The sequence below is a fragment of the Hordeum vulgare genome, chromosome 1H (genome assembly GCF_904849725.1).
Source record: "Hordeum vulgare subsp. vulgare chromosome 1H, MorexV3_pseudomolecules_assembly, whole genome shotgun sequence".
Taxonomy (NCBI): Eukaryota; Viridiplantae; Streptophyta; class Magnoliopsida; order Poales; family Poaceae; genus Hordeum; species Hordeum vulgare.
The window spans coordinates 323,889,271-323,961,359 of NC_058518.1; the positions used below are offsets into that span (position 1 = coordinate 323,889,271).

Sequence of the window (72,089 nt, forward strand, 5' to 3'; positions counted from 1 at the left end):
ATGGTCTTCTCCATCCCTTGCTTGTTGTAGTTCAGCACAAAACCCTTGTATCTTGGTGGGAGAGACTAGAGGATTCTGTCAATTACAACGTCATCCGGAAGTTCGACTCCAAGCTGAGTCAGACGACCCTGCAACCCAGACATTCTGAGTATATGCTGACTAACAGAACTGTTCTCCTCCATCTTGCAGCTAAATAACTTATCGGAGACTTCATATCTCTCGACCCGGGCATGAGCTTGAAAAACCAGCTTCAGCTCCTGGAACATCTCATATGCTCCCTGTTGCTCAAAACGCCTTTGGAGTCCCGGTTCTAAACTGTATAGCATGCCACACCTAACCAGAGAGTAGTCATCACTCCGTGCTTGCCAGACATTCTGAACATCTTGGGTTGCCGCGGGAACAGGAGGGTCACCTAGCAACGTATCAAGGACATAATCCTTCTTGGATGCAATTAGGACGAGCTTCAAGTTGCGGACCCAGTCCGCATAGTTGCTACCATCATCTTTCAGCTTGTTTTCTCTAGGAAAGCGTTGAAATTGAGGTTGACAGGTGCATTGGCCATTGGATCTACAATATTTGTAAAGACAACTTTTAGACTAAGTTCATGATAATTAAGTTCATCTAATCAAATTATGTATGAACTCCCACTTAAATCGGCATCCCTCTAGTCATCTAAGTGATACATTATCCATGTCGACTAACCCGTGTCCGATCATCACGTGAGATGGACTAGTCGTCGATGGTGAGCATCTTCATGCTGATCGTATTCAACCATACGACTCATGTTCGACCTTTCGTCTCTCGTATTCGAGGTCATGTTTGTACATGCTAAGTTCGTCGAGTCAACCTAAGTGTTTCGCGTGTGTAAATCTAGCTTACACCTATTGTATGCGAACGTTAGAATCTATCACACCTGATCATCACGTGGTGCTTTGAGACAATGATCCTTCGCAACAGTGCACACTTAGGGGAATACGTTCTCGAAATTTTATGAGGGATCATCTTATTATGCTACCGTCGTCCTAAGCAATAAGATGAAAAACATGATAAACATCACATGCGATCATATAGTGACATGATATGGCCATTGTCATCTTTGCTCCTTCAATCTCCATATTCGGGCATCGCATGATCATCATCGTCACCGACGTGACACCATGATCTCCATCATCATGATCTCCATCATCGTGTCTTCGTGAAGTTGTCACGCCAACTACTACTACAACTACTACTACTACTACTACTACTACTACTACTACTACTACTACTACTACTACTACTACTACTACTACTACTACTACTACTACTACTACTACTACTACGGCTAACCGTTAGCAATGAAGTAAAAGTAGTAAACACATGGCGTTGCATCTCATACAATAAATTAAGACAACTCCTATGGCTCCTGCCGGTTGTCATACTCATCGACATGCAAGTCGTGAATCCTATTACAAGAACATGATCATCTCATACATCACACATGTAACATCACATCCGTTGTCCATATCACATCACATGTCAAACCCTGCAAAAACAAGTTAGACGTCCTCTAATTGTTGTTGCAAGTTTTACGTGGCTGATTTGGGTTTCTAGCAAGAACGCCTTCTTACCTACGTGACAGACACAACGATGATATGCCAAAGGTATTTACCCTTCATAAGGACCCTTTTCATCAAATCCAATCCGATTAGAGTGGGAGAGACAAACACCCGCTAGCCACCTTATGCACTGTGTGCATGTTAGCCAGTGGAACCTGTCTCACGTAAGCGTACGTGTAAGGTCGGTCCGGGCCGCTTCATACCACAATACTGCCGGAAAAGAATAAGACTAGTAGTGGCAAGCAATTGACAAAATCAGCGCACACAATCTTTTTTGTGTTCTACTCGTGCAAAGAATCTACGCATAGAAAACCTAGCTCGGATGCACTGTAGCGTAACGTAGTAAAATTCAAATTTTTTCCTACGCCATATTCAGATCTTCCTATGGAGAAATCAGCAACGAGAGAGGGGTGAGAGGATCTTCATACCTTTGAATATCGCTAAGTGGAAGCATTGCTAGAACACGGTTGATGGAGTCGTACTCGCTGTGATTCAGATCGCGATGTGATTCCGATCTAGTGCCGAACCACGACACCTCCGCGTTCAACACACGTGCAGCCCGGTGACGTCTCCTGCACCTTGATCCATCAAGGAGGAGGGAGAGGTTGGGGAAGAGCTCTGGCAACACGACGGCGTGGTGGCGATGGAGCGACGAGGTCTCGCGGCAGGGCTTCGCCAAGCACCGTGGGAGACGAGGAAGAAGAGAAGCAGGGCTGCGCACGCGAGAGAGAAATTCCCATGTCTCCAATGGCCAAAACACCCACTATATATAGGAGGAAGGGGAGGGTGGCGCCCCCTTTAGGGTTCCCACCCCTAAGGGGTGCGGCAGCCCTAGATGGGGTAGGAGGTGGCGGCCAAGAGGTGGAGGAGGGGGTGGCGCACCCCCTAGTGGGCCTTAGGCCCACCAGCGCTAGGGTTTCCCCCCTTCCCTCTCTGGGGCGCCTTGGGCTGGGTGTGAGGGGCGCACCAGCCCACCCAGGGGCTGGTTCCCTCTCACACTTGGCCCATGTAGCCTCCCGGGGCTGGTGGCCCCTCCCGGTGGGCCCCCGGAACACTTTCGATGGTCCCGACACGTTACCGGTGGTGCCCGAAACATTTCTGGCGTCCAAACCCATCCATCGTATATATCAATCTTTATCTCCGGACCATTCTGGAGGTCCTCGTGACGTCCAAGATCTCATACGGGAATCCAAACAACCTTCGGTAACCTCGTATAACAATTCCCTATAACCCTAGCATCATCGAACCTTAAGTGTGTAGACCCTATGGGTTCAGGAAGTATGCAGACATGATCGAGACACCTCTCCGGCCAATAACCATCAGTGGGGTCTAGATACCCATGGTGGATCCCACATGTTCCACGATGATCTCATCGAATGAACCACAATGTGAAGGATTCAATCAATCCCGTATACAATTCCCTTTGTCTGTCGGTATAGAACTTGCCCGAGATTCGATCGTCGGTATCCTTATACCTTGTTCAATATCATTACCGGTAATTCTCTTTACTCGTTCCGTAGCACATCATCCCGTGACTAACTCCTTAGTCACATTGAGCTTATTATGATGATGTTCTACCAAGTGGGCCCAGAGATACCTCTCCGTCACACGGAGTGACAAATCCCGATCTCGATTCGTGCCAACCCAACAGACACTTTCGGAGATACCCGTAGTGCACCTTTATAGTCACCCAGTTACGTTTTGACATTTTATACACCCAAAGCACTCCTACGGTATCCGGGAGTTGCACAATCTCACGGTCGAAGGAAACGATACTTGACATTAGAAAAGCTTTAGCATACGAACAACACGATCTAGTGGTATGCTTAGGATTGGGTCTTGTCCATCACATCATTCTACTAATGATGTGATCCCGTTATCAATGACATCCAATGTCCATGATCAGGAAACCATGATCATCTATTGATCAACGAGCTAGCCAACTAGAGGCTTGCTAGGGACACATTGTGATCTATTTATTCACACATGTATTACTGTTTCCTCTTAATATAATTATAGCATGAACAATAGACAATTATCATGAACAAGGAAATATGATAATAACCATTTTATTATTGTCTCTAGGGCATATTTCCAACACTGGCCATATTCTAACGACTTAGAGTCGATTTCTACGGTCGTAATCCTCCCATCCTGGCTCGGTGAAGTTTAGGGTCTCAAGGAACATAGGATGTGGGCGAACAATTATCATCTTATCTCTAAGCACATTCCTTAGATGCCAGTAGTTCGACCTCTAACTTGGGACGACATCACCTTATCTCATCAAAGATACCATCTCACATGGGTCAACTTCATACGACTCACGCTAGTCAACTCTAGGGTTGAGGGGAGAACTAATCCCAAACACTACAAGTATGTCATAGCTATGATGCTCACACATTCTTATGCAAGAAACTTGGGAAGGCCTACAAGCTCCCAAGCTTGAATTTAAGACAACACAATTCTAAATGTCTAGCTAGATTACTTGATGGTCATGGCACTGCATTACTATATTAAGGAAACACACAGTATACCAATCCAATATCTTGTTTCCTTTCTATGAATCCGATCAATCATTTCTAGACCCATCACTCCTACAAATCCAATATTGATGGGGTTCTACAAAATCTCTTTAAAGTCCTCCTAATTCACATATCATTGCAAGGTTTACATCACAGTATGTACACCAATTTCCAATATCACGACCATCTAATCTCCTAGGCCAGTCCACATAGGTTCGTAAATCAATTTGACAACTCCAAGTATACGCACTCACTATCCACCGAGAAGCATGGTATCATGATCGATATTATCGGGCTAAATCCAATTCACTCCAAACCATGTGGCCTCATATATCATCAATAGTCTATCGGTCTACCCATTTAAATCCAATCTCAAGTTCAATAAGAACTCTTGCTCGACATTCCAAGTCATTTTAGTAAAAGTAGCAAGTCAAGCCAACTACGTACTAAAGTCAGGTATACCACCAAGAATTTAATGTGTGCGATCATAATCGTCCTACTAAATCCAACCTTACTCCAGGAATATGTAGGTTATGCTACTAGATCATCTTGTTCCACCAAGTTCACCTACCTCTATAAGTGTCTAATGATCCACCAAAATAGTCTAGCTATATCTTGAAGACAACCATCATCAATCTTTTCCTAACACTCTCATATCCGAGAACGGTCCTTCTCATGGCATGAGGGTTATGGTGCTATCTTAAGATTGAAGGATACTTGTTCACTGCGATCACCCGTTCCATAAGGAACCCGGTGCTAAGCGGAGTTTATCGGGGATCTACCGGTGTTTTGGCAAGTCCGTGTACTAGACACGCGACCAAAATACTTGAGCCGGAAAGGCTTGTGGAGGTTAGTGTGGTCTAGTGAGGTTTTTCCAATCTTGAGGGAAAAGCATCACTACTACGGGTTGCGTGTGGTTAAACATGGCATAGTCAGTGTCTTCAGTGTCAGTCGTCCTTCGAAGTGGATTCCTTGGTGCATCTTGTCTTGCCGATCTTCTGTTGTCGAGAGAGTGAAGGAGAGGGAGTAGCATAGAAGGAAGCATCTAAGGGTTTTAGCGCAATCAAACAAGCGTTGGAAAGTCAACTTAAACAAGTGCCAAAATCATTTCAAACATCAAAATAAGACAGGTGATATAACGGCATGCTTGTTTCTCAACAAAAGTGCGACTTATGTCAAAGCACAAACAACAAATACCAACAACACACAACACGGTCCTTTCGAACCATTTCACGGACTCGACTTCGCATAGGGGATTTACGACTCATGCTACCCTAGGGTTCTCGGACTCGACAGTTGTGATTGCCTCGTGCTCCGGGGAGGAGTCTGCTAAGTCTTCTAGACCTTCTCAAGGGGTTGCCACTTCTCTTGTTGTTTCTCGCCAAACGCCTCGGGTTGAGTTGAAAGGATCATTGATGGCTTTCGTCTAGAAAGTTGCTGACGAAGGTCGTTCTTCATGGCTGTCATTGACAGGGTCTTCTGTTGTCTTCATGATCCTGTCACTGTCTTCTTGTCTGCTGAGGTTTCGAGAGTCTCAAGTGGACATCTTCATGCATCTATGTCTGCAAGACATGATAGAGTTCTGATCTATCAATCATACTGATTGCGATATCGGCACCTAGAGCGGGGATGAAGAGAACCGTCTTCCTTCTCACCAAGGTGAGGCGGACCAAATGGCGAGGTTCTCATCCACCGGTGGTGGTCGACACAATCCTTATTATTGACAGGGTCGCTCTATTAGTGATGCAGATCACGGTTTGCATATATTATGTCCAGATTATTGTAGGTGTAAGTGGCATCACTCTGGAACAGCGCCGGGGTGTTGCCATCTTCTAAGCCTCGAGGTCTTGTTCCTCTTGGAGGTTCTTCTGTTAGCGTCGCCTGGTAGTAGAGTTGTCTTGTGTCCTTCAGCACAGGAGTAATTGCTCGGAATGGTTGCTTCCTCCCAAGTTGCTCAAGAGGATTTTAAGTAATCCCATGGTCAGGAATAAGGGTGCTAGTGGCTACTTGCAAGTTTTGAAGATGCAGACGAGGGGTGTCAAGAAAATAAAAGTGGGGGTGCTAAGGCAAAACCTTGCTTCCTTTGAAAATTTAGGAGAGGTGAGAAAGATATAGGTTTGTAAATACTTTTGAAAAGTCTGGAAAGCAGTTTTATCCTAATTAACGTTCGTGCTAACTAAGGCTTCCTACAGTCAGGATGGCTCTGATACCAGCTCTGTGGGGACCCTGAGTTACGAGTCGAGATCGCTGAATGATCGTGCTGAGTGATCCCAGAGACCAATGCTCACCGAACACGCATAAACTGAATATTAAGAGTCTTACATCCGTACATACCGTTTGATACAATAAATGACCATTGCGATCGAGACTTACATATATAGGGCCTTGAAGGCCAACACACCAAACTGGACCAATAGAGGAATTATTGGTTGAAAGCGTGAACCCATGCCATCAGTCTTAACCTACACGCATTCTGACTGGAAAGCATCCTAGCTCGCAAGAACGTCACCAAGTTACTCTTCACCATATCCTGTTCTTTAATACCTCGTCAATGAAATATCCAGTGGCAAGCCAATGAGTACTTTTGATTGTACTCGCAAACAGCCCATGACATGAAGAATGAAATTGAAGGATAACGATAACATGCATCTTTGGTGGAATTCATCTTGGAGGATTGATCATGAAATATGCATCAAGTTAAATAATTACTTTTGAAGAGGAGGTTATAGATATCAATATATCTGTCGAGGGCTGAGCCATCCGGGCTCACCCTTTATGGCAAGACTTCGAACTTGGTCATATCATTACTTCCATAACAACCCACTTTTAACACCACTCACACACACTTGGTTTATGCGGAAATAACTGGATGTAGTTTAAGCAGCACCACCCAACTATCCTTGACCGTGGACACGGCTGTTCGAATAGTTTTACACTCTGCAGAGGTAGTACGCTGGACCCACGAGATCCGGGAAACTTCCTGTCATCCACGACTCGTGGTATATAACATACCCGAGGTAAGTACCCGATCAGTGCCTTTCCCCTGACGATACTAGACAAAGAGGTCCACTTGATTGGTACCCAGTCCACATGTTGTACGTCTTACGAGCATTGACTCTAGAAAGTATCAACCATGCGGGGACCAACGGTGTGCCTGGAACTCATAAAAATGGCATAGTCGTCCTACCTGGCACGACCCCATCACGAGAGTGACCACACATCACTCCCGCCACTAGTAATGTGGCTCTTTGCTAGCACCGACCAGAGTAATTAACATAGCCCCGTCCCATAAGGGGTAACGTGGTCGTACTAGTAAGGTTGGGACGGTCGACACATCATAAATCTAATCTCATTTCCGAAACCATACTTACTCAAAATACCCGGTGCACCACTTCCCAAAAGTGGCCACCTAACTCATCATGACCCTCGGGCATTAGTGGCACCCGACGGGGTTTTCATAAATCTTTGTTTTATACCAACAACATGATCATGCTATTTATTCTAGCATTACTTGTCAACATGATACTAGCATGATCCTCAAAGGGAAGGATCAAGCTCAATGCATGTGCTCCGGAGGAGCCATCAGTAACATCACATCGAATGATTTACCGGCACTTATGATCAAATGCAACGGAAATACTTGCTATGTTAACATGCAATGTAACATATGCTCAGTCATGGTCAAAGGGCTGCTTGCCTTTGCTCACATAAGTTCTCGGGTCTCCGAGGTCTTCCGCTCTCATTCCGAGTACTCCGTGCACCTGTCAACTATCATCGGAAACAACCACGGTAAGCCACACAACAGGTAGAAATAAAAGTGCTACATAAATAGAAGCTATATTTTTCTTGGACCTCTCTGGTCGTAAGAAAAATACCTGAAGCTTGCCATAGGAGGTTTGGATCATCAAGAATTTCTGAATGGAGGAAAGGAGGAGTATGGGATTCTTTATGAAGCCCAAAGAAAATATTATGATAAAAATAAGTGGAGGCACTCATTTAACAGAGAACAAATGTAGAAATATTTAAGAAGTTGTTTCACTCGATTTGGAGTTGAAACGAATATTCTAGGATTTTTCTAATATGGAATAAATAGCAATAGGAAGATATTCATTTAATACAATAGAACAAGCCTGATAAAAATGTTAACCAAGGCTATAAAAATAGGGCATGGTATAAGAAGGCTCTGGAATTTGGAATCACTCCAATTGGAGTTGATTTGAGTCCTCCAGGATTTTCACAAAGTGGGGCCAAATACATTCAGATTTGGATTTAAATATATATTCCACAGGAAGTTGCTCTGGAAAAATGCGCCATGCACATATCTGGGTAGGTTTTGAATTTAGGAACCTGTAAAAATTTGAATTATTAGAATGGGAGCTAAAATGAATTTTTAATGGATTTTTGAAGATAATCCAAAATAGGTAAAAGAGAGAAGGGCTTAGCCTCGGGGGTTATCTTGCGCCCAGGGCGCTAGACAGGCCTTCGGGCTGGCCCAGCAGCTCGGGCCGCCGACGAAGGGACAAGCTGAAGGCGGTTTTCGCCAGGGCACTTTCGCCGCAGGGTGGCGCGTTTCCGCCGAGGCGCGGCCACTAGAGGCAGCTGGCTTGGCCCTGGCTCAATGCCAAAGGGCCCCGCCTGCGAGGTCATCCCCTTCCTCCCGCTGGCACAGAGGAACTGCAGGGAAAGAGGAATCCGCACGGACGTCGTGCCTCCGGCCAACCCCCTGCCCAGGTGAGAGCGCCGGCGGGCTCAGGAGACCGTGCCGCCCCCATTCCCAAACAAAACCCCCGCGGAGAGGCTGCAAGGGGGCGGGCGACGACGGCTGCGGGAAGACCGCCGATCTCCCTGGTTTCGGCACCAGTAGCGAAGGAAGGGAGCCGGAGGTGCTCGGGAGGAGCGGCGCCAGCTAGGGAAAACTCTAGGGGAAGCCAGAGGCGAGGGCAAACGCCCTGGTTGGCCTGGCTTGAGCGAAGGCGCCTGGTGGGCTTCGGCCATGGCACGGCAGGAGGAGGAGGGGGGCTTGGGGAGAGAGCACAGACTCAAAAGGGAGCCTGGGATGCTCACAAGAAAGGGGAAGCAAGAGGGACTCGAAGAAAAGGGGAATAAGAGAGTTGGAGGGAGGAAGAGAGCTTGCAAGCTCTCGGGTGCACCTGTGGGCATGGGTGCCACATGTTCCAGAGGAACCTTGGAAGCTAGCTAGTGGGGGAGATAGTTTTAATGGTCAAAAGGAAGCTCTGAGACACACTGGGACATCTTGTACCAGCTAGAGATGGATTGGAGGAAGGAGACAAAGTGCAGAGCACCATTTCTGCACTCCAGGGAGGTGGTCACCACCCCACTTGATGTCCTGGGCCACTTCTTGGCCAAGCCAATGTGTCCAACATGCAAGGCATGCATGCCACAACGCACTGATTAAGTTTGCCCCGAGTGGAGTTGATTTTAATTGCTTTTGACTGAGGTAAACATTGCAGCAGGAAACTAGGGGCTGATAAAAGTGGTTTTCACAGGCAGGGATGGGAGGTGAAACTATGTCCTGGAGCATCTGATATGGAAGGACTACATTTCTGCAATGTTTCAGCTCAAGCAAGGAAGTGTAACTAGCACTTGATGTACAAAGCTACCTTTCAGCCATAATTCAACTTGATGATGTGCTGCTCATTTTCTCCACATGAGCATGCCATCTCTTGGCTTGAAACAATGCCTTGGGATGCCAGGTACCCTCTGGAAAGGGATGGGGGCTTTGGGTTAAGTAGAAGTGGGGCAAGAGGGGTAAAAAGGGTGGTTCCAAGGGTGACATGAGGAGTAGTTACATGGAGACTCTCTCCAATAATTGACCAGTGGCCATGGAAATGTTATTGGAGGTAAAATGTAACTATATGAAGCTGTGGTAGAAAGTTGAGCTCAAGGGTTAAAGTGGAAGGGGCCAAAGTAGCCAATGAAGTGAATGCACACAAGGTGTTTGATAGGTGGCAGAGCAATCAAATGGACTTCAATGGATGTGAAACTTAACAGGATGAAATAATAGATGAAAATAACATTGGACACCAAATTTGGGATTTGGTGGAGAATGTTCCAATGTAAACTTGGAAAACCCTTGAAATGGGCAGAAATGACTTTGTGCTTATGAAACTATTCAAATCAATTCCCACAAATCCCATATTTGGTGTGGGGACATTATTTAAGCATTAAGGCACGCACAAAAAGTTTGGGGTCAATTGGAGAAACTTTATAATGTAAAGTTTCCCGAAGTCAGAAATCAACAGAGAGGGTTTTGAGGGGCTTGGGATAAGTTCCCCTATTCTCCTTGATGCACCACTTGGTGTGGATGCATTATTAAAGTATTAGAACATGTCAACCAACTTTTACCACAATTGGAGGCACTTCATAATGTAGAATTGCTCAAATTTGAATCTGGACACATAGGGTATTAGAATAATTAGGGGAGTCAAACCTACTTGGATTGAGATGAAACTTGGCAAGATCATCAAACCTATCATAGGTGACTTGCTGGAATTTTACTGGAATTTATTGAGAATATTTCTTATAGAAATGTTCCAAAAGATTAAAATAGGCAGGAATGGTTTTGGAGGGGTTTGCCCAATATTTTGAACATGACTATGTTTTGAAACTCATATATATGGAATAAATATATCCACTGAGTTTCACTAAATTTTATTAAATATTTTGGAAGCAATAAAATTAACTTTCCTTCATAAGAGACCATTTTCGGCCTCACAGAAAGGCATTTAAATAAAATAATAATATAAATTTTAAAATAATAATATTGTGGTTTTTGGAAGACATTTTGATAATAAGTTTTAAATAAAATAATTGGTGCAAAATAAATTCCCTAATTGGAGGACTTGTAGTACAAATCTCATTTGACGGGTTTGAAAGTTAAATTCAAAGAAATGCATTTTGGTGAAAATAATATTTGGTAAAAAATAGTTTCTGGTCCTAACACATGGCATGATCATTAGGTAGGAGTTTTGGGCTAACGAGGTGAGTCTGGAGAATAACAAGAGTTATTGAGAATCAACACAAACATACCAGCAAGCAAGCAAACAATAGTCACTTCAATCACCACAAGCATTCACAATTTTTTTTAATTGGTCCTAATTTTTGAAATAAGTAAATTAGTCAGGAAAACTAAACACAGGATGTTACATATTGTTATTGTTGCTACTAAAATTAATGATATCATTGTTACTGCTACCTTTCCTATTTGTCATGATACTAAATCTTTTGCTGCAAAGAGATATTTTTTGACTCAAATGTCAAGGCCTCTAAATATTCTTTGGCTCACCTTGTGACGAATAAATAAATTAGGTTAAAATACTACCCGTGAAGACTATCGTAATCCCCTATACTTGTGGGTTATCATCTCCCCACAACGGGGCATCATTATCTGAAAATACGTGCCCCGGAGGCACAATTTCATGCTCAAAGTACCATGGGCAGCTTTGGGGACCGAATACATAAAGACCAAGTATCCCGTTTGACCGAGATATCGTCAAACATGTCTTCAAAAAATATCAGGTACCATCAAGGACCTACTCACCATCAAGCTAACATAATTCAACAACTTATCAAGAGCTTCTCTTACAAAGGCCCGCTCACCGACTACTACCTCCTCTAAAGGAGCACCCCCTGGATAGCAAAGGTGCACACGTGCAACATGGCACATTAAAGGACATCAAGCCATTCGCAAACCTTTCATGTGCGAATTTATTTTTAAGTATCCATAATAGTTTCTTGGGCAGGATAGACCTCACGAGTTCATCAGACATAAAGACCTTTTTTACTGTTCCATGGCAGTCATTCATATTGCATAGCCTTTTTTATTTTTTATTTTTCCGCTCTTCGACACCAAAACAAGCCAGTTCCATACATATTTTAGATGTGGCCGGCTAATTGACCGGGGGTTCGACCATTAAGCTCGCCCCAAGCGTCACCCCGACACCATCTTTTACCCCGTGTGCTCGGCGTCCTGGATATTGCGTTATATGCATCGGTTCTGAATTATGTATTGGGTCAAAAGTTGGGTTGCCCGACTCCTGTGTTTACCCTTTTAAATTCCACATGTTAGGCTAAAAGGGTAAATGGATAACCACTGTGATTGTACTTCTATCTTGCGTGGTTAAGTACCTGAGTGGAGAAAGTCGAAAACTGACTCTCATAATAAGCGTGAACTGGTCTGCGATCAGATGAGTAGTGTTAAACTAAAAATTGATGGAGGTTCACTATGTTATATGAAGGGTTTGAAGTTACACAAACCAGGTGACAATGGTTTTTCACCCTGGTATATCCGAACATCACTCAAGCTCCTAAAGTTAAGTGAAAACATTAATGCTGCAAGTCTGATTGCGTCATTTCCTTGCACACTACCGCGTCCGGGCACCAAGGAGTTGGCTAAGGGTAACAGTGCGGAGGTCGAAAACACCCCTTGTAGTATCTACAAGGGGGCTCAAGCCGACGAGTGGTAACTTTCAGATTAAAACGGCCACACATGACTCAAAATTAAAGAAAGCAAAGCTTGATATACCATGCAAAGAACCAGCATTATAATGCACAAAAGTTTAACTATAAATACAAATATAGGATAGTACATTTACTAAAGAATTACATCCTTCGGGCACAGGGGTTCTATGGCCCGAGCACCATCCATAATGGTGGGAAAATACAACTCGGGGCACCTATGCTTCTTTCCGGGCGTCGGAGGTCTGGTGGCCATTTTGGTTGGCTTTAACTTAGGCCAATGGGCCATGGTCTTTGCGAAAGCCATCCAAGCTCCCTCAATGCATACGGAGCGCTTCAGGACGTCATTTAGGGGCGCGACGGCAACCAACTTCTACAACAAGCTAAAGTAGCCGCTCGACATTGACTTTGTACGCCATAGAGCTGATGCAGAGGTCCTTCATGGCCAGCTCTGCCATCCGATGCAACTCGATCAGGTGATCAGTTACTAGGAGAGGTTGCTCAAGGGCTTGAAATTGCACCCAGAACAACCTCAGCTTGGCATCCCCTTCCTGGGATGCATAATGCCTTGCCGCATCCGCCGCACTCTTTGGGAGGTTTGCAAACAAAGCTGGATAATGCCACACAAGGGTGAGCAATGCGAACCTTTTGCCACAAAAGACATATTGCAGTAAGTATCACTTACCATCCACAATTTGTTGATTTTGTGGATCTCCTTCTAGTGGCCTTGCCTTTCGATCCGTGCTTCGTGGATAACCGCGGTAAACAAGAACACGTTAGAGGCCTGATCCTTATTCTTCTGTTCAAGGACCTCACATTTAGTGATAGCATCCTTAAGCTCTTGCTGCACTTCAGCAACCCTAGCCTCGTGCTTGTCACTAGAAGACTTTGCCGACAACAGTTTGGCAGCTCCTCGTTCGGTCTCCATTCTGTTTGGCAGCCTCTTGCCTCACCTTGTTCAGCTCGGCCTTGAGGTTTTTGACCTCCGTGGCGACAACTGCAGTTGTCATAAATACACCCTGCACTTTAGGATAAAAGCAACAATACCTCACCTAAATGAGGAAAATAATGATAGTAGTCTAGTTCGAAATAACCTTGTGTGTCTTGATACCGCTTGTTGAGAAGATCAAGCTCCTCCTCGGAGCTCTTAAGCTTCCGATTCATTTCCGCCATCTCCATGACGCTGGGGGCTGCTGCCGAAGACGAGGCCCACATAAACAGTATATATGTGTGAGACACCTAAGTTATCGGATTTTGAACCCTCTCCCAGGTTTTTCTTTCTTCCTGCCAGAGTCTTGGGGGCTACGGCTCATTTAAATATTATAAGTGCTTTCTCCGCACTATTTGACTCCCGCATGAGTTTATCAAACTCACACAAGGATCGGGTGCTACTGAATATGGGGATTGCATATAAACCCATAAATTACAAATACTTTGTAATAAAGCATATTGCATAATTTACATTGAAGCCTGTCAGCAGGCTACCAAAAAATTCTATCAATCCACTGTCAACGGATGATATAATTTGTAAAACCGCACCCAAAAGAGTGCGGTGTTCTTCGGTGATGGAGGAGTATTTTAAACTTTCCTACATCACGACGAACCACTAGGTTTGAGCCCGCTCTGTTAAGGGTGGCTCTCGGGCGGCACTTTGTTTCCTACTTGCGGAGAAGCCTGAGTAGACTACTCCGGAGGTTGGAGGTGTGTGGAACTGTCTTCGGGGAGAGCTCGGGTTGACCGGGCTACCCCTCCTTGCTCGCCAGAAGTGATTCACTATCCTGCTCTTTGCGACCGAGGTGTTAACCTCGGCCATGATATCATCACCCCCGCACCTCGTGTACGGATTAGGGAGGGTCTTTTGGGATACCACCTCCCCTACCTCCTCGGTAACCGAGGGAAGTGTCTTGTGAGATGCAGTCTTGCTCTCTACTAGTTCGGTTGGCAAGCAGCCCCCTCTCAGGCCTGGCTGACAGGGAGGTCACGCGGTAGACTATAAATAGGAAATGTATGTATACAGTCAACAACAAAACCTTAATGCGGAAAAATGATATGATCTTCAGATTCATACCTTTGCATTGGTTGGTTGACCCTGGGGTTCCTTCGAGGAACCCTTTATAAGGTCTTAGACTCCTCGGCGGAGTGCGAGCAATCAACAAACACGGCTACGTTGGCCCTGCATTGCCTTTTTGGGGCAGTGGGAGGTAGATCTACCTCGACGTCTTCGGACGCTACCCTCTTCTTCGTGTGGGAGGACTCACTCTCCTCCCCGCCCTCTTACTTCTCTCACTAAAGAGCAGAAGGGGCGTGTGTGTCTTTGGATCTAGTGTTCGGAGGTCCTTTTGCGCATAGGCCTCCTCGGGTCTCCTTATTATCTTCCTTCTTCTTTTCCTTCTTCGTCGTCACAGCGTACGACTTTTCGACCAGCATGGACGTTAGTAAGGTGATTCTGGGGCCGTCGGGCAGCAGTGTCGAGAAGTTAAGTTTGGATTTCTCCAGCCAGATCTATGAATATGGAAGAAAAAGGGTTAAGAGTCTTATTAAAGGGAAATATCCGAACATAATTACTAACAATTTTTTTTTGCGGCCTCTGTCCTCTTCCTCGACCGGCCAAGTTTTTTGCGGCTTGAACATCACCTTCCATAGTTTGCTATGGGTAATGCGATTGAAGTGGTGCACGGTGACCGGGTCTTTAGGTTGTAGGACCCCATGGGGGTAGCCCGATGTTGACAAGGGAGGAGGAGGTGGCGTAGCATGACCTAAACCACGTTGGTTAGCTCAATCTTCTTTTTCACGAGATGGGAGACGCACCTCTGCAGCAACTCCACCTCCATGGCTAACCCCCAATCAAGTCCCTTCCTCGTCCATGATACCAGTCTCATGAGAGGTCCGAATCTGAATACGGAGGGTGCTGCCCACTCTGCATCTCGTGTTTTTGTGATATAGAACCACTCCTGCTGCCAGATCTTGACGGTGTCTATAAAAGAACCGTCCGACCATTTACCAGGAAGATATTGCTAATCATCACTCCCCCACAGTCTGCATGCTCGCTGCTATCTACCTTCGGCTTGAAATTGAAAACTTTCAACGACAAGCCAAGTGGGGTTGGACTCACAGAAAGGCCTTGCACACGATGATAATGGCCAATATGTGCATGCAAGAGTTTGAGGGGAGGTCATGGAAATCCAACCTATAGAAAAACATCAAACCCCTTACAAGGGGTGGAGTGGGAAGCCGAGGCCCCGGATGAAGTGGGGGATGAACACCACCCACTTGCCATCTTTTGGCTTGGGGATGACTTGGCCCTTCTCTGGAGCATGATGAACAATGTTGAATGATAGGTAGATGACACTTTAGCTCCGAGATGTCATTGTTGGTGATGCAAGAGTCCCCCCACTTGCCTTTAGAGACGGAGCCGACCATGATCGAAATAGGGAAGTGGTTTGAGGAAATTATCGGAAAAAATTGAGCTTGGGAATTTGGAGCTCAGAAGATCTAGGAAGGTGGTAGCAATACAAGATCTGAGAACCGTGTAGAGGCTGCGGTGACAGTTTTCATTTTATAAGCAAATGTAATATCAAAAGCCCCTTTTACTATGCCACAGGCCTCGCCACTACCCGATATATCATGTAGTTATGCGCGCATGGGATAGCCAAAATCATAAGGTGTATCCCCTAAAAAGCGGGGCACGATCTCCATATTGATGGAACGTGCCAATGAAAGAACTGCCTCGAACCGTGGGTCAACTTTTTGTAACTCGTTAGTGGTCATGACCGACCGGGACCTTTCACTAAAAATGTAACACCGCGTGTTTGTACCACATTGACACAATAGGTTTTTATAAAATTTGTAACCATTTAAAACTTTTTGTGTGCATGTGATGATTGAATTGGTTGCTATATACTTGTTTGCCTCTTTGGGTTTTATTCACAAATATTCCCCATCTGTCAAAACTCATATTCTTGCTCCAAATACTTGCCCAATGACCTTACCATGTGAATAGGACCTAAAACTGTTTTTGTTAAATATTATTTTGACCAAAAAGCTTTTCTTTAAACTAAGTTTCCAAAACACCCTGAATTGAGGTTTGTACTACAAGTCCTCAAATTAGGGTAGATGGATTGCCCCAAAGATTTTATTAGGGTCCTATTATAAAATATACCTCCTAAAACCACAAAATTATTATTTTAGAAGTTATTTCACTATCTTAATTAAATACCTTTTCTGAGGCTAGAAATTGTCTTTTATAGAGAAAAATATTTTATTGATTCAAAAATATTTGAGAAAACTTAGGGAAAATGAGTAGACATATATTTTCCATATATAAGAGTTTGAACACATGGTAATGTTCAAAATATCAGAAAAACCCCTCAAAACCGTTTCTACCTATTTCTAGCTTTTGAAATATTTCCGAAGGAAATATTATCAATTAATTCTAGGAAAATTCTAGCAAGTTAGATGTGGTATGTGTGATAATCTTTCTAAGTTAAATATCAATTTAGGTAGATTTGGTTCGCCAAAATATTCCAAAACCCTCTTTGTCTAGAATCAAATTTGAGCAACTCTACATTGCCAAGCTTCTCCTATCGCTCTCAAACATCGCAGGAGTGATCTAGTCCCCAAATAACGATGCTACACAAGGATGTGCATTTGTGGTAGTAGATTTTCTTAGCAAGATCTACAGAAACCTAATTTTGTTGATTTCTAGGGTTTTCATTACACTGTCAACATTGCTCAAATGAGCTCAAACCTTGTGATCCATCTCTATTTTACCCAACATTTGGTCCTGTTAAATCTCACAGTAAGTGAGTAAAGTTATCTTGCCCAAAACTCCATCAAAGACCTTCTCGCAGAATCTAACAACTACTGTTTTGACCTCCAAAGTTATTCCCCTTGACTGAAACTTCTACCACAACCTCTCTGAGACGCATATCATCTTCAATAGCAACGCAACGGCTAGATCCATGATTGAGTGCGTGAAACCCCACTTGCACCTCCCTAGACAGCCATTTCCTCGCTCTCTCAGCTTTTACTCTCTACTGGCCAACCTCTAGAGGATCCCATGATCCCCCCTTTGTTTAATCATCATGCAGCTGCTGGGCACTAGTGTCCGTGCCAGAGTGCTCCAAAGGCGTCATCGTGCCGACCAAAAGCGCGTTCTAGAGCATGCTACAGGACAGCTGAGAGTGGTCTTTGCTCCCTGCCCATCCCCTGGACACATCAAGCCCTTCCCCTCGCACTAGTCGAGGCACCTTGGTGTCAGTAGCACGCAGGTCTGCCGGCCCCCTGTCACCTCTCTATCTGACGACCTCTACAGCATGCGCCCCTAGTCGCACCTCTCGGCCAATGCGCGAGATCGCATGTGCAAAGTCTCCCGCTACTTCTCTCCTCTCCTTCCGGTCATGGATGATACCAACAAACACCCTGAGCCAGTCTGGCCATCTCCTGTGACCCCCAGCCTCGACTGCATCATCGTCGATGCACCGGTCCATGGTGAGCTCGTGCCCTGGCTATAAATAGCCACCCCGAGGCCCTCTCTCCCCTATGGAACCATTTTCTCTCCCAGTCATGCGTCAACACCATTGATTCCATCCTTCGAAGCACTTGTGTGTGGGATCGACCGGAGGTCTACCGCGTCGGGTCCACCGTCGATCTTCGGGTATAGCCCCTCTCTGACCCTCATTTTTGTCCCCTTGTCCCTCCCTTGCACTCGTGATGCGACCCATCCTATTTTCCGTGTTGTTGGATCCAGGGATCATCGACGACGACCACTTATCGAGAACCTCCACCGTTGCTCCTCCGCTCCACCACCTGAATGGTGGCATCCCCAGATACATCGCTGTCATATCTACAAATTTTCATTGTCTCATGCCAATATTCTACAACTTTCATATATTTTTGGCAACATTTTATATTATTTTTGGGACTTACTTATCAAGTGCCCATTGCCAATTCCTATTTTTTGTGTGTTTTTTGTTTCTTAGAAAATTCATATCAAACGGACTCCAAACATGATACAAATTTATGGAGATTTTTTTGGAATATATTTGCATTTTGGGAGTCAGAATCAATGCAACGCGCTGCCCGAGGGAGGCACAAGCCAAAATGACGCGACCAAGGGGGCGGGGGGGGGGGGGGTCACGTCCTCATGGCTTCCACCATCCCTTATGTCGGTTAGACATCCCCTTTGGCCAGAAGAAAGATAATTTTATGATAAAGGTCCCCTCAAAATTTCAGCATGATCGATGTTACGCATTTGTGGATATTTAAGAAATGGTGAAGGGCCATAAAATAGATCACGAAAACAGGAGAGAAACAGAGAGAGAGAGAGACCAAATCTGAGAGAGGCTGATGCCCTACGAGAGTCATGGCGGCCATGTACCAGAGGAGAAACCCTCCTCCCAGCTAGGGAGGAGGCCAAGGTAGATGAAGAAGGAGGGGGCTCTCTCCCCCCCTCTCCCGGTGGCGTCGGAGCCCCGCAGGAGCAACGATCATGACGGCGATCTACACCAACAATTTTGCTGCCGCCATCACCACCACTATCACCTTCCCTCATCTATCTACAACGGTCCACTCTCCCGCATCCCGATGTACCCCCTACTTTAACATGGTGCTTAATGCTATATATTAATATCCTATGATGTTTGAGTAGTACCCTTTTGTCCTATGGGTTGATTGATGATCTTGATTGACTTGAGTTGCATGGTTTATATTGCTGATGTCCGAAGTTGCTTTCTATGAGGCACACACATGAAAGATTCACGCTGGAGGGTTTGCAATATGTTCATGATTCACTTATAGTGGGTGGCTAGAGTGACAAAAGTTTACACCCAAGTAAGTGAGTTGTTCGCGTATGGGAGTAAAGAGGACTTGAAGTTTAATGCTATGGTTGGGTTTTACCGTAATGATATTTAGTAGTTACAGATGCTTGCTAGAGTTCCAATCATAAGTCCATATGATCCAAGTATGGAAAGTGTGTTAACGTATTCCTCTCCCTCATATAAAACGAGAATAATGATTACCGGTCTAGTTATCAATTGCCTCGGACAATCTCACAAATCCTATTACCACTTTTCCACACTCGCTATAGTTACTTTATTGTTGTTTTATTAAAGCAACACCTAACTTTTATTTCCACATTCTTTATTTCCTTTCAAACCTATCTATTACACCTACTAAGTACTTCTAGTTTCTTTCCCGGAAAGTAGTTTCATACTTGTGCTAGTTAAAGTAAGCCTTAGCATATGTAGATTTGTATCGGTCGATGATAGAAATTGAGAGAATATTAATTCTATCTTTAGCTCCTCGTTGGGTTCAACACTCTTACTTATCGAAAAAGGCTACAAACGATCCCCTACACTTGTGAGATATCACCCACTGACTCCATTCCCAACCTCAGCTCGCACCGCCGTGCCCTGCAGGGACCCCGGTGAGCATGGTGTCCCTCTGGCCAGAGGTTGACGACGGTCCCAGCATGTGGGCCCCACTCATAAGCCTTTGCCTCGCCATTGGTCTCTCCCCTATCGCTGACCCCTGGGCCCCGACCGTTAGGTTTGAACGTGACGCGCGCGGATTCGCTGACTCGCGTGGGCTATTTTAGCCAACTCGACCGACTCGGCCAACCGTTTTGGCCTAGTAGACAAAGTAGCCTTTTTCTTTTTCCATATTCTCACATTTCCAATAATTCCACACAAATATATAATGGTACAAATCTCATGATTCAAATTTCGATAAGCTTGTAATATTACCACTAATTTGATTACGCCCCTTGTGCAATTTTTGAAGAACGTTGTATACACCCTTTTATATAAAAACCTTGTATTTAAGTATTTTACCTCTATGTTAAAATACTTTTCAGCATTTTTGAAACTTAAAACTAAAACCTAATAATTTTCACAATGCTAATACTCACCCTAATATTTAACAAAAATGGGTTGACATTTTTTTGAGCGTTATATTTTCCTATTTACCTTATTTTTGCCCATTTTTATCGCAATGATAGATTGCGTTGTTGACAAAAGAGTTGGACCAGAAGACTTTGAAGACCCCAGAGACTTTGTTGAGGTAGGTAAGTAGCTCTTTGACCATGACTATGAAACCACTTCATGCCTGTCATAGGACACTTTATTTCTTTGCATCTGAATCATGTTGTGCCGGTGACCACCTTGGTTGGTTGTCTCTGATAACTCCTCGTTGATACTTACACTGAGCATGACCCTGCTTTCCTATGAGAGTTGTGCGGGTGGGAAGTAGTTAGGATGCTATGTAGCTGCTACCGAATGGGATGTGATTATGCATGGTGTTGGAAACAACAGTGTTTTTAAGACTTTTTTGAAAACCCCGTCGGGTGCCACTAAAGCCCGAGGGAGATGTTCTTGAGCTAGGTAACCACTTGAGAAAGAAGTGGTGTACCGAGGCAAGTGAGTGTGTTGTTTTAAAAAAACAGACTGGTTTAAATTGCGACCGTCACTCCAACCTTACATGTACGACCACGATAGCCCCTATGGGATGGGGCTTTGTTAATTACTATGGTCGGTACTAGCGGAGAACCTGCACTACTAGTGGCGGGACTGACATGGTCACTCTTGATACGGGGTGTCGTGCCAGGAAAGGATGAACATGGGTTATTTTTACACACACAGGGCACACCGTTGGTCCCTGCATGGCTGTTACTTGTGAGGTACATCATGCGAGCTGTGTGCCAACGAGTGGAATCCTCATTAGTATCATCATGGGAAAGGTATTGTTCTGGTACTTACCTCACGTATGACCAATACCGTGATTCATAGATTGACACGAAAGTTTCCCAAATTTTGTGGGTATAGTGTGCAACCCCTACATTGTAAAACAATTCGAATAGCCGTGTCCACGGTCAAGGACAGTGGGATGACTGCTCTTGGGCTACATCCATTGTTGCAAACTATGTGTGTGTGTGTGTGAAAGATGATAGTATGAGAAAGATGATGCTTGAGCTAAGTCAGATGATTTGACATGATAAATGGACATGAGATGTTCAACCCCTATTTATATTGACATTTGTAACTTGATTATATTGCTATCGGCTACCTCATGATGCATGCCTTCATAAGATATTGATCATGTCATTGCACTTAAAAAAATAGCCTTTTGCTACTCACGTGTTAATGCTATATCATGCATTGTTATTACCTCATTCCAAACATGGGTTGCTTGCGAGTATATTCAAACTATTTATTGTCCTGCCACTAGTTATTTAATTGTCCAGGCATGGAAGAGCAGTAGTATGATGAAGAGTTCGTTGGATAGAAACATGCAAACTAGGAAGATTTCCAGTTTGAATGCTTGTAGGGTTAAGGCGGATGCATGTATTCACGCTTTCGTTCGAGATTTCCGCTACTAGTTATGTTTGGTGTGTTGGCCTTTGAGGCCCTACCTATGTAAGACTTGACCTCAACGGTCTTATTTGTATCATACGGTATGTATGGATGTAAGACTGTTGTTATTCAGTTCCTGTGTGTTGAGGGAGCATTGATCTCTAGGATCACTATACACGTGCATTCGGTGACCACGACTTATGAGTCAGGGTCCCCACAGAGCTGGTATTAGAGCTATCCTGAATGTAGGAAGCCTTAGTTAGCATGGACGTTAGTTAGGATAAAACCCCTTTCAAAAACTATACCTAGGATCTATACTTAGCAGTTTCTGCACTTCTTACCTCTTCCAGTCTATTTTTGAAACTTTACTTACACCCTTCCCCTTAAACCTTGTAGATGGTTGTCGTACCCGAAGACCTCCTAGTATCCGACCTTCACCCACTCCTTGAGGATAGCCTCGAGAAGTGCCAGATTTGTCGATCCCAGTTTTCCACTACCACGAGCAGTGGGTTGACGCCACCACGAAGAAGTACCACGTTGATGTGGTCGTGAAGGCAAATGACTCCCCGACAAGGTGGTTCTTTCAAGGACTACATATGATGGAGACACTAGTATTAGTAGTCAAGACAGCTGCACGGAAGACACTCGTCGACCTTCGGTACATCATCCCAGAGATGGATGACGAGATGGCTACTCACCACTTTCCTTCTAGGAAGGATGATATTGACGAGAGTTGGACATTGGTTCCATCCAAGGGGGGTGGTGCTAGAAATATGCCCTAGAGGCAATAATAATTAGTTATTATTATATTTGTTTGTTCATGATAATCGTTTATTATCCATGCTATAATTGTATTGATTGGAAACACAATACTTGTGTGGATACATAGACAAAACACTGTCCCTAGTAAGCCTCTAGTTGACTAGCCCGTTGATCAAAGATGGTCAAGGTTTCCTGGCCATAGGCAAGTGTTGTTACTTGATAACGGGATCACATCATTAGGAGAATCATGTGATGGACTAGACCCAAACTAATAGACGTAGCATGTTGATCGTATCATTTTGTTGCTACTGTTTTCTACGTGCCAAGTATTTGTTCCTATGACCATGAGATCATATAACTCACTGACACCGGAGGAATGCTTTGTGTGTATCAAACATCGCAATGTAACTGGGTGACTATAAAGATGCTCTACAGGTATGTCCGAAGGTGTTCGTTGAGTTAGTATGGATCGAGACTGGGATTTGTCACTCCGTGTGACGGAGAGGTATCTCGGGGCCCACTCGGTAATACAACATCACACACAAGCCTTGCAAGCAATGTGACTTAGTGTAAGTTGCGGGATCTTGTATTACGGAACAAGAAAAGAGATTTGCCGGTAAACGAGATTGAAATAGGTATGCGGATACTGACGATCAAATCTCGGGCAAGTAACATACCGAAGGACAAAGGGAATGACATACGGGATTATATGAATCCTTGGCACTGAGGTTCAAACGATAAGATCTTCGTAGAATATGTGGGATCCAATATGGGCATCCAGGTCCCGCTATTGGATATTGACCGAGGAGTCACTCGGGTCATGTCTGCATAGTTCTCGAACCCGCGGGGTCTGCACACTTAAGGTTCGACGTTGTTTTATGCGTATTTGAGTTATATGGTTGGTTAGCGGATGTTGTTCGGATTCCCGAATGAGATCACAGACGTCACGAGGGTTTCCGGAATGGTCCGGAAACGAAGATTGATATATAGGATAACCTCATTTGATTACCGGAAGGTTTTCGGAGTTACCGGGAATGACGAATGGGTTCCGGATGTTCACCGGGGGGGGGGGGGCAACCCACCCCGGGGAAGCCCATAGGCCTTGGGGGTGGCGCACCAGGCCTTGGTGGGCTGGTGGGGCCGCCCAAGAAGGTCCTATGCGCCAAGGATAAGAAATCTAAGAGAAAGAAAAAAAGGGAGGTGGGAAAGGAGAGAAGGACTCCACCTTCCAATCCTAGTTGGATTAGGTTTGGAAGGGGAGGACTTCCCCCCTTGGCTCGGCCGACCCCCTTGGGGCTCCTTGAGCCTCAAGGAAAGGCCCTTCCCCTCCCACCTATATATACACAGGTATTAGGGCTGATTTGAGACAACTTTTCAAAGGCAGCCCGACCACATACCTCCACGGTTTTACCTCTAGATCGCGTTTCTGCGGAGCTCGGGCGGAGCCCTGCCGAGATCAAGATCACCACCAACCTCCGGAGCACCGTCACGCTGCCGGAGAACTCATCTACCTCTCTGTCTCCCTTGCTGGATCAAGAAGGCCGAGATCATCGTCGAGCTGTACGTGTGCTGAACGCGGAGGTGCCGTCCGTTCGGCACTAGATTGTGGGACGGATCGCGGGACGGTTCGTGGGACGGTTCGCGGGGCGGATCGAGGGACCTGAGGACGTTCCACTACATCAACCGCGTTCACTAACGCTTCTGCTGTGCGATCTACAAGGGTACATAGATCGGAAATCCCCTCTCGTAGATGGACATCACCATAATAGGTCTTCGTGCGCGTAGGAAATTTTTTGTTTCCCATGCAATGTTCCCCAACAGTGGCATCATGAGCTAGGTTCATGCGTAGATGTCTTCTTGAGTAGAACACAAAAGTTTTTTTGGGCGGTGATGTGCGTTTTGCTGCCCTCCTTAGTCTTTTCTTGATTCCGCGGTATTGTTGGATCGAAGCGGCTCGGACCGACATTACTCGTACGCTTACGAGAGACTGGTTTCATCGCTACGAGTAACTCCGTTTCTCAAAGATGACCGGCGAGTGTCGGTTTCTCCAACTTTAGTTGAATCGGATTTGACCGAGGAGGTCCTTGGATGAGGTTAAATAGAAATTCATATATCTCCGTTGTTGTGTTTGCGTAAGTAAGATGCAATCCTACTAGATACCCATGGTCACCACGTAAAACATGCAACAACAATTAGAGGACGTCTAACTTGTTTTTGCAGGGTATGCTTGTGATGTGATATGGCCAACGATGTGATGTGATATATTGGATGTATGAGATGATCATGTTGTAATAGTTAATATCGACTTGCACGTCGATGGTACGGCAACCGACTGGAGCCATAGGGTTGTCTTTAAACTAACGTTTGTGCTTGCAGATGCGTTTACTATATTGCTAGGACGTAGCTTTAGTAGTAATAGCATGAGAAGCACGACAACCCCGATGGGGACACGTTGATGGAGATCATGATGATGGAGATCATCGTGTGACGCCGGTGACAAGAAGATCGTGCCGGTGCTTTGGTGATGGAGATCAAGAAGCACATGATGATGGCCATATCATGTCACTTATGAATTGCATGTGATGTTAATCCTTTATGCACCTTATCTTGCTTAGAATGACGGTAGCATTATGAGGTGATCTCTCACTAAAATTTCAAGACGAAATTGTGTTCTCCCCGACTGTGCACCGTTGCGACAGTTCTTCATTTCGAGACACCACGTGATGATCGGGTGTGATAGACTCAACGTTCACATACAACGGGTGCAAAACAGTTGCACACGCGGAACACTCGGGTTAAGCTTGACGAGCCTAGAATGTGCAAACATGGCCTTGGAAAACATGAGACCGAAAGGTCGAGCATGAATCGTATAGTTGATATGATTAGCATAGAGATGCTTACCACTGAAACTATTCTCGACTCACGTGATGATCGGACTTGAGATAGTGGATTTGGATCATGTACCACTCAAATGACTAGAGAGATGTACTTTTTGAGTGGGAGTTCTTAAGTAATATGATTAATTGAACTAATTGTCATGAACATAGTCTAATGGTCTTTGCAAATTACGATGTTGCTTGCGCTATAGCTCTACTGTTTTTATATGTTCCTAGAGAAAATTTAGTTGAAAGTTGATAGTAGCAAACTTTGCAGACTGAGTCTGTAAAACCGAGGATTGTCCTCGTTGCTGCGCAGAAGGCTTATGTCCTTAATGCACCACTCAGTGTGCTGCACCTCGAGCATCGTCTGTAGATGTTGTGAACATCCGACATACACGTTTCTGATGACTACACGATAGTTCAGTACAAAATACTTAATGGCTTAGAAGCAAGGCGCCGAAGATGTTTTGAAACGTCACGGAACATAAGAGATGTTCTAGAGAGATGAAATTGTGATTTCATGCTTGTGCCCTTGTTAAGAGGTATGAGACCTCCGACAAGATTCTTGGTCCACAAAGTAAAGGAGAAAAGCTCAATCGTTGAGCGTGTGCTTAGATTGTGTGAGTACGACAATCGCTTGAATCAAGTGGGAGTTGATCTTCCAGATAAGATAGTGATGGTTCTCCAAAGTCACTGCCACCAAGCTGTGAGAGCTTCGTGATGAACTATAACATATCAAGGATAGATACAATGATCCTTGAGCGATTCGTGATGTTTGACACCGCGAAAGTAGAAATCAAGAAGGAGCATCAATAGTTGATGGTTAGTAAAACCACTAAGTTTCGAGAAAGGCAAGGGCTAGAAGGGATACTTCGTGAAACGGCAAAGCAGTTGCTGCACTAATGAAGAGACCCCAGATTAAACCCAAACCCGGGACTAAGTGCTTCTGTTATGAGGGGAACAATCACTAAGGCGGAGCAACTCTAGATACTTGGTAGATAAGAAGGCTGGTAAAAGTCAAAAGAAGTATATTTGATGTACATGATGTTGATGTGTACTTTACTAGTACTCCTAGTAGCACGAGGGTATTGGATACCGGTTCGGTTGCTAAGTGATTAGTGACACGAAATGAAAGCTATGGCATAAACGGAGACTAACTAAAGGCAAGGCGACGATACGTGTTGGAAGTGTTTCCAAGGTTGATATGATCAAACGTCGCACACCCCCTCTACCATCGGGATTGGTGTTAAACCTAAATAATTGTTATTTGGTGCTTGCGTTAAGCATGAACATGATTGGATCGTGTTTATTGCAATACGATTATTCATTTAAAGAGAATACTGGTTACTCTATTTGCTTGAATAATCACCTTCAATGGTTTATTGAATCTCGATCGTAGTGTTACACATGTTCATGATATTGGTGCCAAAAAGATACGAGGTAATGATGATAGTACCACTTCCTTGTGGCACTGCCGCTTGAGTCATGTTGGTATAAATTGCATGAAGAGGCTCCATGCTGATGGATCTTTATACTCACTTGATTTTGAATCACTAGTGACATGCAAATCATACCACATGAGCAAGGCCTTGTTTTCATTGAGATGAAACAAGATAGTAACTTGTTGGAAGTGATACATTTTGATGTATGCAATCCAATGGGTGCTGAGGCACGCAGTGGATATCATTATGTTCTTACTTCAATGACGATTTGTGTAGATACAAGAGTATTTACTTAATGAATCACAAGTCTGAAATATTGAAAAGTTCAATTCTGTTTCCGAGTGAATTTCGTCGTAACAAGAGGATAAACTGTCTACGATATGATCATAGAAATGAATATCTGAGTTACGAGTTTTGGTACGCAGTTAAGACAATGTGGAAATTGTTTCGCAGTTCATGCCACCTCGAACATCATAGTGTGATGATGTGTCTGAGCGTCATAGCCACACACTATTTGGTATGGTGCATGCTATGATGTCTCTTATCGAATTACCACTATTGTTTATGGGTTATGCATTAGAGACAACCGCATTCACTTTAAAATAGGGCACCGCGTATTTCCCTTGAGATGACACAGTATAGACTGAGGTTTAGAGAAATCTAAACTGTGGTTTCTTGAAATTTTGGGGCTTCGACACTTATGTGAAAAAGTTTCAGTCTGATAAAGCTCGAACCCAAAGCGGATAAATGCATCTTCATAGGATATCCAAAACAGTTGGGTACATCTCCTATCTCAGATCCGAAAGCAAAGTGTTTGTTTCTAGAAACGGATCCTTTCTCGAGGAAAGGTTTCTCTCGAAAGAATTGAGTGGGAGGGTGGTAGAACTTGGTGAGGTTATTGAACCATCACTTCAACCAGTGTGTAGCAGGGCGCAGGAAGTTGTTCCTGTGGCGCCTACATCAATTGAAGTGAAAGCTGATAATGGTGATCATCGAGCATCGGATCAAGTTACTACAAACCTCGTAGGTTGACAAGGTCGCGTACTACTTCAGAGTGGTACGGTAACCCTGTCTTGGAGGTCATGTTGTTGAGCAACAGTGAACCTACGAGTTATGGAGAAAGCAATGGTGGGCCCGGATTCCGACAAATGGCTGGAGGCCATGAAATCCGAGAGAGGATCCATGTATGAAAACAAAGTGTAGACTTTGGAAGAACTACTTGATGATCATAGGACTATTGAGTAAAGATGGATCTTTAAAAGGAAGACAGACGACGATGGTGATAAGTCACTATTAAGAAAAGCTTGACTTGTCGCAAAGATGTTTCCGACATGATCAAACAGTTGACTATGGTGAGACTTTCTCACTCGTAGCGATGCTAAAAGTCTGTTAGAATTATGTTGGTAGTTGTTGCATTATTTTTGAAATATTGCACATAGGGTGTCAAAACATTGTTTCCTCGACGGTTTCCTTGAGCAAACTTTGTATGTGATACAACCAGAAGGTTTTGTCGATCCTAAAGATACTAACAAGTATGCAAGCTCCAACGATCCTTCAATGGACTGGTGCAAGCATCTCGGAGTTGGAATATACACTTTGATGAGAAGATCAAAGATTTTGGGTTTGTACAAGGTTTATGAGAAACTTGTATTTCCAAAGAAGTGAGTGGGAGCACTATAGAATTTCTGATAAGTATATGTGTTTGACATATTGTTGATCAGAAGTAATGTAGAATTGCTGTGAAGCATAAAAGGTTGTTTGAAAGGAGTTTTTCAAAGGAATACCTGGATTGAGCTACTTGAACATTGAGCATCAAGATCTATGGAGATAGATCAAAACGATTAATAGAAGTTTCAACAAGATGCATGCCTTGACAAGTTTTTGAAGGAATTCGAAATAGATCGGCAAAGAAGGAGTTCTTGACTATGTTGTAAGGTGTGAATTTGAGTAAGACTCAAAACCCGACCACGGCAGAATAAAGAGAATAGACGAAGGTCGTCTTCTATGCCTTAGCCGTAGACTCTAAAGTATGCCATGCTGAGTACCGCACCTGATGTGTGCCTTGCAGCAAGTCTGTTAAGAGGTACACAGAGTGATCCATGATTGAATCACTGATCAGCGGTCAAAGTTACCCTTAGTAACTAAATAGACTAAGGAATTTTTCTCGATTATGGAGGTGGTTAAAGAGTTCGTCGTAAAGGGTTACGTCAATGCAAGCTTTGACACTAACCCGAATAACTTTGAGTAGTGAAACGGATTCGTATAGTAGATTAGATATTTGGAGCATTTCCGAATAGCATGTAGTAGCAACATCTATAAGATGACATAAAGATTTGTAAAGAACGCACGGATCTGAAAGTTTCAGAACCATTGACTAAAACCTCTCTCACGAGCAAGACGTGATCAGATCCCAGAACTATATGGGTGTTGGATTCGTTGAAATCACATGGTGATGTGAACTAAATTATTGACTCTAGTGCAAGTGGGAGACTGTTGGAAATATGCCCTAGAGGCAATAATAATTAGTTATTATTATATTTCTTTGTTCATGATAATCGTTTATTATCCATGCTATAATTGTATTGATTGGAAACACAATACTTGTGTGGATACATAGACAAAACACTGTCCCTAGTAAGCCTCTAGTTGACTAGCTCGTTGATCAAAGATGGTCAAGGTTTCCTGGCCATAGGCAAGTGTTGTTACTTGATAACGGGATCACATCATTAGGAGAATCATGTGATGGACTAGACCCAAACAAATAGACGTAGCATGTTGATCGTATCATTTTGTTGCTACTGTTTTCTGCGTGTCAAGCATTTGTTCCTATGACCATGAGATCATATAACTCACTGGCACCGGAGGAATACTTTGTGTGTATCAAACGTCGCAACGTAAATGGGTGACTATAAAGATGCTCTACAGGTATCTCCGAAGGTGTTCGTTGAGTTAGTATGGATCGAGACTGGGATTTGTCACTCCGTGTGACGGAGAGGTATCTCGGGGCCCACTCGGTAATACAACATCACACACAAGCCTTGGAAGCAATGTGACTTAGTGTAAGTTGCGAGATCTTGTATTACGGAACGAGTAAAGAGACTTGCCGGTAAACGAGATTGAAATAGGTATGCGGATACTGACGATCAAATCTCGGGCAAGTAACATACCGAAGGACAAAGGGAATGACATACGGGATTATATGAATCCTTGGCACTGAGGTTCAAACGATAAGATCTTCGTAGAATATGTGGGATCCAATATGGGCATCCAGGTCCCGCTATTGGATATTGACCGAGGAGTCACTCGGGTCATGTCTGCATAGTTCTCGAACCCGCGGGGTCTGCACACTTAAGGTTCGACGTTGTTTTATGCGTATTTGAGTTATATGGTTGGTTACCGAATGTTGTTCGGAGTCCCGGATGAGATCACAAACATCACGAGGGTTTCCGGAATGGTCCGGAAACGAAGATTGATATATAGGATGACCTCATTTGATTACCGGAAGGTTTTCGGAGTTACCGGGACTGTACCGGGAATGACGAATGGGTTCCGGGTGTTCACCGGGGGGGGGGGGACCAACCCCGGGGAAGCCCATAGGCCTTGGGGGTGGCGCACCAGCCCTTGGTGGGCTGGTGGGGCAGCCCAAGAAGGCCCTATGCGCCAAGGATAAGAAATCAAAAAGAAAGAAAAAAAGGGAGGTGGGAAAGGAGAGAAGGACTCCACCTTCCAATCCTAGTTGGATTAGGTTTGGAAGGGGAGGACTTCCCCCCTTGGCTCGGCCGACCCCCTTGGGGCTCCTTGAGCCTCAAGGAAAGGCCCCTCCCCTCCCACCTATATATACAGATGTATTAGGGCTGATTTGAGACAACTTTTCAAAGGCAGCCCGACCACATACCTCCACGGTTTTACCTCTAGATCGCGTTTCTGCGGAGCTCGGACGGAGCCCTGCCGAGATCAAGATCACCACCAACCTCCGGAGCACCGTCACGCTGCCGGAGAACTCATCTACCTCTCCGTCTCTCTTGCTGGATCAAGAAGGCCGAGATCATCGTCGAGCTGTACGGGTGCTGAACGCGGAGGTGCCGTCCGTTCGGCACTAGATCGTGGGACGGATCGCGGGACGGTTCGTGGGACGGTTCGCGGGGCGGATCGAGGGATGTGAGGACGTTCCACTACATCAACCACGTTCACTAACGTTTCTGCTGTGCGATCTACAAGGGTACGTAGATCGGAAATCCCCTCTCATAGATGGACATCACCATGATATGTCTTCGTGCGCGTAGGAAATTTTTTGTTTCCCATGCAATGTTCCCCAACAGGTGGAACACCACTCATGTTCCAGACCTACTTCAGCCTCTCCCCCGATAGTCTGGATCAAAATCTGATTAAGGTGTCCATGAAGTTCCGCGAGGAACTTCACAAATCCCGTGAGCTACTTCAACTAGCCAAGATGAAGCCAGACAGGATCAAGAAGGATGGATCCCTCGAAGGAGAACCAGCCATCGCTTACAGAGGAGGAGTACCCCCAGCTAGAGATGCACCCACACGTCGTCACCGCATGAGTGTGAAGGAGTATCGTGCGCTCTTCACTGACCCACCGGCGAAGCATCATTGGGATGGACCTCCTCATCCTCTGACTCCTCGACCAGAGACGATGCCCATAAGGATGATGACCATGAGGAAGACCCTGAGGAGCGTGTACGAGACCGAGCACTCCACCACTTGAGTCCAAGAACCCGTAGGGTAGGATAAGTCATATATCCCTCGTGCGAAGTCGAGACTGTGTAATGGTTCATATGAAACCTTGTGTGCTTGTTGTTTGTTTTGTTGTTTGTGTTTCGATGTAAGTCGAGCTTTTGCCTTGGGCAACAGGTAAGCGACTACATCTCATATCTTATCCTAATGATATTTGTTGGGTCTTTCCACTTTTGTTTTATCACACTTGCACCTTACCAACCCCCTTAGGAGAGTTTTCCTCTTGTTTCTTTTCCTCATGTCTATTCTAGTCGTTGACTTGGCTGCTTCTAACAGGATGGTGACTGCAACCCACACTAGCACTTTTGCCAACCCTAGCGTCGGCAAGTCTAGCCAGTAGCTGGAGCTGGTGGGTCTGCTCTAGCTCAAGATCACCAGGAGTAGCGCAAGGTGACATTCCCTCGCCGTGACCTTGCTACTACAACAAAAGACCTTCCAACGGCGCCAGAAATAGGTGTGTCGATGGCACAAGGAATCCTTCCGCTACGGCTATGCCTTAAGGGACTTCCTAGGCAAATATGCAAAGGATTTCCCCCGTGGCCTTGGAGCCTTGCGTTGGTGTTCCCTCGAAGCGAAAAGGGTGATGTAGCGCAGCGATGGTAAGTATTTCCCTCAGTTTGAGAACCAAGGTATCGATCCAGTGAAGGAGTATCACAAGGGCCTGCACAAACACAAAGAACCTGCTCCCAACGCTATAAAGGGGTCGTCAATCCCTTATAGATTGTTCGCCAAGTGAGAACTAAAAGCAACAAAGTAACAAAGCAAAGTGAAAGCGGAGGTGTAAGCAATAGATGTGAATAGACCCCGGGGCCGTAGTGTTTACTCGTGGCTTCTCTCATGAAAGCAAGTAGATGGTGGGTGAACAAATTACTGTCGAGCAATTGATAGAACCGCGCAAAGTCGTGACGATATCCATGGCAATGATTATATCTATAGGCATCACATCCAAAACAAGTAGACCGATACTTTCTGCATCTACTACTATTACTCCACATGTCGACCGCTATCCAGCATGCATCTAGTGTATTAAGTCCAAAAGAACAGAGTAGCGCCTTAAGCAAGATGACATGATGTAGATGGACAATCTCATATCAACGACAGAGCCCACCTTGTTACCCTTGATGGCAACTGCTCAATGTGTGCCTTGCTGCCCCTACTGTCACTAGGAAAGGTCACCACATGGTAAGAACCCAAAACCAAGCACTTCTCCCATTGCAAGAATCATAGATCTAGTTGGCCAAACAAAACCCAAGACTTAGAGAGACTTACAAGGATATCAAATCATGCATATAAGAAATCAGCAAAGACTCAAATATATATCATAGATAATCTAATCACAAATCCACAATTCATCAGATCTCGACAAACACACCGCCAAAGAAGATTACATCGGATAGATCTCCATGAAGATCATGGAGAACTTTGTATTGAAGATCCAAGAGAGAGAAGAAGACATCTAGCTACTAACTACAAACCCGTAGGTTTGAAGTGAACTACTCACGAGTCATTGGAGGGGCGATGACGATGATGAAGAAGCCCTCCAACTCCAAAGTCCCCTCCGGCAGGGCACCGGGAAGGGTCTCCAGATGAGATGTCGCGGATACGGAAGCTTGCGGCGGCGGAAAAGTATTTTCGTGGATCCCCTGATTTTTTGCTGTATTTTAGGGAATATATAGGCCCAAGATCTAGGTCAGGGGGCGCCAGGGAGGCCACAAGCCCTGCCACCGCCGCCTCCCCTGGTGGCGGAGTGGGGGCTTGTGGGCTCCCTGCATCCCTCCTGGCTTGGTCCACAGGCCCACTGATCTTCTTCCGTTCGGGAAAAAATTATTTTGGGGATTTTATTCTGTTTGGACTCCGTTTAAAAATCAGATCTGAAAAGAGCCAAAAACACAAAAAAAACAGGAACTGGCACTTGGCACTGAATTAATAAGTTAGTCACCAAAAAGATATAAAAGGTACATAAAACATCCAAAAATGACACGATAACAGCATGAAACCATAAAAAATTATAGATACTTTTGAGACGTATCAGACCTCCACCATAGAACATGACTATAGGTTAGTTTATCCAAGTTATCTAGGAGGAACGCCAAGCCATCGGCTGCTAGGCAACATATGGCTCAAGCCCTTGTGAACAACCAACAACAAGGCATGAATGGCAATGGCTGTTCCACTCTGTCAGAGTTCATGAGCAATTCACCCCAACCTTCATCGAGACTACTGAACCTCTGGATGCTGATGACTGGATCCGCACCATCAAGGACCCCCTTCCAATTTTCAACTGCAATGATGATCGTGAAAAGGTTCTCTATGCCTCTCACTGCCATAGAGGTACCACCGGTGCTTGGTGGGATGGGTTCAAGGTCATGCAAGGCGACCGTGTGATTACCTGGGCTGATTTCAAGCAAGGATTCCGCACAAGCCACATTACTTTTAGGATTATGGGTACCAAGAAGCGGTAATTTCGAGCACTGAAGGAAGGAAGTGGCTCTATCAACGAGTACGTGAAGAAGTCCAACCTCCTGTGAAGGTATGCACCTGAGGACGTCAACACTAAGGTAGCCAAGATAGAACGCTTCATGTAAGGGCTCTAGCAAGCATTGCAGTATCAGCTTATTATCTGCGACTGCCAGACTTTCTTCGAGCTGGTGAACAAGGCCCTCATGATTGAAGAAAAGTGTTGTGCCATGGAAGACATTCACAAGCACAAGATGATCAACAAGGGCCGTTCCAGCAACCAAAAGCCTCGCCCATGGCAACCAGCCCAAGTGAAGAGAACCTATCAGCCTCAGCAAACCACGACTCATGCACGTCGTCCGAGCTACCATCCTCAGGAGTATGCCAATCCAAGACCAGCTTACCACAATCCCAACAACAATAGTGCCAACAAGAACTACAACTCGAGTCAAGTCACTTGTTTCAGATGCGGTTAGCCGGGGCGCATCTCTAGGAAGTGCCCCAGCAAGAAACCTGATGCACCACGGCCCAATGCGCCAAACCAAGGACAAGGCCATGGAGCACCACCCATGAACCAAGCACCCTATGACCAGTCGAACAATGGAAAGGTTCGTGTGAATCATGTCACCGCTGAGGAAGGCCAGGAAGACCTGGATGTTATACTTGGTACGTTCCTTGTCAACTCAACCCCATCAACAATTTTGTTTGATTATGGTGCTTCACATTCTTTTTATTACACAAAAGTTTGCATGAGAGATTGGTATGAACTTACACCTCTAGAAAGTCATATGTTGGTACAAACCCCGGCTGCAGTATTAAGGACCACGATAGGATGTAAGGGAGTTGGGATTGACATCAACAGGGTAGTCTTCCAAGCAGACCTCATAGTTTTTGATTCATGAGGCTTGGACGTCATCCTTAGCATGAATTGGTTAACCAAGCATCAAGTCTTGCTAGACTACACCAAGTGAACTATTACCATGACTAATACCCAAGGAGTTGAAGTCAAGTATGCTCCCAACCCTGCCTTCGCTCAAGCCCCTTAGGTCAATTGTTTGTCCGGAATTGAGTTGGATCAAGTGCGAGTGGTACGTGAATACACATATGTCTTTCGTGATGATCTGCCAGAATGCCGAGTGAACATGACATTGAGTTCATTATTGAGCTAATGCGTGGAGCATGACCCATCTATAAGAAGCCCTGTAGAATGGGATGTGAAGAGTCGGCTGAACTAAAGAAGAAACTAGTTGAGCATCTCAGAAAATGGTTTATTCGCCCTAGTGCCTCTCCTTGGGGATCACCTATTCTATTTATGTCATAGAGGGACAGAACTATCCGACTCTGTGTCTATTACCGTTCTCTCAATGAAGTCAAAATAATGAACAAGTAACCACTCCCCAAGATTTAATACATCTTTGATCAACTGAATGGTGCCAACGTGTTCTCCAAGATCGACCTCAGGTCTGGGTACTACCAGTTGAATATCAGACCCCAAGATATTTTGAAGACGGAATTTGTGACCACGTATGGCATGTACGAGGACACAGTCGTGTCATTTGGGTTAACCAATGTCCCAGCCTAACTCAAGTACCTCTTGAATAAAGTCTTCATGGAGTATTTGGACAAGTTTTTCATTGTCTTCATCGATGACATACTCGTGTTCTGCAAGTCTGAAGAAGAACATGAGCAACACTTGAGGATGGTCATGGATAAGCTTCCATATCACCAACTTTATGCCAAATTTAGTAAGTGTGAATTCTGGCTGCATAAAGTTGGATTCTTGGGTCATGTGTTGACGGTAGAAGGATTGTGAGTGGATCCTGTCAAGATTGAAGCCGTGACCGAATGACAATCCCCAAGCAATGTGAAGGAAGTGAGAAGATTCCTCGGACTCACGATATATTACCGCAAGTTTGTTGAAGAATTCTCAAGCATTGCTGGACCTATGACTCAGCTCTTGAAGAAGGACAAGAAGTTTGAATGAACATAGAAGTGCGAGAAAGATTCCAAGATCTCAAGAAGAGATTGACAATGGTCCCAGTTTTGGCCACTCCCGATATTCACAAGGATTTTGTGATATATTGTGATGCATCAAGGACCAGACTTGGAGGTGTTCTGATGCAAGAAGGAAGAGTCATAACATATCTATCCAGACAGCCACGTCGTCATGAGGAGAACTAGGCCGCTCATGATCTTGAGTTGCCAGCTGTGGTTCATGCCTTGAAGACATGTAGACATTATCTTCTAGGAAAGCGATGTGAGATATACACAGAACACAAGAGTTTGATGTATATCTTCACTCAAAAGGAATTGAACATGAGGTAATAGAGATGGTTGGACTTGATCAGAGACTACGACCTCAGTGTTCAATACCACCGTGGGAAGGCCAATGGGGTAGCTGATGCCTTGAGCAGAAAGCCTTGTTACTTGAATGCTATGATTAAGGAAAGGCTACCTGCCTTGTATTAAGAACTTGAAAGCTTCGAATTGGAACTAGTTGCACCAGGAGTTTTGGACAACCTTGAAGCAAAGCCTACACTAATGGATGACATCAAGGAAGCTCTGAAGGGACATGAGAGCATAGAAGGCATCAAGAAGAAGATAAAGAAAGGCAAGGCCCCATGATTCATAGTGGATGGAAAAGGAGTCACGTGGTTTGGGAATCGCATGCATAACCAACAAAGTTGAGCTCAAGAACTTGATCTTGCAAGAATCCCATGACACACCGTATTCCATCCATTGTGGAGGTACCAAGATGTACTAAGACCTCAAAGCAAGGTTCTGGTGGCATGTTAAATCACATATGCTCCCTTGGTGGTTTTGATAATTCATGACAACATACATTGTGTCTTGGACTAACACTCTTACCTAGTATATTTCAAGTATAGTCTACACAGAGTATTGGCTGAAGGATTGTGAGTACAAACACCTTGATGCAAGGAAAGGAATAGGATTGGCCAAGCTTCAAGCTACAAGACTCTACATTTTATATTTGTGAGAAATCACTTTTTAATTCATAGGAAAGGCAATACTATTAAAAGGGGGTGAGGTGTCTATGGTGAATTGGTTGCCAAAGTTCTTAGAGATAGCCACCAAATATATTCAGTAATTTTCCCACAAATATCTGTGTCCAAAGCCATCACATCAAAAATCGGTGCCACGAAGAATTCTATTTCGTCCCTACCGATTTTCCGAGCCACAGATCCTTTGCCAAACCCTAATCTCTCGGTACCACCAACTATCATACCGGTGCCACCAAAACATAGTGACCAAGTTTCTAGTATGTCTATTTCAAGAATCAGAATCACTACAAGAAATATGCTAACTTACGACCTTCAATATTTGTCACTGAATGGTCGTTGGTTTCCATTTACGACCTTTTTACGACCACAAACAGAAGGTCAAAAGCTAAGGGTGTTGTAACGACTAAGATGCGACCCTTTCCTTATTTGGGGACGAGGCCTCAAAAGGGGAAGGGGCGCATCTAAACATTTTGCAAGCGGGATAATGATAACATGACATAACTGAAAGAGTGACAAGTAGGGCATACACTTGCCATCTGATAAAAATATAGCATATAGCATACGTACACACATTATTTAGAGCATAGTTTAGTCCAGCTACGGACAACACGAAAACATGTAAAGCTATGAAATCCCGCATGCTGGCCCCACGATCACGACCACGGCCTCTAGTCCTCCGGAGAAGTCACGTACAGTCTGCCAGAGTCCTCATCGAACTCCCACTTTAGCTGGCTGTCATCAGGATCTCCTGCATCACGCGGACCTGTACCTATGGGTGTTTGTAGTAAACCGTGAGCCACGAGGACTCAACAATCAAATGACCTTGGTATTGAATCTAGCCGAGTTAATGGGTGAGGAAGGTTAAGTGTATGGGTTTGCTGCAACTACCTTACGATGATCAGAGTAAACATATGGTGGTCTACGCAAGTCGGTCGAACACTAGATTGATCACTAAGTGATCCTGAACACCTACTTATGTCAGTCATAACCCCACCGTGTTCTCAATCAGAGAAGGATCTCTAAAAGAGATAGTCACGGTTACGCACTCAGTTGGCAATTTTATTAGAATTACTTTAAGTTGTCTAGAACCGGATGTTAACAAAATATCCATGTTTGCCACATAACCACGGGCACGGCTTTCCAAAATATTAAACCCTGCAGGGGTGCTCCAACTAGTCCATTAAAAATTACCACATGCCGCATAGTAATCCTCTATCACGAATCTCGTGATCTCGTCGGATTCCTGGGAGGAAAACCTCAACTTTGAGGAGACCCAAAGTTTCACCGGAATTTCAATGTGCAAGATATATCGCTAAGGTAAGGCAAATCCAGCAAGACCGACCGACGTGTCGACGACCCCGATAAGAGACGTGTATCTCGGTCTCAGGACACGTCGGATGAGCTACGCGCACGGTGCCTGATAGAGATCACCCAAGTTGCCCTGGGTTGGCCCCGCGCAGTGCTCTGGTTTGGACCAACACTCATGAGGAGCACTGGCCCGGGTTGTTGATTAATTCCTCAGGGTAGCTATTCCCTATGCACTTAATTATTAAGGTTTTAGGAGATTAAAACGAAAGTTGGGTCCTGCCAGACAAGTCTTAACACTACACGATTTATCAAGGGGGTCCCCATAACAACCCTGAACGTGTTAGGAGCGCTCAGTTATGGAATCAAACACCGGTAGCTGAAACTAAGGCGGCAACAACGGAACAAATCACCGGCAAAAGGCCAGGCCTTCCGTTATTTACCAAGTATATAGGTGCATTAATTAAATAGCAGTTAAACATAATGATATCAAAATGCCCATGTTATCACATGGACCAGCTGACACCTACAACTAGCAAAGCTATCCATAAGAGGTTGAGCAAGCCTACTTAGCCAAACAATATTTGCTAGGACAGGGAAGTGTTTGGGGTTCATGGCAAAGATAGGTGGCATTTATGTCATGTGGTAGGCAGCGAGCATGTAACGATGGAAACGTGATTCTAAGCATAACAAAGCTAGAAAAGGTGTCAAGGTCACGGTCATCTTGCCTGCGATTTCTTCAACCTGGAACTGCTCTTGTTCTTCCTGCACGAACTCTCCAGAATCCACGTGCTCGTTCTCCGTTCCCGATGCTACCCAAGATAAGATAACAACAAATAAACACCAGCAACACATAGTGCAACAAGCAATATGAAGCATGTGTGAAGAAGGAAGCATGCATCACTATTCTAGTCACTTTCATATGCATTAGTTGAGTTAATTAAATTCTGGACAGAACCTCATATTAAGTTATCTTGACATGCATGAACATGTGCATCACGAGAAAACGATGCAAAAACATAGGAAGAACCTCGTGAACGGAGTATCGGATCAACCGGAAACTACGAAACAAGTTGAGGCGTCGTATGACACACGAGAGAAGGAAGAGGGGGAGGGGACGCTTGATACGTCTCGAATGTACCTATAATTTTCGATGGTTTCATGCTGTTATCTTGTCATCTTTGGATGTTTTATGTACCTTTTATATCTTTTTTGGGACTAACTTATTAATTCAGTACCAAGTGCCAGTTCATGTTTTTTCTGTGTTTTTGGCTCTTTTCAGATCTGATTTTGGGACAGAATCCAAACGGAATAAAATCCCCGAAATGATTTTTTCCCGAACGGAAGAAGATCAGGGGGCTTGTGGGCCAAGCCAGGAGGGCTACAGGGAGCCCACAAGCCCCCACTCCGCCACCAGGGGGGCAGTGGTGGGTAGGTTTGTGGCCTCCCTGGCGCCCCCCTGACCTAGATCTTGCGCCTATATATTCCCTAAAAAACAGAAAAAAATCAAGGGATCCACGAAAATACTTTTCCGCCGCCGCAAGATTCCGTTTCGGCGAGATCTCATCTGGAGACCCTTCCCAGCCCCCTGCCGGAGGGGACCTTGGAGTTGGAGGGCTTCTTCATCATCATCATCGCCCCTCCAATGACTCGTGAGTAGTTCACGTTAGACCTACGGGTCCGTAGTTAGTAGCTATATGGCTTCTTCTCTCTCTTGGATCTTCAATACAAAGTTCTCCATGATCTTCATGGAGATCTATCCGATGTAATCTTCTTTGGCGGTGTGTTTGTCGAGATCCGATGAATTGCGGATTTGTGATCAGATTATCTATGATATATAATTGAGTCTTTGCTGATTTCTTATATGCATGATTTGATATCCTTGTAAGTCTCTCCGAGTCTTGGGTTTTTTCTGGCCAACTAGATCTATGATTCTTGCAATGGGAGAAGTCCTTGGTTTTGGGTTCTTACCATGTGGTGACCTTTCCGAGTGATAGTAGGGGCATCAAGGCACACATTGTGTAGTTGCCATCAAGGGTAACAAGGTGGGCTCTGTCGTAGATATGAGATTGTCCATCTACATCATGTCATATTGCTTAAGGCGTTACTCTGTTCTTTTGGACTTAATACACTAGATGCATGCTGGATAGCGGTCGACGTGTGGAGTAATAGTAGTAGATGCAGAAAGTATCGGTCTACTTGTTTTGGATGTGATGCCTATAGATATAATCATTGCCATAGATGACGTCATGACTTTGCGCGGTTCTATTAATTGCTCGACAGTAATTTGTTCACCCACCGTCTACTTGCTTTCATGAGAGAAGCCACTAGTAAACACTACGACCCCCGGGTCAATTCACATCTATCGTTTCCACTTTCGTTTTTTACTTTGCTTTGTTACTTTGTTGCTTTCAGTTCTCACTTGGCGAACAATCTATAAGGGATTGACAACCCCTTCATAGCGTTGCGAGCAAGCTTTTTGTGTTTGTGCAGGCACTTGTGATACTCCTTCACTGGATCGATACATTGGTTCTCAAACTGAGGGAAATACTTACCATCGCTGTGCTACATCACCCTTTTCGCTTCCAGGGAACACCAACGCAAGGCTCCAAGGCCACGGGGGAAATCCTTTGCATATTTGCCTAGGAAGTCCCTTAAGGCGTAGCCATAGCAGAAGGATTCCTGGTGCCGTTGCTGAGGAGTATCAAGCAACACTCCTATTTCTGGCGCCGTTGGAAGGTCTTTTGTTGCAAAGCAAATTAATTGATTTTTGTTATAACCAGACCCTGTTTTCAAATGGAACAAAGTGAAAAAGAGTTGCAAATCAGCGATGTTTGACATCCACAAATATTTGAAAGAATTTGCAAAGAAGATGAGCATTTTTAAAACCCCAAAACAACAACTTGATTATACCTCAAGGAAAATATAAAAGAGGGGGGGGGGTTTGGGCTATGGTGCAACTTGATGTTGAGGTCATTGTTGCACCCACACCACACTCCACAACACCACACAATCCACATGAGTTCACCACAACAAGGTAGACAAGAAGAAGACAAACACAAGATGGAGATGATATGATGCATGAGATGCACATGAAATGACAACACTTGAAATGATAACCTCCTCATAACTTCCATACATGGGTTCAACAAGGTCCCCACAATTGGAAAGGGAGGGTTACAAATAAGGAAAGAAAACATCTGGGCTGTTACAACTCTCCCACACTACAAGAGGATCTCGACCCGAGATCTAGGACTGGAAGAACTCTGGAAATTCGGAACGGAGGCGATCCTCGTGCTCCCAAGTGGCCTCTTTGTCAGAATGATGTGACCATTGCACTTTGAGAAACTTGATTGACTTATTGTCGGTCTTGCGCTCAGTCACTTCAAGAACTGCAACTGGATGCTCACGGTATGACATGTCGGGTTGGAGGTCGATATCCTGAAGATCAACTGTGCGCTCAGGAGTCTTGAAGCATCTCCGGAGCTGAGAGACATGAAACACGTCATGCACATTTGAGAAGTTGGAAGGGAGATCTAACTGATACGCAAGGTCGCCTCTCTTGCCAACAATTCTGAAAGGCCCAACAAAACGAGGAGCAAGCTTTCCTTTGATGCCCAAGCGCTGAGTGCCCTTCATGGGAGACACTTTGAGATAGATGAAATCATCGAGGTGAAAAGTCATGTCACGATGCTTGCTGTCGTAGTAGATCTTCTGACGGGACTGCGCTGCTTTGAGATTATCTCGAATGACACGACACATTTCTTATGCTTCATCAATCATGTCATCCCTAAGAATCTGACGCTCACCAGTTTCTGACCAATTGAGCGGGGTACGGCACTTCCTGTCATAAAGAGTCTTGAATGAAGCCTTGCCTGAGCTAGCCTGATAGCTGTTGTTGTATGAGAACTCAGCAAAAGGTAGGCAGTATTCCCACTTCATGCCAAAGGAAATCACACAGGCTCTTAGCATATCCTCGATGACCTAATTGACTCTCCCAACTTGCCCACTAGTCTCAGGATGGATGGCTCTACTGAATTGAATCTTAGTACACATCGCAGACTAAAATGAATCCCAAAACTTGCAAGTAAATATGCTTTTGCAATCTGAAGATATCAGCATTGGAACACCATGCAATGAGACTATCCTTCACGTATACAGCTCTGCAAGCTGAGCTGCTGAGATAGACTCCTTGACTGGAAGGAAATGAGCGACCTTGCTCAACTTGTCGATGATGACGAAGATGGCATCGTTACCTTTCTTAAACTTCGTAAACCCAGTGAAGAAATCCATCTCAGCATGATCGAATTTACACTCGGGAATGGGCAAGGGATGCAAGAGACCTGCTGGACGTTGATGCTCTGCTTTCACTCTGCGACAGACATCACATTCATTTATGAACTAAGCAATTTCACGCTTCATGCGAGTCCACCACAATGTATGTTTCAGATCCGGATACATTTTGGAACTTCCTGCATGTATCAAGAGAAGAGAATTATGAGCTTCTTCATGATAACCTTCCTGAGATCCCCTTTCGGAATGACAAGGCGATCCTCGAAGAACAAGGAATCTCTGTCATCAACACTGAAGCAGTTATATTTGGGAATGCTCTTTGCCAAGACAATCTTAACTTCCTTCACCATAGCATCAAGAAGTTGAGCTTGCCGGACTTGGTTTTCCAAGGTATGAGAAATCTGGAGATTAGCAAGAAATCCCTGAGGTACTAACTGAAGGTTGAGCTTCGTGAAAGAATCCCAAAGATCAGGCTGGAGAGGCTTCAGAATGAGACTGTTGCAGTAAGCCTTTCTGCTCAAAGCATCTGCAGTGACATTAGCTTTGCCTGGAGTGTAGTCAATGCTCGGATTGTAATCTTGGAGCATTTACACCTAACTAGTTTGCCGAAGATTGAGGTTAGGCTGGGTGAAGATGTATTTGAGACTCTTGTGATCGGTCTAGACCTCAACTCGTCTGCCCAAAAAGAGATGTCTCCAAGTCATCAAAGCATATATCACTGCCGCCAACTCAAGATCATGAGTGGGGTGATTCTTTTCACTTGGCTTCAATTGCCTTGAGGTATAAGCTACCACTTTCTTCTCTTGCATCAGAACTGCACCAAGACCTTGAAGAGAGGCATCGCAGAACACTTGATAAGGTTTGGAATCATCAGGAGGAATCAAGACTTGAGTAGAAGTGAGCTTCTCTTTGAGTGTGTCGAAGGCCAACTGACACTCTGGAGACCAGACATACTTCACACCCTTCTGAAGAAGACTTGAAAGAGGCTTAGCAATCTTGGAGAAATTCTCAACGAATGTTCTGCAATAGCTTGCAAGCCCGAGAAAGCTTCGAAGCTGCTTCACATTCTGCGGAGGTTCCCACTCAACAATGGCCTGCACCTTTGATGGATCAACTTTGATGCCCTCGGCAGAGATGATGTGCCCAAGGTACACAACTTCCTTCAACCAGAACTCACATTTGGAAAACTTAGCATAGAACTTATGCTCTCTTAGCTTATCAAGCACAAGCTTGAGATGTTCTTCATGCTCTTCCTCAGTTTGAAAAGACAAGAAAGTCATCAAGATACAACAAGACAAATTCATTCTTGAATGGGGAGAAGATATAATTCATCATCCGACAGAAGGTCGGTGGAGCATTGGCCAGACCGAAAGACATCACCGTGTACTCATACGAGCCAAAGCTTGTCCTGAAAGCAGTCTTGGGAATGTCCTCTTCGCGAATGCGAATCTGATGATAACCCATCCCGAGATCAAGCTTCAAGAAGATCTTAGCCCCTTTCAATTGCTCAAACAACTCATTGATGTTGGGAAGTGGATACTTATTTTTGATTGTCTTCTTATTCAATGGACGGTAATCGACACAGAGTCAGTCCGTGCCATCCTTCTTCTTGACGAAAAGAACTCCACAACCCCAAGGAGATGAGCTTGGTCTGATCAGACCCAGATGCTCTTGCTCATCAAGTTGTTTCTTCAGCTCTTCAGCTCTTCTGGACCCAGTTTGTACGGCCGCTTGCACACTGGTTCAGTACCCGGTTCAAACTCAATTATGAACTCAACTGCCCGGTGCGGAGGCATTCCCAACAGTTCTTCCGGAAAGGCATCTTCATACTCGTAGACCACTGGGACTTGAGAAATTGGAGAGATCTCACCCTTCTCATTCAAGGAAAACAGACGGACCGTGCCATCGCGGGCCGCGAAGATAATCACGTCCTCCCAAGAATGAGTTAGCTTCACTTCTTTAGCTTCACAATCAATAGACGCCTTGTTCATAGCCAACCAATCCATTTCAAGGATCAAGTCAATATCAGAGTTGCCAAGGACAATAGGAGAAGCCAGAAAGGCATAATCACCCATGTTGACAGAGACATCCGAAATGATCACATTTGAACTCATCAACATACCCGGGGAAACCACACGGAAAGGTTTGTCCAAAGTCTTAGAAAAGAAATCATGCTTCCATGCAAATGGTCTAGACATGAATGAATGAGAAACACCAGAATCAAACAAAACTTTTTCAGGAAAATCATTAACTAGGAGATTACCCATTATCACGTCTGTGGAGTTCTCTACTTCAGCTGCATTCACCATATTGACTCTCGCAGACCTGGGATAGAACTTCACCATAACATTGCCTGGAGGCTTCCTTGGAGGAGGGGGCGGAAGACGCTGCTGAGTGGTGCACTTGTTGGAGTAGTGACCCTTCTCCCCACACTTGTGACAAGTAACATCTGACAGCGGACGGAATTGCAGCTGAGAATTCCCTTGCTTCTGCTGCTGAAACCTCTGCTGGAAGGCTTGGTTGGGTGGGTGGGAAGAACCACGACCACCTGACGGCTTGAACTGCCGAGTCTGCCGAGGAGGAGGAGACACCCAATATTTCTGCTGCTTCTGGACCACCTGAGTTGAGGGCGATGAGCTGGAATCCCTGAAACGCTTCCTAAAATTCTCCACCTTGAGCAAAGCTGCCTCAGCCCTAAGAGCAAAGTTATAGAACTTATCAAACTCATCGGGATCATGCAAGGCAAGGGCCAGCTGCAAGTCCTCTCTCAAACCACCTCTGAACTTATAGATCTTGCTCTTCTGATCTGGAATGTCCTGCAAAGCATATCGAGCCAACTCATGGAACTCGACGTTGTACTTGTACACAGAGGATCCTCCTTGCTTCAAGTGTATGAAGTTCTCACGCATCTCTTCCACAAAGCTAGACGAGATATAATGAGACCTGAAATCTTTGCAGAAATCGTCCCAGCTGATCATTCTGCCTCCCGTGGAGTCTTTCAACTGATGCCACCATACTACTGCCCGACCCTTGAGCTGAAACGTTGCAAACTTTACGAAGTCCTCTGGACGGACATTGACGCACTCAAAGTGATTAATCATGTCCCGAATCCAGTCCTTAGTGTCGAATGGCTGGTCACAAGATGTGAAGGACTTCGACTCATTCGCCAGGAATTGATTCAAAGAAGCAGACTCATGACCACCATGGTTGAAATTGCCCTGGTGCTGATTGTTCCTCTTTTGCAATAGCTGAATTAACATCTGGGTGTTAGCATTTGTTGCAGTCATCACCGCTTGCCATGGCTCTGCAGGAGGAGGTGGTGGCGGCGGAGGAGGCGGAGGGGGGGGTGGCGGAGCATCAGCACCCTCGTGACCCGGATTCTTGCGTGTTGGTGGAGCCATCCTGAAGACGGACAACACATTAGGCAAGAGAATAACATTCAAGGTAAAGCTGAATCAATAGGCAGAAGTATATGAACAAGAATATTTAGCAATCGCATTCGAACAATAATTAGTAAGAATTCTTCCTCAAAGTGACTACCGACAACATCTGATTAAAGACCACTCGCAAACCAAGTATGAGCTAGAACTGCTCGTAACAAACGCATGACAGAGATTCCATCCGATATGTTCGTGGATATGATCGCACGGGTTCGAGATTAGAGTAGCCATCCTGTGCAAGGCAGTGCGCACGACATACGAAGCATCCCCGAGTCGTAGAAATCTACAAGGACTCATAAGACGAATGAGAAATCTACAAGGACTCGTAGAAATCTACACGGGTTCGAGATTAGAGTAGCCATCCTGTGCAAGGCAATGAGAACAAATGTAAGACGACCGTGAACAAACGGACCCACTGAATGTCAAGTCCCAACCTCACATCATGCATCTGTAGGAAGATTGCCCTATAAGTCACTACCTGATATCCCACCTATGAATTCCCGAAATATCTGGTCATGCAATCTGGTCCACGGATACAAGGAGTAATATGTCACACAACTCCTATACTAACGCGTCCAGTGTATCACATTCGTCAACACATAACCAGAATCTCGGAACTTCATCTATCACAGATCCTCGTAATCCCAACGATACGAAGTGTGGCGATACATCCGGAACTCTCTGAAACAGTACTAGGGAAGCGGGTTAAATTTGAACCGCAGCTGCCTTATAGTTTGCTCATGATTTTTTCCAAAAATAATTTCTAGGTACATAAATATCTATTTAATCAGATCAACATCAATATTCAGCCCTAGCTAGGAACGGTCATGCCCGTTGTTTTGACCGCATTTTGAAATGGGCACGAAAAATTCAATTTTTTTTGGAAAACCTTCGCATTGTGCCATTAAAAGTGAACAAGTTACCAAGAAAAATAATAAACTTGTAATGTGGTAATTATTTTTAAAATTTTTTCTCAGAAATGAGCTATCATGTGTGAAGATCAATTGCTTTCAAGCCAAAAGATCAATGTTATGGTAGCATTCATGGCATAGTTCGTTCAAATGGTCTAATATTGTGCATAAGGGTGCATATTGGAATGACAAACAATGTTGCTTAAGGAAGTTTTCATTTTCCTTGTATGAAAAATTCATTTTCCATTTTTCAGGTGGCCAAAATGAGATTTTTTGTGAAGGACCTACCATATATTTGTTGCCAAATTGAACCAAATCATTTTTCTAAAATACTATGCCATATTTAGTTGATTCAGTTGGAAGCGGGTCAAATTTGAACTGCAGCTGCATTATAGTTTGCTCTTTATTTTTCCCAAAAATCATTTATAGGTACAAACATATCTATCTAATCAGAGAAACACCAAAAGTTTTCCAGGATTCAACCACTAGTTAGGAACGGTCATGCCCGCCGTTTTGACCGCATTTTGAAATGGGCATGAAAAATTCAAAAACAAATCAAAAAAATGAAAAACCTTTACATTGTGTCATTATATGTGACAAAGTTAGCAGGTAAAATAATAAACTTGTAATATGGCAATTATTTTTAAAAAGTGTTCTCCGAAATGAGTTATCATGTGTGAAGATTCATGGCTTTCAAGCCAAATGATCAATCTTATGGCCACATTTATGGCATAGTTTGTTCAAATGATATAATATTGTGTGTATGGGTGCATATTGGAATGGTAAACAATGTTGCATCAGGAATTTTTCATTTTTTTGGACAGACAAATCATTTTCCATTTTTCGAGTGCCCAAAATGAGTTTTTTGTGAAGGACTTACCATATATTTGTTGGAGGATTGTACCAAATAATTTTTCTAAAATACTAGTCCATATTAAATGTACAATTGATCGAATGTTTGGGTGCCAAAATCTTTGATCCACCTCTGATGAAAAAGACAAATTTTCATCGATTCCGTTGGAAGCGGGTCAAATCTGAAATGCAGCTGCATTATAGTTTGCTCTTTCTTTTTCCCAAAAATCATTTCTAGGTACACAAGTATCTTTTTCATCATAGAAACACCGAAAGTTTTCCAAGATTCAACCACTAGCGAGGAATGGACATACCCGCCTTTTTGACTGCATTTTGAAATGGGCATGAAAAATTGAAAAAAAATCAAAAAATTGGAAAACCTTTGCATTGTGTCATTATATGTGACAAAGTTACCAGGTAAAATAATAACCTTGTAATACGACAATTATTTTTAAAAAGAGTTCTCAAAAATGGGTTATCTTGTGTGGAGATTCATGGGTTTCAAGCCAAATGATCAATCTTATGGTCACATTCATGTGATAGTTTGTTCAAATGATGTATTATTGTGCATAAGGGTGCGTATTGGAATGTCAACAATGTTGCCTAAGTAAGTTTTCATTTTCTTTGGACGGAAAATACATTTTCCATTTTCTGAGTACCCAAAATGATTTTGTTTTGTGATGGATCTACCATATATTTGTTCTAAAATTGTACCAAATAACTTTTCTAAAATACTAGGCCATATTTAATGTACAATTGACAAAATGGTTGGGTGTTACAAGCTTTTATCCACCTCTCGTGAAAAAGACAAATTTATGTCGATTCAGTTGGAAGCGGGTTAAATTTGAACTGTAGCTGCATTATAGTTTGCTCTTTATTTTTCCAAAAAATCATTTATAGGTACATAAGTATCTATTTAATCATAAATACATGGTGTGGTGGCTTGACGTCGAGGTTTGGATGGTGGTCGAGGGCCCCAACTCCAGAGCGCGTGAACTTGCATGCCAATCGCATGGTCACCGTCTGACCGTTGCGTTGCCATGCGTTCTGGGTGGAATAGGCATGTCTGGTGGGTTGGACAATCCCTCGGTAGGTGTCAGGAAGAAGAATACAACAGAAGAATCTCACGAGGAGACTGAACTAAGCTCAAACATGAATTAGCAGCCAAGTGTTTGATTAGCGGTGCGGGTAATGCATATAAACGATGGGCCTAAATTTTGGCTGAGGATGATCATCTACTAAGGAGACTCTCTTGGCAAAATTTTAGCTCAAATGGATGAACCTAGGTGGCACTTGCTTTGCAACGTAACACACTGTGCAGAAATATGGATGTTGAAGCTGGGATCAAATGAATGAATGGATTGAGCTGAAATTTGGTGTATGATGTTAATTTGGGCATATGAAGGCACTGTAGAAAAATTATACCATTTGGACATGCCAAAGTGACACTTCTTTCACTATGTCCCTATCTGGACAAAAAATGGTAATTGAAACTGGGCTCACATAAATGATTGGATTGATGTGAAATTTGGAGGAATATGATAATTTGGGCACGTTAAGACATTGTAAAAATTTCATAAAATTCAGATAACAAAAATTGTACTTCCTTCACAATGCTCTCTACCGAACAGAATATTGGGAAAAATATTAAGGGAAACTGGCTGAATTAAATGAGCTAAAATTTGGTGGAGTGAGGTTATATGGTCAATTTCTTTCTGTGGTAAATTTTCATCAACTAGAAAAGCAATATAAAATCTAGTTGCTTCACAAATTGAAAATATTACGAGAAACTCATCAGGATATTCCTAAAAGATTGGATGATGAGTGATACGTCCATTTTGCATCATGCTTTCATGTTGATATTTATTGCTTTTTGGGCTGTTATATTACTTTGTGGTACCATATTTATGCCTTTTCTCTCTTATTTTGCAAGGTTTATTTGAAGTGGTAGAATTCAGGCAGCTGGAATTCTGGACTGGAAAAGGAGCAAATCTTTGTCCACTATTCTGCACATCTCCAAATGCCCTAAAAAGTTACGTGGAATTTTTTGGGATTATATAAAAAATACTGGGCGAAAGAAGTACCGAAGGGGGCTAGCAGGGCGCCACAAGCCCTGCCACCACCACCCCCTTGGTGGCGGTTGGCAAGCTTGTGGGCTCCCTGACGGCCCACTAGCCCCCCTCTTTTGTTATATGAAGGGGTTCGTTCCAAAAAAAAATCAATCGGGAGCTTTTTCGTGGTTTCGCCGCTGCCACGAGGTGGAACTTGAGCAGATCCAATCTAGAGCTCCGGCAGGACGATCCTGCCAGGGAAACTTCCCTCCCGGAGGGGGAAATCATCGCCATCGTCATCACCAACACTCCTCTCATCGGAGGGGAGGCATCTTCATCAACATCTTCATCAGCACCATCTCCTCTCCAAACCCTAGTTCACCTCTTGTAACCAATCTCCGTCTCACGACTCCGATTGGTACTTGTAAGGTTACTAGTAGTGTTGATTACTCTTTGTAGTTGATGCTAGTTGGATTACTTGGTGGAAGAGTTTATGTTCAGATCCTTGATGCTATTCATTACACCTCTGATATTATGATTATGCTTTGTGAGTAGTTACTTTAGTTCCCGAGGACATGGGATAAGTCATGCTGATAATAGTCATGTGAATTTGATATTCGTTCGGTATTTTGATATGATGTATGTTGTCTTTTCCTCTAGTGGTGTTATGTGAACGTCGACTACATAACACTTCACCATACTTGGGCCTAGAGGAAGGCATTGGGGAGTAGTAAGTAGATGATGGGTTGCTGGAGTGACAGAAGCTTAAACCCGAGTCTATGCGTTGCTTCGTAAGGGGCTGATTTGGATCCACAAGTTTAATGCTATGGTTAGACGTTGTCTTAATTCTTCTTTCGTAGTTGTGGATGCTTGTGAGAGGGGTTAATCATAAGTGGGATGCTTGTCCAAGTAAGGGAAGTACCGAAGCGCCGGTCCACCCACATATCAAACTATCAAAGTAACGAACGTGAATCATATGAACATGATGAAACTAGCATGACAGAAATTCCCATGTGTCCTCGGGAGCGTTTTCCTCCTATAAGACTTTGTTCAGGCTTGTACCTTGCTGCAAAAGGGATTGGGCCACTTGATGCACCGTTGCTACTACTTGTTACTTGTTACTTTTCGCTTGCTACGTTTCACCTCACTACACCATCACTTGTTACCGCTACTTTCAGTGCTTGTAGTTATTACCTTGCTGAAAACTGTTTACCAGAGCCCTCTGCTCCTCGTCGAGTTCGACACTCTTACTTACCGAAAGGACTACGATTGATCCCCTATACTTCTGGGTCATCAAGACACTTTTCTGGCACCGTTGCCGGGGAGTGAAGCGCCTTTGGTAAATGGAAATTGGTAAGGAAACATTTTTATACTATGCTGAAATTTGTTGTCACTTGTCACTATGGAAACTGTTCCTTTGAGGAGTTTGTTCGGGGTAACTTCACCACGAACGGAAGCACGAGGAGTTGTTCCTCAACCTGAGGTACCTACTGAAAATATCTTTTATGAAATTCCTTCGGGTATGCTTGAGAAACTGCTGGCTAATCCTTTTACAGGAGATGGATCTTCACATCCAGAGTTGCATCTAATCTATGTAGATGAAGTTTGTGGTTTATTTAAGCTTGCAGGTTTGCGTGAGGATGAGGTAAAGAAGAAAGTCTTTCCTTTATCTTTGAAGGATAAGGCGTTGACATGGTATAGGCTATGTGATGATACTGGATCATGGGACTACAATCGGTTGAAATTGGAATTTCATCAAAAGTTTTATCCTATGCATTTAGTACATCGTGATCGGAACTTCATTTATAACTTTTGGCCTCGTGACAGGGAAAGCATAGCTCAAGCTTGGGGGAGGCTTAAATCAATGCTATATTCATGCCCCAATCATGAGCTCTCGAGAGAAATCATCACTCAAAACTTTTATGCTCGGCTTTCTCATGAAGATCGTACCATGCTTGACACTTCTTGTACCGGTTCTTTTATGAAGAAGGATATTGATCACAAGTGGAATTTATTGGAAAGAATCAAACGCAACTCTCAAGATTGGGAGTTGGAGGAAGGTAAGGAGTCAGGTATGAATTTCCAGTTTGATTGCGTTAAATCTTTTGTTGAGACAAACACTTTTAGAGATTTTAGCGCTAAGTATGGACTTGACTCTGAGATAGTAGCTTCTCTATGTGAATCTTTTGCTGCTCATGTTGATCTTCCCAAAGAGAAGTGGTTTAAATATCATCCTCCTGTAGAAAGCAACATAGTCAAAAGCAATCTAGTTGAGGAGAAAGTCATTGCTTTTAGTGATCCTGTTGTTCCTTGTGCTTACACTGAGAAACCACCATACCCTGCTAGGATAAAGGATTATTCTAAAGCTCCAACTGCGATACATAGGGGTTACATTAGACCACTTGCACCCCCTGAGGAGATTAGAGTTGAACCTAGTGTTGCTATTATCAAAGATCTCTTAGCCGAAGACATAGATGGGCATGTTATGAAATTCTGTGAGGACTCCGCTAGAATTGCTAAACCTCACGCGAAAGACAAATATGGACCTGTAGTTGGCCTGCCCGTTGTTTCTGTCAAGATAGGAGATCACTCTTACCATGGTTTATGTGATATGGGAGCTAGTGTTAGTGCAATACTCCGTGATCTATATGATGAAATCAAAGATGAGATTGCACCTGCTGACTTAGAACCCATTGATGTCACTATTACGCTAGCTAATAGAGACACTATCTGCCCTCTGGGAATTGTGAGAGACGTAGAAGTCTTGTGTGGTAAGACGAAGTATCCTACTAATTTCCTCATCCTTGGTACTGCACAAGATAGCTTTTGTCCCATCATATTCGGTAGACCCTTTCTCAACACTATCAATGCTCACATTGATTGCATTAAGTAGACCGTCACTGTTAGTTTCGAGGGTGTGTCTCATGAATTTAACTTCTCCAAGTTTGGAAGACAACCCCATGAAAAAGAGTCGTCTGGTAGGGATGAAATCATTGCTCTTGCCTCTATTGCCGTACCTCCTACGGATCCTTTAGAGCAATATCTGCTTGAGCATGAAAATGATATGCATACGGAGGAAAGAGATGAGATAGATAAAATTGTCTTAGAACAATATCCTATTCTCAAGAATAATCTGCCTGTTGAACTGCTTGGGGATCCTCCCCCACCAAAGGGTGATCCTGTGTTCGAGCTTAAACAGTTGCCTGATACTCTTAAGTATGCCTATCTTGATGAGAAGGAGATATATCCTGTTATTATTAGTGCTCTCCTCTCAGAGCACAAAGAGAAAAAGTTACTAAAAACTCTGAGGAAGCACCGTGCTGCTATTGGATATAATCTTGATGATCTTAAGGGTATTAGTCCTACTCTATGCCAACACAAGATTAAAACTGATCTTGACTTCAAACCAGTTGCTGATCATCAAAGGAGATTGAATCCTAAGATGAAAGAGGTCGTTAGAAAAGAAATATTAAAGCTTCTGGAAGCAGGAATCATTTATCCTGTTGCTCATAGTGATTGGGTAAGTCCAGTACATTGCGTACCTAAGAAGGGAGGTATCACCGTCGTTCCTAATGATAAGGATGAACTAATCCCACAAAGGATTATCACTGGCTATAGGATGGTGATAGACTTCCGGAAACTGAACAAGGCAACCAGGAAAGACCATTATCCTTTGCCGTTTATTGACCAAATGCTAGAAAGGCTATCCAAACACACAGACTTCTGCTTTCTAGATGGTTATTCAGGTTTCTCGCAAATACTTGTTGCACAATCTGATCAGGAGAAAACCACTTTCACCTGCCCCTTCGGTACCTTTGCCTATAGACGTATGCCTTTTGGCTTATGCAATGCACCTGCCACCTTTCAAAGATGTATGCTGGCTATATTCTCTGACTTTTGTGAAAAGATTGTCGAGGTTTTCATGGATGACTTCTCCATTTACGGGTCTTCCTTTGATGATTGCCTCAGCAACCTTGATCGAGTCTTACAGAGATGTGAAGATACCAACGTCGTCTTGAATTGGGAGAAGTGCCACTTTATGGTTAATGAAGGCATCGTCTTAGGACACAAAATTTCTGAAAGAGGCATTGAAGTTGATAAAGCTAAGGTTGATGCAATTGAGAAAATGCCTTGCCCCACAGATATCAGAGGTATAAGAAGTTTCCTAGGTCATGTTGGTTTCTATAGAAGGTTCATTAAAGACTTCTCTAAGATTTCTAGGCCTTTTACCAACCTCTTACAGAAGGATGTTCCTTTTGTTTTTGATGAGGATTGTGAGGAAGCTTTCGAAATACTTAAGAAGGCTTTGATAACCGCACCTATTGTTCAACCACCTGACTAGAACTTGCCCTTTGAAATCATGTGCGATGCTAGTGATTATGCTGTTGGTGTTGTTCTAGGACAAAGAGTTGACAAGAAGTTGAATGTTATTCACTACGCTAGTAAAACTCTAGACAATGGCCAAAGAAACTATGCCACTATGGAAAAGGAGTTTTTAGCAGTCGTGTTCGCATGTGAAAAGTTCAGATCTTATATAGTTGATTACTAAGTCACTATTCACTCTGATCATGCTGCTATTAAGTACCTTATGGAGAAGAAGGACGCTAAGCCTAGGCTAATTAGATGGGTTCTCCTGCTATAGGAATTTGATTTGCATGTCGTTGACCGAAAGGGTGCTGATAACCCTGTAGCAGATAACTTGTCTAGGCTAGAGAATGTCCTTGATGACCCACTACCTATTCATGACAGCTTTCCTGATGAGCAACTAAATGTCATCCGCACTTCACATAGTGCACCATGGTATGCCGATTATGCAAACTATATCGTAGCCAAATACATACCACCCAGTTTCACCTATCAGCAAAAGAAGAAATTCTTCTTTGATTTGAGACACTACTTTTGCGATGATCCTCACCTTTATAAGGAAGGAGTAGATGGTGTTATTAGATGTTGTGTGCCTGAACATGAACAGGGACAGATCTTGCAGAAGTGTCATTCCGAAGCCTACGGAGGACACCACGCTGGAGATAGAACTGCCCACAAGGTATTGCAATCAGGTTTCTATTGGCCCACTCTCTTCAAGGATGCCTGTAAGTTTGTCTTGTCTTGTGACAAATGCCAAAGAATAGGGAACATCAGTAAGCGTCAGGAAATGCCTATGAACTATTCACTGGTCATTGGACCATTCGATGTCTGGGGCTTTGATTATATGGGACCCTTCCGGAGTTCCAATGGGTACACTCACATCTTAGTTGCTGTGGATTACGTCACTAAGTGGGTAGAAGCTATCCCCACTAAAAATGCTGATCACCACACCTCCATTAAGATGCTTAAAGAAGTCATTTTCCCAAGATTTGGAGTCCCTAGATATTTGATGACTCATGGCGGTTCACACTTCATTCATGGTGTTTTCCGCAAGATGCTCGCTAAGTATGATGTCAACCATAGAGTTGCATCTCCTTATCATCCTCATTCTAGTGGTCAAGTGGAGTTGAGTAATAGGGAGATCAAATTGATCCTACAAAAGACCGTCAATAGACCTCGAAAGTATTGGTCTAGCAAACTTGACGATGCACTATGGGCTTATAGGACTGCTTATAAGAATCCCATGGGCATGTCACCGTATAAAATGGTTTACGGTAAGGCCTGTCATTTACCTCTTGAGCTGGAATACAAAGCTTATTGGGCAATCAAAGAGCTCAACTTCGATTTCAAACTTGCCAGTGAGAAGCGGCTCTTTGATATCAGCTCATTAGATGAATGGAGGGCCCAGGCATATGAGAATGCCAAGTTGTTCAAGGAAAAGGTTAAAAGATGGCACGATAAACGAATATAGAAACGAGAGTTCAATGTAGGTGATTATGTCCTGCTATACAATTCTCGTTTGAGATTCTTCACAGGCAAGCTTCTCTCTAAATGGGAAGGTCCTTACGTTATCGAGGAAGAATATCGTTCCGGTGCCATCAAAATCTATAACACGGAAGGAAATTTTCCTAGAGTGGTAAATGGGCAAAGAATCAAGCATTACATCTCTGGTACTCCCATAAATGTTGAGACCAATATCATCAATGTCATAACTCCACAGGAGCACATAAGGGATGTTTATCAGCCTGTTTCAGACCCTGAAAACGAAGAGGTATCTGTTTTGGTAAGAAATTGGACTCCGATGCTTTTCCAATAGGAAATTTCCTCCGTTTTGGAATTTTTGGAAAATTAGAAAAATAAAAAGCAGTCTGGAGAGTGCACGAGGCGGCCACAAGCTTGGAAGCCGCCACCTACCCCCTGGTGGCGAAGGGAGGGCTTGTGGGCACCATGTGTGCCTCCTGGACTCCGTTTTCTCGCGGAGCACTCCTTCTATTCTAGAAAAAATCAATATATATTCACCCGAAGGTTTTGATCTCCGTATCGCGTAGTTTTCCTGTGTTTTCGTTTCGAGCCTGTTTCTGTGACAAATCTAGATCATCATGACTTCCCCAAACGCTCCTACGGACAAAATCTTTGAGAAGGTCATCAATCCCTACCTCACGGAAGTGCTGAAACACCCTCAATCTATCAAGATGAGCGAGGGGATGTTGCACATCCGTGATGTTGAGGGGCCTAAGAAGACCGGAAGCGTGGAGACGAGGCTCGAAGCAATGGAGCAACAAGTCTTCAAGTGCCAAGGGATGGTGGAGCATGGACTCAACGCCAACCACATGATGATCACGGAGTTCACTAGCAATCACAAGATGGATGCCATTGACATTGGGAAACACCTCTCCAGGCTCTATGACAGGGTTGATCAACTTCAGGGCCAGATCTATGACCTGCAAAATCAAAACTGTGAGTATGAGTACAGATTTAAATCAATAAGGTTGGCTGCAGATTTGAGGATTCCGGTGACTCGTTCATCCTGCCATGATGGAGCACCTATGCCTTGGAAGACGGAGGATCAGACTACTCCAACAACTCCACCACCATCACCGCCAAAGGAAGACAACTAAGCATTGATATGGGCAATCCCCTTGGCTTCTGCCAAGCTTGGGGGAGTTGCCCTGGTATCGTATCACCTTTATATCTTTTGCTTTTACCTTTGTTTTAGTTCTTTCCTTTTCAGTTTTTATTTCTTCTCTTAGAGAAATAAGTCTTTAGTGTTTAGTTTGAGTCTTTTGCTTTGTCTCTCCCCCGATGTATTCGAGCTTGCGAGCTATATAATAAAGAGTATCTTAGTCAAGGGCTTTGCTTTGTGCCATGATCAAAAGAATGAAAAGAACGATAACATGAAAGATCATGAGGCGATCTTATGGAAAGTGATAACTTCACATATGACACGTATGATGATTGAAACTTGTTGAGAATAAATTGACATAGACCTCAGTCATTGTTGCAATTAACAAGAAGTAATAAGGAAAGAGAGGTTCACATATAAATATATCATCTTAGACACTTTTTACAATTGTGAGCACTCACCAAACTATTACATGCTTAGGAGTAGATGTTGGACAAGGAAGACAACATAATGAATTGTGTTTGCTTGGTTCCAAACAATGTTATATGATTAGAGATCCCTTAGCATATGATGATTGCTTCAACCTCATATTAGCCAAAACTCCCGCACCAAGTAGAGATACTACTTGTGCATCCATAAACCTTCAACCCAGTTTTGTCATGAGAGTACACCATACCTACCTATGGATTGAATAAGATTCTTCAAGTAAGTTGTCATCGGTGCAAGCAATAAAAATTGCTCTCTAATATGTATGATATATTAGTGTGTGGAAAATAAGCTTTATACGAACCTGTGTTGAGGAAGACATAAAAGCGACAGACTGCATAATAAAGTTCTTTATCACAGGGGGCAATATAAAGTGACGTTCCTCCGCACTACGAGGACACACATTCAAACATCAAAAGCGCATGACAACCTCTGCTTCCCTCTGCGAAGGGCCTATCTTGTACCTTTACTTTTTGCCCTTGTAAGAGTCATGGTGATCTTCACCAATTCCCTATTTTTGCCTTTGTCTTGGTTACCGTCACATGCTTGGGAAAGATCTATATTCATATATCAACTTGGAGTTGAGTACTTATGCTTTATTATTGTTGACTTTACCCTTGAGGTAAATAGTTGGGAGGCAAAACTATAGGCCCCTATCTTCCTCTGTGTCCAGCTGAAACTTTGACACCATGAGTACCACGTGAGTTGTAACAATTGTGGAAAACAAAAGAGATGATTGAGTATGTGGATTTGCCTTACAAGCTCTTACTTGACTCTTTTTGATGTTGTGATAAATTGCAATTGCTTCGATGACTTTGGACCGTTGTTGGTTACTTCTTGGTAAGGTTTTTGCTTCATACTTTGCTTTGTGAAGGAATTGTTACTTTCCCATAAGAAACTTTATGATGTATTGCTGTTCTTTGTATGATCATGATGCCCTCATGTCCGTATTATGTTTTATCGACACGTTCGTCCCTCAACATGTGGACATGTTTATGGAACTTGGTTTTCGCTTGAGGACAAGCGAGGTCTAAGCTTGGGGGAGTTGATACGTCCATTTTGCATCATGCTTTCATGTTGATAATTATTGCTTTTTGGGCAGTTATATTACTTTGTGGTACCATATTTATGCCTTTTCTCTCTTATTTTGCAAGGTTTATTTGAAGAGGGAGAATTCAGGCAGCTGGAATTCTGTACTGAAAAAGGAGCAAATCTTAGTCCACTATTCTGCACATCTCCAAATGTCGTGAAAAGTTACGTGCAATTTTTTGGGATTATATAAAAAATACTGGGCGAAAGAAGTACCGGAGGGGGGCTACCAGGGCGCCACAAGCCCTGCCACCGCCACCCCCTGGTGGCGGAGGGCAATCTTGTGGGCTCCCTGACGGCCCACTAGCCCCTCTTTTGCTATATGAAGGGTTTCGTTCCAAAAAAATCAACCGGGAGCTTTTTCATGGTTTCGCCGCCGCCATGAGGCGGAACTTGAGAAAATCCAATCTAGAGCTCCGGCAGGACGATCCTGCCGGGGAAACTTCCCTCCCGGAGGGGGAAATCGTCGCCATCGTCATCACCAACACTCCTCTCGTCGGAGGGGAGGCATCTTCATCAACATCTTCATCAGCACCATCTCCTCTCCAATCCCTAGTTCACCTCTTGTAACCAATCTCCGTCTCACGACTCCGACTGGTACTTGTAAAGTTACTAGTAGTGTTGATTACTCTTTGTAGTTGATGCTAGTTGGATTACTTGGTGGAAGAGTTTATGTTCAGATCCTTGATGCTATTCATTACACCTCTAATCATGATTATGATTATGCTTTGTGAGTAGTTACTTTAGTTCCCGAGGACATGGGATAAGTCATGCTGATAATAGTCATGTGAATTTGGTATTCGTTCGGTATTTTGATATGTTGTATGTTGTCTTTTCCTCTAGTGGTGTTATGTGAACGTCGACTACATAACACTTCACCATAATTGGTCCTAGAGGAAGGCATTGGGGAGTAGTAAGTAGATGATGGGTTGCTGGAGTGACAGAAGTTTAAACCCCAGTCTGTACGTTGCTTCGTAAGGGGCTGATTTGGATCCACTAGTTTAATGCTATGGTTAGACGTCGTCTTAATTCTTCTTTCGTAGTTGTGGATGCTTGCGAGAGGGGTTAATCATAAGTGGGATGCTTGTCCAAGTAAGGGCAGTACCCAAGCGTCGGTCCACCCACATATCAAACTATCAAAGTAACAAACGTGAATCATATGAACATGATGAAACTAGCATGACAGAAATTCCCGTGTGTCCGCGGGAGCGTTTTTCCTCCTATAAGACTTTGTTCAGGCTTGTGCCTTGCTGCAAAAGGGATTGGGCCACTTGCTGCACTGTTGCTACTACTTGTTACTTGTGACTTTTCGCTTGCTACATTTCACCTCACTACACCATCACTTGTTACCGCTACTTTCAGTGCTTGCAGTTATTACCTTGCTGAAAACTGTTTACCAGAGCCTTCTGCTCCTCGTTGGGTTCAACACACTTACCTATTGAAAGGACTACGATTGATCCCCTATACTTGTGGGTCATCAATGAGCTCACATGGATTGTTAGTTGGGGCTAAAATTTTGTGGAGATCTATGTTTTGGGAACATGGAAGATGTGGAAAAAATTCAACTCATGAGGATATTCCTATCTAGTACATCCTTCACAAAGCTCTTAGCTGAATACAAACTTTGGAAATTTGCTGAGAAAGATTTACTAGGCAAATGGTTACGAAAGTTTTCATGAGGAAATGATTTCGATAGGAAAGAGTGCCAATTTTTTTTGAGGGTAATCAAAGAAATAGAAATAGCACTTCCTTCACAAATTGCTATTCTGAATAGAATAGTAAAATAAATATTGTTGAATTATTTTCGAACTCTGTAAGGAAGGGTTTTCACATATTTGAGGAATATATGATGCGAAGTATTTATGAGAATATTTCAAGAATTTTTGGAATGATATAATAGTAGGTTGCTTCACAAACTAGGCAAAAAATAACACATGGACATGACACGTAGGCAAAACTGGTGATGTGGCACCCAGTCATAGCTATGACCATCTATATTGGTCATAATTAGCTACAAATTAGGCAGCGAAGCAGGGCTATCCATTTAGGACCATTTCCAGTAAGGAAGTTATGACCTTTCTGATGAAAAAGGTCGTTAGTTTTTGGGGTTAGGACCCCTCCGGACAGCTTACGAGCAATTGGTCTCAAATGGTCGTAGATTTACGACCATTTCTGCGAGCGTCACTGCTAAAAGGTCGTTAGTTGACATATTTCTTGTAGTGAATATCTGAGATTGAATTCAGTACCACCGAGAATTGGAAACTGCCCTAGGTCATCGAATTGGTACCACCACGATTTATATATCGGTCTCATCAAGAATTCAAAAGTTGACACATTTAGTGCAACTCGGTACCACCGAGATTCATCTCGGTGTCACCGAGTTGGGAAATAATGTTGTAACGGTTGGATTTTGGGAGATTCCTATATATACCCCTCCACCTCCTCTCACTCACAGAGGAAACACTCAGAACATACACACTTGTCATATTCATTTTTCTAAGAGAGAGCCATCTACTCATGTGTTGAGATGAAGAGATTCCAATCCATCCATTTGAAACTTTATCTCTAGCCTACCCAAGTCGTTTTCCACCAAATCAATCTCTCCTACCCGTGCCAAATCTGTGATAGAGTGATTGAGTGTTGAGGAGACTATCTTTTGAAGCAAAAGAGCAAGAAGTTCATCAATCTACCTCATCTATTACGTTTTGGAGGGTGGTGCCTCCTAGATTGGTTAGGTGTCGCTTGGGTTCCTCCTACTTCATGTTGTGGAGTTGAACCAAGAAGTTTGTACAGGCAAGGAGATCGCCTAATTTGTGAACATCTATCGTGAGTGAGGCTAGTCCTGTGTGGACGTAAGCCATGGTGGAATAGACAAGGATGCTTCTTTGTGGACCCCTTGTGGGTGGAGCCCTCCGTGGACTCTTGCAGGTGTTACCCTCCATGGGTTGAAGTCTCCACTAACATGGACGTACGATAGCACTACTATCAAAACCATGCCAAAAATCACTGTGTCTTCTTTGTGTTTGATCTTCCTAAACTCTACTCCTTACTTACATGTGCAATGTGTTTACTTTCCGCTGCCATATATGTTGACTAGCATATGTAGGGTGCACTAGACTTGTTAGAATTGCTAAAATCTTCCAACCATTAAAATGGGGAAAAGGCTTGGATTTTAATTTATGCAAGTAGTCTATTCACCCGCCTCTAGACCCACGTTCTATCGATCCCACGACATGGCATGAAGAGGGAAATATCTACTTATGTCGCTAGGTGCGACATATGCGAGAGAATCAAAGCTGAGCATCAGCGGCCCGCTGGATTTCTACAACCTCTCGAGGTGCCCAAATGGAAGTAGGACAAAGTTCGGATGGACATGATCACCAGATTTCCCAGATCAAGCAAGGGACATGATTCCATTTGGTCCTTGTCCATCACCTGATGAAGGTGGCCCACTTCATCCCCGTCAAGAAAACCTACACTAGAAACCAACTAGCCAACCTCTACATCAAGCGGATTGTTAGCCTCCATGGAGTCCCTAAGGAAATCATGTCAGATTGAGGTACCCAATTTACCTCAACATTTTGGAGGAGATTCCGAGAAGCTCCGGGAACCAAGCTATGCTTCAGCACTGCTTTTCACACTCATACAGGCGGACAGACGAAACGAGTAAATCAGATACTCGAAGATATGCTTGGTGCTTGTGTTTTAGCATATGGAGCCAAATGGGAAGATTTCTTGCCCTTTGCCGAGTTCTACTACAACAACACCTAACAGTCCAGTCCTTAGATGGCTCCATTTTAGGTGGTGTATGGACAGAAGTGCCATACTCCCCTAGTTGGTGAGAAATGGGAGAAGGACTAGTCTCCGAACCAGAAATTCTGGGTGAAGCGGAAGAGCACGTGTGACTAGTAAGAGAATGTCTGGAGACCGCCAAGTCAACAAAGAAAATATACGCTGACTCTCAACTCTGAGACATCAGTTTCCGTGTCGAATACAATGTCTATCTTTGAGTCACACCTCTCAAGGGAACCAAGTGCTTCCACGACAAGGGAAAGCTGGCGCCGAGATATATAGGCCCCTTCAAAATCACCGGCAGGCAAGGAGAAGTTGCCTACCAGCTAGATCTACCTTCCGAGATTTCGCATGCACACAATGTTTTCCACGTGTCACAACTCCGGAAGTGCCTCCAAGTTCCAAACAACCCAGATCTTTACAAGGACATCGATCATCAAGACATCGGTCTTCAGATAGACCTCAATTATCATGAGAGACCCGTTCGTATCTTGCATGAAGCCGAACATGACACCCAAAGCTGCACCATCAAGTACTTCAAGGTCCAATGGATCAAGCACAAGGAAGCAGAAGCAACCTCTGAGCATGGAGACTACCTCAGATTCGAGTTCCCTTATCTCTTTAGAGCTTAGCCTAGGAATCTTGGGGACGAGATTCTTGTAAGGGGATAGGTGTGTCACATCCTCTATTTGTACCACTTTGCCATAATATGTTTTTATAAAATTTGGAACCATTTAAAACTTCTTGTGTGCATGTGATGATTGAATTCCTTCCTATATGCTTGTTTGCCTATTTGGTTTTTATTCACAAATATTCCCCTTCTCACAAAACTCACCTTCTTGCTCCAAATCCTTGCCCAATGACCATATCATATGAATAGGACCAAAAACTATTTTTACTAAATATTATTTTGACCAAAAAGCTTTTATTTAAAATAAGCTTCCAATAACCCTGAATTTAGGTTTGTACTACAAGTCCTCAAATTAGGGTAGATGGATTGCCCCAAAAAATTTATTTGGATCCTATTATAAAAAGACTTTCCAAAACCACAAAATCGTTATTTTAGAAGTTATTTCCCTATCTTAATTAAATACCTTTTTCTAAGGACAAAAATGTCTTTTATAGAAAAAAAAAATTCTTGATTCGAAAATATTTGAGAAAATTTAGGGAAACTAAATGGACATATATTTTGCATATATAAGAGTGTAAACATATGATCATGTTTAAAATATTGGACAAAACCCATCAAAACCCTCTCTGCCTATTTCTAGCTTTTGAAATATTCGCATAGGAAATATTATCAATTAATTCAAAGAAACTTCTAGCAAGTCACACAAGGAATATGTGATCATCTTGACAAGTTTCATATCAATCCAAGTAGATTTGATCCTCCAAAATATTCCAAAACCCTCGCTGTCGAGAACCAAAATTGACAAACTCTACGTTGCCAAGTTTCTTCTGCTGCTCCCAAATTCTGCAGGAGTGATCTAGTCCCCAAATAATGATGCTACACCAAGATGTGCATTCGGGGTAGTATATTTGCTTAGCTAGATCTACAGAAGCCTGCTTCTATTGATTTCTTGGGTTTATGAAGTTTGTACTGACAAATTTGCTCAAATGATATCAAACCTTGTGATCCATCTCATTTTACCCAACATTTGGTCCTATTAAATCTCACAGTAAGTGGGCAAAGTTATCTTGCCCAAAAATCAATCAAACACCTTCTGGTAGAATCTAAAAACTTCTGTTTTGACCTCCAAAGCTATTCCCCTTGCCCCCAAACTTTTACCACATCCTCCATGAGACCCACAAAATCTCCAGTAGTAACACCAGTGGCTAGATCAATGATGGATGGGGTGAAACCCCACATGCACCTCCATGGACATCCATTTACTCTCTCTCTCTCTCTCTCTCTCTCTCTCTCTCTCTCTCTCGGAGCTTTTCCTCTCTCCTAGCCAGCCTCCGAAGCATCCATGCTCCCTCCCCCTTTGTTTAATCCTCCTGCACCTGCTGAGCACTAGTGGCTGCACCAGAGCGCGCCAAAGGCGTCGTCATGCCAGCCAAAATCGCGCTTTGGAGTGTGCTATAGTACATCCGAGAGTGGACTTTGCACCCAGCCTATTCCCTGTTCGCCTTGACCCCTTCCCCTCGCCTTCGTGTCGTCGGCCCCCACTCCCCTCTCCTTGTTGTTACCTTGGCGTTCGAAGCACGCTGGTCGGCCGGCCCCCTGTGCCCTCACTCTTTGATGACCTTTGAAGCATGCCCGCAGACGCCCCTCTCGGCCAATGCGTGAGTTCGCATGTGCAAAGCCTCCCGCTAATTCTCTCCCCTCCCTCTAGTCCTGGACGACACCCATGAACACGCCGAGCCAGTCTAGCCCTCTCCTATTACCCTCAGCCTCGACTGCATCCTCGTCGGCGAAAGGGTCGATGGTCGGCGGACGAGGCCCTCTCTCCCTCCTAGTCTTACGCCAGCACCACTGATTCCATCCCTCCAAGCCCCTGTGTGCGGGATCGACCAAAGCTCCGCCACGTCAGGTCCACTGTCGATATATGGGTATAGCCCCGCTCCAGCCCTCATTTTCCCCCTCGGTCCTCCCTTGCAATCCTGATGTGATACCCCCCTTTTCCATGCGGTTGCAGCTAGTGAATGTCAACAGAGACCACTTCTCAAGCAGCTTCCTTGTGGCTCCTCCTTGACGTCCATCTCCTCCACCACCCGAAATGCGGCGCCCCCCCCCCCCCCGACTCTAGTCCCAACCTCAGCTCGCCCCACTGTGCCCTGTAGCGACGTCGGTGAGCTCGCCGCCCCTCTAGCTAGAGGTTGAGGGGCCCCATGTCTCGTCAGCCTATGCCTCGCCCCGTGTCTCACCCCTCCCGCTGATCCACGGTCCCGCTCGTCTGGTTTGAACCTGACACGCGCGGGTATGCCGACTCGCGTGGGCCAGTTTAGCCGATCGGGCCGGCTCTGCCAGCCGTTTTGGCCGAGTAGGCACATTAGCCTTTTTCTTTTTCCATTTTTAACATTTTCTAAAAGTTCCACACAACTATATAATGGTCTAAATCCCATGATTCAAATTTCTATATAATGGACCCCGACTTACGAGTCGAGATCACGGAATAAACATGCTTAGTGATCCCAGAGATCAATGCTCACCGAACACACATATACTGAATGTTAAGAGTCTTACATCCAACATACCATTTAATACAACAAATGACCATCAAGGTCAAGTCTCACATAGATAGGGCCTGTAAGGCCAATCTCACTGATACAACTACTAGCGGAAATCTTGGGGATAAACGGGAACCCATGCCATCAACCTTCACCAATAGACATTCTGACTAGGAAGCATCCTAGTTCGCGTGTCTGTCCCCGATGACGAATTCTTCTCCGAACTCCGGTCCTTCCATGTCTGGTCAATAACATAACCAGTGGCAAGCCAGTAAGTACTTTGGATGTACTCGCAAACAGCCTATGATATGGATAATGCAGTTGGTATGATAATAAGTGATATGCAGCATAGGTGAAAAACTATATTAGAATATAAATAAACATGATCATAGACGGGTATGGATATGCAACATAAAATAGATGGTATTTAGAAGATCAGGTTACAGATATCGACATAGCTGCTCAGGCCTGAACACTTCGGGTTCGCCTGATAAGCCAAGTCATCAAACTTGGTCATATCAAGTCTTCCATATAACTCCTTGAACACACACACACACACACACACACACACACACGCACACACACTTGGTTTATGCGGAAACGACCGGGCATAGTTTAAGAAGGACTACCCAATTGTCCTTGATCGTGGACATGGCTATTCGAATAGTTTTACACTCTGCCGAGGTTGTACGCTGTACCCACGAGATCCGGGAAACTTCTATGTCATCCAGGACTCGTGGTATATAACATACCCGAGGTAAGTATGCGATCAATGCATTTCCCATGAAGATAATAGACAAAGAGTTCCACTTGATTGGTACCCAACCCACATGATGTACATCTTACGAGCACCAACTCTGGACAGTATCATCCATTCAGGGACCAACGGTGTGCCCGAAACGCGTAAACGGCATAGTCGACCTACCTGGTATGACCCTGCCACCAGAGTGAGCACATATCACTCCCACCACTAGTAATGTGGCTCTTTGCTAGCACTGACCAGAGTAATCAACAAGGCCCCATCCAACAAAGGGGTAACGTGGTCGCACATGTAAGGTTGGGACGGTCGACACATCATAAATATATTCCTCTTTCTGAAACCACTCACACCAAGTATACCCGATGCACCACTTCCTATTAATTAGCCACCTAACTCATCATCACCCTCTGGCATTAGTGGCACCCGACGGGGTTTTGGTAAACCTTTGTTATTTACCATCATCATGCATATGCCTCTAATATGCGTAGCACTACTCTCTACTTGTCAACATAATATTAGCGTGACCCTCATAGGTGGTAGGATCATGCTCAAATGGAAGTGCTCCGGAGGAGCCATCGGTAACATCATATCGATGATTTACCGAGTACTCATGATCATACGCAATGGGAATATTACTCTACTTAGCATGCAAATAATATTTTTCTCAAACATGGTCAAAGGGCTGCTTGCCTTGGTCAGCTAGGTATCCGGGGTCTTCAGGGTCTTCGAGTCCAACTCCTTTGTCAAACGTGGAATCTATCGTCGTAATAATAGTAATAAAATAAGTCGCTCACTCAAAAACAGAACACAAACTCACTTTAAAAATGTTATCCTATTCTGATAAATCTATATTATAGTTTTAAAAATATTTGTCTCTAGTTTTGATTAAAAGATTATTTTTAAAATCAATTTAAGAGGAGCTAAAGTATTCAAAATAAGACTTTTAATTATAACTATACATAAAAGTTGTTAGAAAAATTTGTATAATAGATCTATTAAATTCTACACTTATTTAGAAGAATTGCGGTGGAAAATAATTAAATTTAATTAAATAACAAATACTGCAAAAATATTTTTAAAACATAATAAAAATAAAAAAGGGAGGCTTAGCCCTGGCATGGCTCGGCTAGTGGCTGGGCCGGCCCAACTGGCCAACTGGCCGGCCAGCTAGCGAGCGGCCCACGCGCACGTGCCGTCAGGTTTAAACCTGACGAGCGGGCCCCTACGGTCAGCGGCTGAGAGAGGAGAGAGGGGGAGAGACGGGCCACCGACAGGTGGGGCACGCCTGTCGGGGTCGTCTTCCTCCTTTGGACAGAGGGGAGGAGAGGCACGCTAGTGGCGACACCGACGCCCTCATGCCACAACGACGGTAGGAAACGAACCAGCGCATCACCGCGTACCTGCTGGTGGTGAAAGGAACGACGGGGAGGCCCTGGGTCACCGGCGACGAGGTGGCAGCGGCGGAGCCGATTTGGGAGGTGGAGGAAATGGGTGCTACGGGCAGGGATTCGCTCGGGGAAGAGGTGGGGAAGCTCCCTGAGCTCACTACGGTCGTAGAGGAAGTGATAGGAGCGCGAGAGTTGGCTTGTAGCCCGAGATCGATGGAGCTCCGAAGCGGCGGGGCCTCGGTGGATCTCGAGCACCGGAGCTTGCTGTGCTTGAATGGGGTGGCTAGGGGCTCGATTGAGGCTTTGAAGGAGAGGTGTGAGGGTGCTGGAGCAAGGGGGAGGCCTATTTATAGGTTAGCGATGGTGCACCAAGCGGGGAGCGCCGGTGGTTTAACCATGGCTTGCAGGATAGGCAGAGAGAGCTTGGGGTCGAAACCATGGTAACACGGACGTGGTTTCGGACCCCAGAGACTCAACGAGAGAGAGGGGACGAGGAGCGTGCGTGCTGCGTGGCTGCGTTCTTCTGGCCTAATCTGGCACGCGCGAGCACGCGTCGCCCTGGTCAACCGAGAAGGGGAAGAGGGCCCCTCAGGCTGCCCCAATTCAGGTGGGTTGTCGGGGACGTGGACAGGCACCGAGGGGAGGTGAGAACTGGCCGGGGCTGGCCACCTTTGCCTCGAGTGCGCCCTGTACCATGCCCAGAGTGCAGCTTTGGTATGCCACGACATGCTGGCACGCTCTAGGTTGCTTTGGCTGCATGTGGCGTGTCCGGAGCTTGGGTTGGATGATCCCTAGCCGTTTGAGAGCCAAGAGTCTCATTACTGGTCAAAGGAAGTGATTAAAGAGGAGATACCAGACTTGAGCCAGAAATTAGAATGGAGATTTTGGGCTCTTCTTCTTGGAACCAGAGAGGGGCCACTCATCTGTAGTTCAGGAGTGGTGTTGGCTGCTTGCAATAAGAGTTTCATGGAAAGGGTGTGGGTGTAGAGTGAGTTAAGACCTAATTTACCAAGCCGACAAAAGGTGTTTGACAGGTGTTTGGGATAGCTATCCTTCATCACTGGTGATGAAATTTACCAGGATTGGGTTTGATGCAAAAATAGGATGCTCCACCAAATTTGAGCTCCATTGGACATGTTTGGCAGTGCAAACTTGAAATCACCCCGAAATGGGCAGTTATGTCCTTTCAAAAGGGAATGTGGGCAAATTAATCCCCACAAATCCAATTTTTGGCAGGGCTTCCTCATTTGGGGTGTTGAGCACTCCTGCAAAGTTTCAAGCCATTTGTACAAACTTTGCTATGTAGAGTTGCTCCAACTTGATTCTCGACACACGGGGTTTTAGGATTACTTGGTGAAACAAACCACCTCGGAATGAGGTGAAATTTGGCATGGCCACCAAATATAGCTTGGGAAGCATGCTAGAATTTTCTGGGAATTTATTGGAAATATTTTCAAGGAAATATTTCAAAAGGTCAAAACAGAAAGAATAGGTTTTCAAGGATTTGCTTAAATATTTTGAACATAAATAGGGGTTGAAAATCTTATGTATGGAAAATATGTGTCCTGTGAGTATCTCCAAATTTTCGCAGATTTTCTAAGGCTGAAAAGTAATTTTTCATATAGAAATATGATTTGTGACCTCAAAAAAGGTTATGCCAACAAAATAGATAACAATTTTATAGAATAATTATTTTATGATATTGGAGAGTTATAATAGTGCCAAAACCAGAATAAAATCTTTGGGTGAAGGCACTCCCTTGAAATCAGGGACTTGTAGTGCCAACCCAAGCAAGGTTTTGAAATTGTCAAAAATGAGAAAAAGAATCTTTTTGAAAATAACATGTTATAAAAATATGGTTTTTGGATCCACTCATTCAAGCATACGTACAAACAATGGCAATCATGGCACTCATAGCACTTGCTTAAAAAGTTTTAATAAACTCAGATTTTTGAAAAGGCTACAGTTGAAGTGAGGTAAAAACAGGGTGTGACAGACCTATCACCCTTACAAGAATCTCGTCCCCGAGATTCCTAAGCTAGGTGCTAAAAAGGTACGGAAATTCAGATCGGAGATAGTCTTCATGCTCCCATGTTGCTTCTGCTTCAGTGTGGTTGCTCCACTAAACCTTGAAGTACTTGATAGTGCGGCTTCTGGTACAACGCTCTGCTTCATCCAGGATGTGGATCGGCCTCTCGCGATAAGTGAGGTCTAGTTGAAGGCAATGGCTTTATGGTTAATGTCCTTATAAAGATCTGGACGGTTTGGAACTTGCAGGCACTTCCGAAGTTGTGACACGTGGAAGACGTTAGGCACACCCAAAAGTTCCAGAGGTAGCTCCAACTGGTAAGCAACTACTCACACCTTGACGTGATCTTAAAAGGTCTAATGAACCTTGGAGCAATTTCCCCTTGATGTGGAAACGCTTGGTTCCCTTGAGAGGTGTGACACGGAGGTACACCTGGTCTCCGAGGTTGAACTCCAATTCCATGTGGTGGGAATCCGCATAGCTCTTCTGTCGCGACTTGGCTGCCTTCAGGTTTTCCTGGACAAGTTGCACCTTGTCTTATGCTTCACGAAGAACTTCTGGCCTGGAAATCAATCCTTCACCAGTTTCGGACCAGTTGAGCGGGGTGCGGCACTTCCTTTCGTATAGCACTTCGAATGGGGCCATCTGGAGACTAGACTGGTAGCTGTTGTTATAAGAGAACTCAGCGAATGGAAGACAGTCTTCCCATTTGGTCCCATGTGCTAAGGCGCAAGAGTGGAGCATATCCACAAGTATCTGATTCACTCGCTCTGTTTGTCCACCCATCTGTGGGTGGAAGGTTGTGCTAAAGGAAAGCTTGGTTCCGAGAGCTTCTTGGAACTTCTTCCAGAATCTTGAGGTTAACTGCGTGCCTCTGTCAGATATAATCTCCTTGGGAACTACATGGAGCCTCACAATATGCTCAATGTAGAGACTAGGCATCTTGCCTTCCTGGATATTGTTGGGTATGCGTAAACGTTTCCCAAACCACACGACTCCTTCCTCGTCCACTTAGAATTCTGGGGCCTTGCCTTCCTGGATATTCTTCTTCATGCCTTCAATGCTCTTGCGCCCCTTGTGGGCCTCTTTGATATCGCCTGCGAGAGTGGGTTTGACTTCGAGGTTAGCTAGGAATCCTGGTTCAGCTAGCTCCAACCCGAAGCTCTCCAACTCGTCATGTAAGGCAGGTAGCCTTTCCTTGAGCATAACATTCAGGGTGCTTGCCTTCTGACTTAAGGCATCGGCCACCACATTAGCCTTACCAGGGTGGTATTGAATGCTAAGGTCGTAGTCCTTGATCAGCTCCAACCATCTTCGTTGCCTCATATTCAATTCCCTTTGAGTAAAATATACTTTAGACTCTTGTGGTTGGTGTATATTTCACAATGCTTCCCCAGAAGGTAATGTCGCCATGTCTTCAGGGCATGCACTACGGCTGCCAACTCGAGGTCATGCGTGGCGTAGTTCTCATCATGCGATGGCAATTGTCGTGACAGGTAAGCCACGACCCTGCCGTCTTGCATTAGGACACCACTGATCCAGGTCCTTGAGGCATCACAGTATATCACAAACTCCTTGCTGATATCCGGAGTAGCCAGTACCGGGGCGGTAGTTCTTCTCTTCTTCAGTTCCTGGAAGCTTTCTTCGCACTCCGGTGTCCATTCAAACTTCTTGCCCTTCTTCAACAACTGAGTCATTAGTCAGGAGATGCGGGAGAATCCTTCCACGAACTTGCGGTAGTATCCCGCGAGTCCGAGGAAGCTTCTGACTTCCATCACATCGATTGGCGACTCCCAGTTGGTTACCGTGGTAATCTTCCGAGGATCGACTGCCAATTTGTTTGTTGTCATAGTATGATCCAAGAATCCAACTTCGTGCAGCCAGAATTTGCATTTGCTAAACTTGGCATAAAGTTGGTGCTCTCGAAGCTTTTCCAACACTACCCTCAAGTGTTGCTCATGCTCTTCTTCGGAATTGGAGAAGATTAATATGTCATCGATGAAGATGACGACAAACTTATCCACGTATTCCATGAAGACTTTGTTCATGAGGTACATGAAGTATGCTGGGCCATTGGTCAACCCAAATGACATGACTCTACACTCCTATATACCGTACCGGGTCACGAATGTCGTCTTAGGTATATCTTCGGGTCGGATCTTCAGTTGGTAATATCCAGATCTGAGATCGATCTTGGAAAATACCTTGGCACCATTTAACTGGTCAAATAGGTCTTCGATATTGGGGAGTTGGTACTTGTTCTTT

At 44.2% G+C, this 72,089-nt stretch overlaps 1 pseudogene; it reads right to left on the reverse strand.

Moving 5' to 3' along the window:
* Nucleotides 1–12,981: 12,981 nt before the first annotated feature.
* On the reverse strand, nt 12,982–45,965 carry LOC123398921 (annotated as a pseudogene).
* Between the last annotated feature and the right edge of the window lie 26,124 nt (nt 45,966–72,089).